Here is a 71257-nt window from a genome sequence, read left to right as displayed (position 1 = left end):
GTCCAAGCTGCAAACTCCCAAAGGGCTCAGATTTGTCATTTCACAAATGTGAGACCTTTGGGGAATATTACATTGTTACAGCTTTCTAGCTCTTCTCTGATGCTTGGTTCTGCATCTAATTCTATGCAAATAAGGACAATAAAGTTTTGCTGATGCTGCATAAGTCTTCCTGTGAAATAAGGACCTGAACAAAACAAGCAGGTTACTTCAGGGCAATCCCACCTGGACTGACACAACACTCGTTGAAGACAGGAAAAAAATTACATGAAACTGTCTGAAACTGTAATGTCATTTTCACTCAGATCCTGTTTTCAGCAAGAATTAGTCATAGCGCTGCTCTTTATTCTGCAGAGCCAAAACAGCAGCAGCCGTGCCACCTTCTACCTTTTAGTAACCAGATCACTGGGGACATATTTCTAACACAGCAATCAAAAGTGATCTATTCAGTATACTTTTCCAGGCTGGACCTTTGCAACACACAAAATCAATTCAGAAACCGCACTGATACACAGTGCTGGTGTTTGCCTTCTAAGGAGGCAGCACATTAAAGTTGTGAAACCTAACCACTTATTTTGGTCCTTTTAGAGCCCATTATCTCAGTCTGTTTTTTCCCATACCTCACCACATTAGCAGCATTTGAGGAGATGGTCCAGAAGACAAAATTATTTGAACTCATGAGACACGGAGCAAGTTCTTCTCCTTGAAAGCTTCAAGACAATTGTGTTCTCTTCCATCACAGCTCAAATCTCACTATATTAATAAAAAATGCTTTTTCAGGCCCACCTTTCTTGTAGGAGTTTGAAATAACGATGTCATAAACCACTCTAAATGTACTTTAATCAGAAGCTAATGAACAGCATGAAATAATAGCTTAAAATGAATATGCCTTCTTTCCTCCTTCAAGAAAATGCCTTAGAAATGCATTTCATAATAAAATATAAAAAGGGCTGAGAACTGCAAAAATGAAATGCTGCGTTTATCCCTTTTTTTTTTTTTTTCTTTTATCCTTTTTCTTTTCTTTTAAACCTCCCTGCTATTACAAATGGTTCTTGGAGTAAAATCATTGCATAGGTAGCTGTAGGTCTCTATTACTATAAAAATGCAGGAGTGGGATGCTGGGTTCAAATCCTTTCTAATATTGGCTCAGAATATCCCAGGGCAGTCCCCGTACTGTTCATTGCCCCTGTGTCAGACAACATGTCTCTTGCTGGGAGGCTGAGAAACTCAGAGCATCAGTCTGTAAGGTACACCAAGACTCCTAGATAAAAGTTGTCAGGAAAAAAAATTTACGAACTATTATTTGCATTGGAGGGAATACAAATAGAACTAAGAGACAGCAAGTAAAAGCTGGCTTTCCTAGAGTTAAATACTGATTTTTACTTGCATCTACGTGTGAGCTGTAGCTAGCCTATGTTATCCCTAAATCAGGCAGCAGAGTTAACTTCACTCATCATGCTTGCTGAGGTACGGGGAACCAGAGGTCATTGCTCTCACGCCAGAGATTTCTAACAGTAACACCACTCTGGTAAGATTTCCATTCTTCAAAATACATTTTTTTAAAAGAGCAAATTAATTCTGAAGCTGCACCCAGCAAACCTAAGGAAGCCAAGCACTGTCTGTGTTGAAACTATTGCCTGTTGCTGCTCCAGAAGGGAAGGGAGGGAGCTGCTGTGTGGGAGGAAAGAGCATGGGAAAAATATCCGCTGGATGAAGATCTGGAGCTTCCTATTCCCTCTTTAGAGCAGGCTGCAGCCTCCACCCCTCCAAACGCAGACAGGAATTCTGAGGAGTTCCTTACATCTTTCCCAAACAGGAAAGTGCTTTGAAGATTCTGATGCTCACCCAGTGTTAAACCACTGCACTTTTTTATGGCACTTCAACAGCTGCCAGGACACCAGAGCTGAATTTCAAAAGTCAACCTACTTCTCAGCTTCTTCTTCCTTTCCAGTTGCCAATAGAAATCCCTGTCTCATCCCCCATGTCTGTCTCAGCTATGGGCTGAATCTTCTAATTCACAGAGGCAACAGGGTGCGTGAGACATTAGCTTTTAAACAAGAGCCTTTTAAGAAGGCTGTTTGCAGAACTTTCCTGTGGGAACTGGTCCACTTTCAGTATGACCTCTCATAACATTGCTGCTTCGGAGGTGATTCAGCAATGCCTCGTTTCAGTACAAGCTTGAGAAGAAACAGCTTTAAGAGCTAGACAGGCTGATAGAGAGGCTCCATGTTGCAAAAGCTCACAGAGGGTCATAAAAGTGACATTATCAATTCCTCTTCAAAGGAGGAAATGTCTCAAGGGAAAAGCAGCGTCAGCATGGTTGCTCTTACCATTAACACAATACGCTGCCACATGAGCAGGTTGTAACCTACCTTGCTGCAGTTCAGTTCTGAGTGAGGGTGAAGTATGGAGTTATAGCACAAATATTAACCCACAGAGGGGTAACATAACCGCTTCCCTTTGCAAAAGCAGCCACTGCTTGGCTGCGCGACCCCAGGCACTTAGCTCTGACAAAGCTACACTGCACCCATGGGATTTAGCTTCCATTTCCCTCCAACAGAAAATCTAGCACTGCAAAGAGCTTCCTACTTCTAATTTGCTGTCGATAGGAAACAAAGACAAATTGCACAGCAGAGCAGCTGTAAGGAAATTTTGCTGCACGGACATTTGAGGCACAGCCTACCAGCCATAAGGACACACATCCGAACGCTCTTATATGTGGGGCTCAGACTCCTTCATGCCATTTACTGGCTACAAACTAAATCTCTATCATTTGCTTGACACACCACCTGCACCCCATACGTTAACACTGCTGTCAATATTTCCAATTCCCCATATAACTATTTAATAATAATTAAATAAAAACACAGACTGGTTGCAGGTTCGGTACTATTTTTAAAAGCCTCCAGAGCCAGGAAAGCACAGTTTACAAACAGTCAGATGCTTCCAAGTGGCTCTTGCGTGGTCCTAATGCCTGACACATCTTTGACACACAAATACAACCATGCCCAAACCTCAAAGTAAAATGGTCTTGCTTCAGAGGGTTTTTCTCTCCATTATCCTCTCCCTCTGGGGATGCCTTTGCAGCACAAATGATTAAGACAGCCCTGGGCCTTCCATTTACGCACAAAGTACCTGTTTCCTGCTGACAAGGAAGACCCAGGCATTGCAATGTTGTCCCAGGAGCACAGTATTCAGAAGCCTCCAAGTACTGGCTGAAATGAGGCCGTACTTAGACATCTGACAACAGTGCGGCTTAATCCAGTTGAAGCAGGCTCTGCCCCCAAACCCTTATTCCCCTCCTCATCACTCTTCCATCACAGAGACCACAAAAGTGTTTATTTACTGCTCAGTGAACCAGGTCAGGGAAACGATCTGGCTGAAAAATAGTTTAGCCAAAAATAAAATTATTTTTCCAGCTGAAATCTGGCTGCACAGCCAGCAATGCCAACACAAAAGAAGGGACAATACACAGACATAAATGAGCAGCAAAGGATGGGAAAGACTGAAAAAGCTAGCACAGAAGTAACACACATCAAATTGCAGCCTCCTTATAGCCCAGTTAGTTTGCCCTTAAGTCCTAAATCCACCTGATAATTAGAATAGAGCTAGGATCCTTTTAACTTTTGTTGTTGTTCTTGAGAAAAAGATGCAGACTTTGCACAGAAAGCATCCAGAACAGAGATTTGGAACAGGGCTGTGCACTAGAGGAAACAGCAAGACAATATACAATCAAAATTTAGGAGTAGAAAAACTGGTTAAAATCTGTGCTATTTGGATTCTGACAACTGTAATACTGATCATTGTATCTTGGGTCTTCTGTAGTAAATTTACAAATCTCTCAGAGAGGCAAAGCACCCTCCTTCCAAAGCACAAGTTTATGCTGGATCTTGTCACACTCCATATTTCTTGTTCAGCTGGTCGCTGTGTGGAGCGTGCCAGGAGTCACGTAGCATCTACCTGGGGAGCCCCTGCATTAATCCGTCACCTTCGTGGGCTTCTGTGAGCCCATTGGTTGGTAGGAAGAAAAAGAAGGAGTCTCTCGCCCCTCCCTGCTCTGAATGAAAGACGCTTCCTCTAAATCTTGCTACAGGATTTCAGGCTCAATTCAGCTTCTTTGGGGCTTTTGTCACCAAACAAATGTGATGTCTTTGAAAGAAAGATTAACAGTTTGATGAAAGGATGCAATGGACAGCTTTGTTCTAGCCTGCTTCCCCCTAGAGCTTTCGGTCACTGTCACTTTCTTACCCACGGAGAATATCTGTCTGACTCTCAGAGGAGATTATGGCCACCCTGTAAGATTTTGCCTCTCCTGATAACAAAGCACTGGCCACTTTGAGGAGGTGATAATGATGAACAGGGGCTGGATTAGGGGCAAAGAACCTCACATCGATCTCCGAATTCTGAGAGAACACAAAGCAGTCGATGCTGGGATTCAAAACCCATCGAATGCTTAGAGGACATCCAATTCGCTCTCCTGCAGGAGGGGCAAGGCTACAAGCCCTGTCAGTCCCCCAGTTGTACTTCTTACCTCATCATCAAATTAGCAGGACTAGTTAAAAGGGCTTAGGGTGAGGAACAGATGGCATGGATTATTAACTGTTGATGTTCTCATACTAAACTAGATACTGAAATCTAGCCCGAATTACCTGAAGAGCTTACCAGTTTCTGAGAAGACTGTCACACTGAGCGTATCCACACAGCACGGTGCAGTTGTGTTGATATTCAAGCTAATTCTGAACACTAAAGATGGCTAAGCATCTTCTAATGCCTGGGATATCTTAGCTGTCTCTGCACAGCACAACCTGCACAGCACAACTGCCATACAAATATACCCATAGATGAACTGTCTCATGCTTTTCCCTCTACACACAGCCACGCACCCATTCAGCCTGCAGAATTTCAATCTATATGACATTTGCATAAGTAAAGCAAGACAACGCCCATTACTTCCTCCCTGCAAATGTTCTATGGCCAAAGGGGCAGCAAACAGCAAAGCAAAGCTATAAACAGGGCTGGCACCAATGCCAGCTGCTGCACAGGCAGGAGCTGCCACTCAGAAATAGATCACTCCTAGCAAAAGCTGACCTTGTTGTGACTTCAGTGACATACAGACTGCCCTGGGCTTTCCCCTGCAAGTGATTTTTCATCATTCCCTAGAGAAAGGGCTAGGCCAAGGCTGACCGATGTGGTGATAAAACTATAACTTCTGGTTCTAAGAGGCTTCACCCGCATTTCCCATCAGTTCATCAAGAAGTTCATCTCCTTTTCATGTCCAATGAACCAGGAGCTGAAACGGAGACAGGGTGGGCCATGATTTCTTTTACTGAGAAGGAAAAAACTTCAAATATAATCCCTGGAAAGTTGCTACGGAAGACTCTGCTTCTGTCCTCCTCCTTTCACTGCAGCAGTCAGGAGAGTGAAGGATTCCACCACAGCTCTCGGTTGATGGGCAGCCCTGCTCCAGTATAAACTCATCCAAGGTCTCTGACTAAACAAGACCCCTGAGGTGATACAGACCGAGGACCCAAAAGCAGTGAATGCACTGCTTTATTACCCATAGACACAAAGCCCAAGGAAAGCAGACTCCTTTCCAGAAATCAAAGCAGACCACAGACGGCCAGTCAAAAGCTCTAATACTAGCTGGCTCTGGAGTCCTCACGTGGCAACATAGCAGGAGAGGTTCCAGTCTGATCTTGAACTCCTGAGCTGGCAGCACCCCAGCTTGTAAGAGGACAACATCTTGTATTGCTCCCAGGCAATGCTCTTGGGTCGCTGCAGGCGTAGCCTTAACAGCCTTTAAAGGCTCCTCAGTCCAAAAACATGAAGAGTGTCTCTACTTTTGAAGGATGTAGGAGACATGCTTATGTATTTGCGTACATCCATTGCATGCCTGTAATCACTAAGGGTGCGAAGAAAGCTATTGAAAAGCCCCAGGACCATTCCAGAAATTGCCTAAGCTTGGAAGGGACAGAGTAGCTTCTCCATACCTACAGTTCAGAAGGTCAATATACCACACACAGCCTGGAAACTCAGGCCATACCTTCTCCTCAATTTGATGCTGCTCTCGGTGCTTTTCTTTCTCGTTTTGCTTTTCTATAGTCTCCTTTTCTGTGCGCAGCACTGACAACGCCTGGACCACAGTGCGCCCTGCTGGAAAGCAGCAGCTACGGCCAGCCTGGAACTATTTCTAGGGATGGATGACTTCAGTTTTAACAGAGAACTTCAGGTACCAACGCTTTAAGTAATAGCCCACTGAGCAAACTGTTTGGTTCGATTCTTACATCCGAAAGCCGACTGTTCTGATGCACGCTAATCTGTTTTACTCCTTCTGCACTACTGTGTTATGAAGTTTGTCAAAAACACTTCTATAAATGTCAGGTAACTCCATGGGATGCTGTAGCTCGGTTTCACACATTTGCCAGACCTACAGATCACCTCTCCGAACCAGGAATGAGGATAGCTGTGAGGCACACTAGGAGTTTTGTTCTATGTTTTGGCTACCTCTTTTTATCCTTGCTAATATGAAGCACTGCCCTCTCATTCATTATGGGTCTTTTAGTTTGAATTTCAGCAAGACAGCTTGAAAAGCCTTGTCCCCGTGTGGCTCTTGGCAGGCTAAGAGGTAAAGTGCTTTTGCTCTCAGTTTTCACAGAGCTGGGGAGGTGCTGCTTCTTGTTAAGCAATGAAAGGGGAGGGCTCAGGTCACATCAGTGAAATGTTAGTGGAGAAGGGAGGCTGGGTGAAAGTAGGTGGCCAGCACAGCATAGCACTGCTGGATTTTGCAAGGCCACTGGGGAGATAGCCATTTGTCTTAGAGCCCTGATAACGGGCAGGCTTGCTCTCTGCTCGCTAGCTGGGGGTTGTAAATACCTCTGCAGACACAGACTCTTCAAATGGCTGGAGACTAGGCTGATAGAGGATTAATCGCCTGGAGGGTGGGTCGAAAGGGAGTTAATTAGCTGTGTTAATGCATGGAGATAAAGCAGGTTCATGCCTCCTGGCCGCCTTACTTCCAGCACCTGGACTTTTGGGGCAACCAAGATGGAGCTACCAAAATGGGCCTTGAGAGTGGCCAAAGGAAATTATCTCCCACTTAGAAACGCAGCCTCTCTATCTTCAAGGGCCCATTAAGCACCAGCTGTTGCTAAACCGGTAAAAAGCGTGCCAATGAAGCTCAGAGAACAGGAGGTTATGAGTGTTCTAACCCAGGCTACTGTTCAGCAAGTTTGCAGAAAGGCTGGTGCCCAAAGTATTCAGCCAAGGAAACAGCCACAAATCCCATTGTCTGCAATGCTGTGTAAGGAATGCCTCAAAATCACTGCACTTTCAGGTGAACAAACGGAGCTACAGACTGAGTGGCTGTCACTTCTTCCACAGTCAAAATGGTAAAGGAGCTGAAACGATCTTCTCTCTAGGCACTTCTCTGGCTGAATCATGAAACAGCAACTAGACAAGACCCACTATGATCCACCCTGCCGCTGTATACCCGTTTAGAATGACGCTACGAAATCCCAGCATTACAGAGCCAGAGCAATCACATCTGAGAGGTCTCAGCTCCCCGGTCTACCCTACACAATGCATGGCAATAAGTCAGGAATCTCCTCAGTCCTCTTTTGAGCCCTCATGCGTCATAGTTCAGAGCGTAAAGCCAGCTGTACGGAGAGTCCTGTGCTTAGAGTCGCTGTCTCAGGAGCACATTGCCACCTTTGCGTTAATGTCACTGACAATGAAGAAGCCCAAACTAAAAATCACCCTCCATGGCTGTCATCAAGTTTACCGCCAGGCATATCAGGAAATCACCTGTTCTGTACTCCTACATTAACCTTAACTCAGTTACTCATGTCTGGGACTAGCAACTTAGATTTGCCTTTGGCTAAAACACAATTCCCAGGAAGACATCCAGAATGATGCTAAGATACCAAGAGACACAAATTCCTCCATTATCCTTGTTAGCCGGTAGTAATTTTACTGTTAAAATTTGTACCTAGTTTCTCATTTTCATTTTTCTGGCTATAATATTCAGCTGCTGATTCCTGATCCGCCTGTCTCTGCTATACTAAATAGCTCTTCAATAATCAATACCTAAACTCCATGGAGTATTTACACAGTGTGATACAGTCATTCTCATGTTCTTTCCTGCAAGATAAAGAGATTGAACTGTTTATGTCTCTCACCAGCCCTTGAATCCTTTTGTGGCTCTTTTCTGTAACTCTCCAGTTTTGCAATGTGCAGTAATCCAGTCCTGATTCCACTAACAGCATGCACAGAAAAAAAATCACCTCCCTGTTCCTATTTGCTACCCCCTTGTTTATAAATCTACAGATCAAATTAGCCTTTTAAGTTTCAGGATCAGACTGGGAGCTGATGTTCAGTGGGTTGTGCCTGGATTTCCTTTCAGAGCCACAGCTTCCAGAATACAGCTCACAGTCTGGCTTCCAGTCCCTGCTCTTAGGTCTGTGACTTTGCAAGTAGCTACATCAAAATGTACTTTCTTTAAGCAAGCCCAGTTTACCAGATCTCTGTAGCTGTCCTGCCCTTGTCATTATTTGCCTCTCCACCAATTCTTTACTCCTAGATCATTTATAAATAAGTTGAAGAATACCAGTACTGGCACTAGTCCCAGCTGAATCCCCTTCTGACCCTCTCCAGAAATACGCCCATTCAGTGATTTCTAAATCACAACTACCAATTAAGATAAGTTTAGGGGAATATTTCTGCAATGCTGGGATTTATTAAAGGTTAACATCGTAAGTATGCCACAAGTCTCCTGAGATAATGATTTCAGCAGTAACTTATCTGGCTCAGCCATTTTCATTTTTTGACACACAGTAAAGGTTGTCTAACTACCCTCCCATAGCAAACAGTCTGAAAACTGTCTGAAAGAGTATTTTATTGTCTTCATTTCATGTAAGTCCATATTCTTCCCCAAAACAAACCAGAAAAAAAAATTGAGCATTTCTGCTCTTCCACATTTCTCATCAGCCTTTTTACCTTCACCATTTAGTGACAGTTTCCAGTACCATTACTATGCTTTCTTCTCCTATCACTATAGTTGAAAAAGTCCTCCCTATAGTTGTCAGGGACTACTGCAGGTTATCCTGGCTTCCTTGTCATTTTCTACTCAATATAAATTCCAAATTATATCAATCATTAATTGTTCCCAACTTTCTGTATTTCTTTTATATTGCTTTTTAAATTCTAATTCCTACCCTTATTCCACCAGTGAACTGTGGTAGGCTTTCAGCCAGAAGCAACTCTTCATTGACTGGGAGTCATGACTTGTGAATAAAGTTTTCTTTTATAAATCCTATTTCCACTCATATCTTTTCCTATCCACATTTTTCTTTTCCTTTGCCTCCAACATACCTCCCCTCCCGCATCAGTTTTTAACTGCATCAGTTTTTTAACCTGTTGGTGTCCCTTATCTCCATATCAAAGTGATCTGAGTCAGCAATCTGTAACAAAACTCAGAGTCAATTTATTGCTTTTCTGAACTGTACTTTGAAAGCACCAAAGACCTGAATTCTGCATCCCCTGTTTTACTTCCTCCCAAGCTTTCCAGTCCATGCTAGTACCTTAGGCTTTCTCCCATTCCCTTTCATTCGTCCTTGCAGAATGTAGCATAGCCTGATCTGATACTATGGTGACAGTAAAATCATCCTTCCACCTCCATTTTCACTTTTCCCGTCATGTCAATGCTTGACAGGTGACCGTTATTTCATACCTATGCAACATTAGGTCATCAAGTGAAAATGCTGTAGGCATGCTAGGAATTTCTGCTATTTTTTTCACCATTCCATTACCTACAAGCACATGTAAAACTGCCACAACTCTAGATCCCGAGATGCTATCACCCAGGGTGCCAAACTCCATGCAACAGAAAGGACCACACTGGCAATCTGCCAGCAGCTGAAAGGCTATATCTAATTGTGCATAAAGTTGAGCAGATCGTCTGCTTAGACTAGAGCAAACAAGCTTATCTTTAAGGCAGACATATGGCCAGCAAAACCTACAGAGCCCAGCATGCAACATGATGGCCAGCTGGCCACTTGGATCAGAAAGAAGCATTACATGATCTGATACTGTGGTGACAGAAGATCAGTATCACAACCCCTCCATGTTCAAAAATCATGAGTCGGGCCACTCAAACTCATGAGTTTGGCTCAGAGAGCTGGCGACTTTAGAGGGGATAAGCCAATTGAATTTGCTTTTGAGACAGGGTTTGCATTCTCCCACTTTTCTCTACAATCATTTACAAAAATGTATTTTTAAAGTAAAATCTAAGTTACACAGTCACTTGTCTCTGGGAGCTGAGACACCAAGAAAAACCAGACAGACTCACAGTATGATTAGGGGAGGAGCAGCAACATAGTCTGAACTCTTGAAGTGCACAGATAACCCAATAGACAGACACACGGACAGAATCTGGAACCTGCAATCACCACAGATATCACTGATAAAGATGAGGGTGGCAGACAATTTTGTTACAAAACTCCAGGTTCCCCAAATCTTGCACTAAACTCTCTTTTACCGTTGTTTCCTTTATTCAATCTGGTTTAACTTCCTTTCTTCCCACCTCTCAGCTGTCATATAAAATGTTGTCTCTGCCTCCAATTTTCCATTCTGTAAGACACCTCTGCTCTCCTATTATGACACCCCATACATTTGATGACAGTTACACCCTTGACAGCCACCACAGATGTTCAGTTTCCAATTAATCAAGAAAACTATTCCAAAAGAGTTGTTACTTTTAGACAGGTTAAAATCAGCCCTTAATCTCTCAGTCCTGTTCTTTAGGTCTTTTAAGGGAGAATCCTAATGCACGCTGGGAGCATCACTCACATGTTACTCAACCCGGTCAACTTTTTGTGTATTTATTGAGGGCAGAGATGATTTTGGCTTCGGTCACAATTCTAGAGTCAATAGATTTGGGAATTCCTACTTCTGCTCTGACAATAACTGTTCAAGAGTGGATCTAGCCAAGAAAGACAAGAAAAGCTTCGCGTCAAAATGAGGGGATTTGCCAGAGCTATGAACAACATGTCAGGAAATAGAAAAAGCACTGTCTGCGCTGGGTCAGGACCAACATGAACTGGCAGAATTGAAAGAGGGTAATTCAAGACCCAGAGTTTGAGTACCTTGCAACCTGGAGTGAGGGACTTCGGCAGAGCCGTGCAGATAAAGTCAGCAGAAAGCCTCTGTCTACCTCCTGTTCTTTTTTTTCCCCCTACATTTTCACAAGCAACCAGTACTTCAGGCAACCTGAACGCTTGTTAAAGGGGGGTGGATTGATCTTTCTTTAATGTCAGAGCTCCTATCTGCATGTGATAGAGTGCAATTAGAGAGGCTACATGCCTTGCTGATCCTGTAACCAGTTCCTGTCTTACTTCCTTCGCCTGACAAGCTCATTCCATCAATCCTCAGGTTCAGTCCAAAAAGGAGCAGAACAGAGCAGCCAGAGCTGCACAGGCACCATGATGAATCTTCTTTTCTTCCATTAAGAAGCGCCCAGCTGCACTCGAGCTCAGGTAGTCTTTGAGAATTAACTTTTTTGAGGAGACAGAGATCTGCACTAACAGCAACAACCTCCCAGGAACGGGGCAAAGGTTCACACTTACTCAGACCGCAGGTTGCGACAGGAAGACAAACACAAAAGTGGCACAGCTGAGCCTCACTTTCTATCTGCCACTGTGTAAAATTTGACTACAAGTCAAATTTGATTTAAAGACTTCAATAAAACCGCCATCTTCATGTCTAACACACAGCATGACCTGCCAGTTGCCTGGTCCCTTGAACTAGATGTGAAACACTGCAGAATTGTATCTGTAATCTTTCAAAGGTGCCATTCTTCATCACAGCCTAAGGGGGCTAAAACCAGCTCTGTGATGCAAATTAGTCTCCAGGCTCTTAGCCCTTGGTGCCTGTTTTCTAGTGGAAACATAGAAAGCACCCCAGATTTATCGCCTGTTGCAGTGGCTCTATGGTTTCAGGCCTCACAAAATTAAAAAGTCTCCTTACCACAAACCCTAGGAAAAAAAGGGTGGGCAGGGAATGCAAACAGTAGCAATGCCTGAACTACCATACAAAACTGCAGCTAAAATTTTCTTAGGAGGTATCTAGGACCTAATCTCCCTTGCAATACTCCTTTTTGAGTCAAAAGGGCCAGCTCAATGGGCCAGCATACATAAAAATGTGCAGTCCCTCCAGACTACACCTTTGTAAAACGACTGCAGCAAGGACACTCCCAGTAAGTTGAACAATGGTTTACATTTTAGCACTGTTTATGCTCTGAACAGTCAGAAATGTTCAGAATTCAGGCAGGAGCTCACTAGGTTCCTTCTCGGTCAAAGGAAAGATTGGACAAGATATATATATATCTTGTCTAATCACACACACGTAAAGTCTGAAAGTCAGAGCACTGGTAATTCACTGTCCTTCCAGCCAAATCCATCAGGCACAGGTCACCTACTATCCTATCCTGCTACTCCAGGGTAGGAATAAAATAGCAAACTTAAGTTCTGACTATGACCCAAGAAGCTTTCTTTCTGTTCTTTCTAGACAGCAGGCCATGAAAACACTTGGCCCAATCCAAAAAAATGCAACAAATCAGCAAAAGGTAGTTAGAAGCAAATAAAAATCATGCCCATCTCTTTAGAGAAATAGCCTGCCAGGGGAAGAAGCTTTAAATATACTTAACAGTTGTCCAGCAGAACAATAGAGATGTGAACTGAAAATACATTCCAGTAGGCACATCTTCCTTTCTGCTTCCAGTGTAATCCCACTAGAATACAGATTATTCCACACTGCAGCATCTAACACAGTTTATCAAAGGAACATTTGAATTCAGCCTCTCAGAGATACCAGCTTAGTGTTAATGAGAGCCCATTTAGATAAAGAGCAGCAATACCGGGTGAGACAAGAGGTCTCTTCAATACTTCAAACCACATAAATTCCCTCTATCACTGGCGGAGTTATCTCTCCCCACAGGGACACCAGCTGTCACAGGCTTTACCCAAGCCAAGAGACAATACGCCACTCAGGCAGAGGGGTTATTAACTGCTGATGTGGTCAGATCTGTTGTGAGGATGTAACAGCTCTGGTACACTTACATCTACCACTGTAAGCATTTAGATTTGCTAAAGAAGGGAACTAAGTACAACAGTTAGTAAAGGATACAATTCCTTTACAGATTTGCAGGAGCTCCTCACAAGCATACCAAACTCCATAGTAACCTGCATCCTGTCACCTCAGCATTTCCCAGACTACTCAAGGCTGCCTTCCCTTTCATTGCATCTGTCGATTCTTCTACCTTTACCTTGTGGGATATCATGCTCCAGAGAGTCTAGAAAGTCAGTGGATGGGTCGAGGTCAGCCTTTTCCAGCAGGGTTTTATTCTTCAGGTTAACAGGCTCAGTGAAATGGAAATAGGAACTTAACTTTTTTGCCTCCATCAAAGAAAGACCTGCAAACAGCCATTGATGACCATTAACAGAGTGAGCTAGGCTAACGTTCGTCACACCATAGAGTATCATATCGTTTCTCTAATGCCCACAACATAGGAAAGAATCACAGTCTTTCTTCAGTGGACTCCACAGAAGACCAAAGACTTGCCGGAAATGGGTGACATCAGTCATCAATGATGTGCATTGCACGCCATGCTAACTGCAGTCCTAGATGAGCAATGGGCACTGAGTTGAGACCAACCCTCTGTGCCCATTTGGTTACATCCTATATCTAGAGAACTCGCTGCAGCTATAAGTGCTAACCGCTGACATAAACTATGCACGGCAATGGCGGGTCCCACCTTCCCGGTGGCGCCGGCGGGCGCAGGCGGCCGGTGTGCCGGGGCTGAGGGCCTGGGCGGGCCGGGAGCCGCGCGGGGCCGGTGTGCCTCAGTGCCTGGCACGAGGCGGTGGCCGTTCCCGCGCGGTGCGGGGCTGAGGGGAGCGGGGTGGCCGCGGCCCGGAGGCCGTGCACAGGCCTGGGGCACCGCGGGCTTCGGGGAATGGCGGAGAAAGCAGGGCCCTGGAGAGCCTGGGCAGGCAGGGCAGGCTGTGCCGGGCCTGTGGGGAGCCAGCCCCGGCCCTGAGGGGCAGCAGCCCGCTCGGAATGCGGTTAGGGGTGGCTGCCCTGCCTAGGTCAATGGCCTCCATTTCAAGAGGCCCAAATCCAAATGTACGTCCAAAAGCAGGAGGGCATACAATTACACCACAAAGGATACCACAAAGGGCTCCACCTTCCTCATTTGTTACATGAACGGCAGCAAAAAAAAAAAAAAAAAATTAAAAAAATCCAAACCTCTGAATCTCATTACTTGCAGTGCCTTTTTTACAGTTCTTACCTAGCTCGTGTACATCTATAATCAATTGGCTCGTTTATAAACGACAGCACTCTTTGTGCTTTCACTCTTTGTGCAAGTCACTCTTTGGGAGCTCATTTTGCTGAATCCCATACAGACAGCCATGAAACAGTTCCTGCCCTTGCAATCTGACTTAGTACAAAATGCAATAAATAATGAGATTGTGTGGCTGTTTAAACAAACAGAATTTGTTTGACATCTTCAGGAAGTTGAAGCTTTTATATGTGTGCATTATATAAATAAATGTATGTGTATGCACTTACATTTAAATCCATTGTCACATCATAAATTCTTGGGTTTCTTTTTCATATGTTTCCTGTTCATTTCTAAGGAAAACAGTGATCCTGGAACTGCTGCCTGTAACAATCGTCACCTGCTGATCTGTCACGTGAAATCTTTAAGGAGCTGTGCAGCACACAATCTGACCCATTAGTTTTATGTACGCCACACAAAAAGCGACTCAGATTCCTGAAGATTAACCACCTCTCCTAGACACGAATCAGGCAGAACATGTAGGAGTGACTGCAAACTTTCTGTCCATGCTGTCACCTACCGCTGTGCCATAGTCTGATTCTCTCTATGGGAATAGGCATTTTCAGGCTTTGTGAGCTCATTTAATCACTGATGTCTCTAGAATCACATGTTAATATGCTATGGCTCTCTGGCTAGTAAACAGAACTGCAAACCAGTCAGAGTCAACCTGAGATCTGAAGTGAATTTCTGCCACTGTCAACCACAGCTGGATTCAAACCAGATGCTAACAGCTGAGAGGCTCTTTAGCCTGTTATGGATCTTCTAAGCCACCCAGTGTCTAGTTTTTGCCAGTCCTGATTGAAGATTATCAAAAAGGAAATCTATAGCTTAAGGAAATTCTTCCTGGTTCAGTGAAGTCTGGTGGGTAACTGTACTCTGCTTTGCTTTGTCTTGACCCCAATTACTGAACACTGATAAGGATCGGGAAGTAAGTGGTTGCATTATTTAACAAATGAAAGGTCAAAAGCGCTGCTATTCACTAAGGTCAGAGGTTACCATCACTGCTATTAAACAGTTTGAAAGCAGTTTCTCCCATCCGTTGCCATCCCAGGCTGGAGCAGCACTCGGGCAGCCAGGAGGGGAGAGAGGCACCAGGCATCATTCAGCCGGCTGCTGGCTAGGCGGCTTTGCGTGGACACCTGCTTCAGGGAGGGAAGGTGCCATGCTCCAGCAATGCCCAGCAGCTCCAGTCAGAGGACTGAGCTCTCCTGCCTTTGCACAGAACGTGTGTGTACCTGTGTGCCAAACAGCTTTAGCTCCTCCCAGCTCCACTCATTTAGAGCTGGCATCATTTTGGGTGAGAAATCAAACTCAGGTTCCCTTCCGCTCATCTTGAGCAAGGTACTGAATGAAGCTCACAGAACTGTTTACAGCATCAGAGTTAAAAATCCTGAAGTACCTGTAAGTTAATGCTGAGTGCACAGTGACTCCTGTATGCTTGCACAGCTTTATAAAACATTTGAAAAAACTTTCAGTGATTTAGGAGGAAGCTAGCTCACCTTCCTTTGCATTCTGTAGTATACTGATCTCAAGAGAAAGAAAAATAGTTATTAATCCATGTCAGCATTTCTGCTGGTACAGATTAAGAAGGCTACCCTCAAAATACTCTTGCAGGACAAACTGTTTCACTGTCCTGGGCACCCATTAGACTGACACTGCTCACGAGTTATACTGGTATCCATCATCCAGGTCACTTCAGTGTGGTGGGGACAGGCTGCAGTTGGTTCTGATGCACCAAGAAATAGATTGGGGTTATTCCTCCCAGGTGTGTTGAATATAAGGTCTGGTTTTCCTTCCAGTTATCTCAAAAGTTCGGACTGTCTGGCTTCAGAAACAGTGTGGTTTTGAATCATTTTCCTGCGTGTAAGTCATTACTGTGTAAGGATAGTAAAAGATAGGAAACAAGAAAGAAAAGTACAGTTTTTCTCAATAAGAAAGGCATGATAGGTGGCTGCTTGACAGAAGGGGAGGAGGTTGTGGGTGACGAACAGTTGGACAAACTTCAAGAGCTGCAAAATGAAGCCTTGAGCTGTGCTGAGCATGAAGTAAGGAACTGCAGCCAAGTAACAGTTTAACAGGAATGGAAGGGACCAGGGGTGTCCCTACCTGGTATAATATAGACGCTTTCCTCTGGTTTGGAGATCGTACTGAATACAGCAAAACTCTGGGAATACTTTACTGCAAGCTGTCCAAAGAATGTGGGTCTTTTGGCTTGTCTGGGACCAGTGCCAGTGTCTCCATTACTGAGACCGGAGCTAGCTGTGTGCAGTCACTGGGAGACTCGGAAAGGAAGGGGTGAAGGTACAACGTGTGCTGTGGGCTGGGTTCCTCCACATCTGGAATCGAATCCCTGCAGTAGCATTCTCAGTAAGAAGGCAGCAAGAAATCAGGCTAGTAGGTCAGGATGGGAACAGCTGTGCTGAGATAAAAGAGGAATCTGTGGGATGACTGTGACAAGTCTTCCCTGGAGATTCTCTTTGGCGTAATCCGGGGCAGACATTATGTGTTATACTGCCCTACTCAGGAAGAAGGCACAAGAGCCAAAGAGCTTTGTCATTTTGTGACATGAAGTTTTCTATGTCTTTAAGGTTCATTTTGTATTTTTCATCACTCCCCTAATAGCCTCTGTCTTCCTGACTGCTCTTGGCACAGGGGACAGGCAAAGAGTTTACTGGGGTAAGAAGTACTAATGTGCTGATTATATCATCTTGCCCAGGCATCACATGAGCAGCTGTGATTCTTCCAGCTGGCAGCTGAACACACACGTCTGTCTTTGCGTTTTTCAGGTACCCAGAGGGGAGAGGTGCAGCCCTCTGACCTTGCAGCCACCATACTGCCAGTCAAACTGCCAGCAGTCTGAGTAGGAGGATGCTGTTGAGGAACCCTGGGAAAGACAAAACAGGACGGTGAGAAACTGCTACATAAGTGTAGTCCTGGCTGTGATTAGGCTTCAGGAGGATTTAATGCATTGGTATAGGTATTAGCCGCATTTCAGGCTGCCCATCATCCTAGTGTCTTGGCACTAGCAGTTAATATATACACAAATATATACTCCAATATAATAAAGGGGTTCTTAGACAGCCTAAGCAAGGACAGGCACTGCATGAAATACTGCCAAATTGTTTTAGTGATTCCCTGGAAGCAGCTTGCTGACAATGATCCCTGGTCTTTGCAAGTTCAGTTTTTATGGCTGACACTCATCTTGTCTCTACAAGCTGAAGTTGCTACGGCAAAATGGTGGAAGAGCATGTCTTATAGTGGCAGGGACCTGAACGATTTAGGTTTTTCAGAGCCATGACCAAGATTACATATGACAGAGAGGAATGAATCGGCAGCCATCAGTAAGCACAGTCTTGGTATAACAAGGTTGAGTCAACTTGTCCTTGGAAGAAAGCCCAACAAGTTTGCAGCTTGCAGATGGCTCCAGGCAGAACCTCTGTAAACCATTTAAGCACAGGGGCAACAAAGACCTGGGTGATGCGTGAGAAAAGCATGCAGCAAGCTGATGATGGGATAAGTGTTTCTGGCCTACTGCCTGAGAGCCCAGAGCAGAAGTAAGGAAGCGAATCCAGGGGAGCTCTGGGATCAGAGTAATCAACAAGGCAGATCTCATTAATTAAAGATGACGTTTTCAGAAAACATGCTCCTTCTAGTTAGCTTTGCTTTTATCTAGGCAGAGGTTATTCCCGTTGGAGATATCTGCATCCCTCCCTTTGCCAGATAGTCAGAGACCACTGGCCTTTTTTCATGTCACTTTCTATAGCAATTGCCATTTCCAACACCTTTTTTTTTTTTCCTCCTCAGGAAAATAGTTCCCAGTCTGAAATTTCTGCTCAGTCTCAGGCACCTGCTTAGAACTATTAATCTTTAAAAATGTGCAGGAGCCAGACACCAGCTGAGGTGGGGTGGGTGGCTTCAGATGTCTGTCTGCACCCTCCAAGCATCAAACACGCAGAGACCTCTGCTGTGTTTGCATCCCTGTCTCTGAGGCACTGACTTTTGTCAGCGGAGCTCAGGCATCTCCTCAGCAAGCCTTTTGCCTTTGTGTGGATTCACTCCTCCAATCTGCTGCTGAATTGCTTTGTTTGAGCAACCCAGCTGCATCATGCTGATACTTTCATGTGGTTTCTTTTCCCAGTAATGGAGTGGAACCAGGTAAATTATATCTGAAAAGGGGAGGAAAAGAGGGCTCCCTGCACAGCATCTGCTGCAGAGTCTGTCCCTCCACATGCACTGTATGGCCCTCACCCTGCCAGCCTTGGAGTTGCTTAGCGCTAATAAAGGAGGGGTTTCCTCCTTTTTACCGCAAGACTGAAAAATATGTTCTGTCTAGTTCTGGAGAAAATGTTACTCCTCTGAAATTTCCAGCCTTTCTTTGCTGCCTGTACTCAGTTCTGGGCAGAGATTGAGGACATCTGAGATGACCCAGGAGAGAGAACAGCAGAGACCTCTGCCTAAACTGTTTGAATAGCTAATACCCTTTCCAAATACTGGCACCTGGGAATCCTTTAATGACTCGGATGGTGCTTTGGGTAGACTGAATATCTCCTTTCAGAAACAAAGACTTACTATTATCATGTATTTGTCTGACTTAAATCTTACAAGCAGTTAGAAAGTAACCCTTTCTTGTATTATCTTCCTGGCCCTGTGCTAGGTATCACGAGGCCAAAGTGTCCTCTCATTTACTCTGATTTAACGACAAGTGTAAGTCTATATTAGGGCAGATACTTCAGATTTACATCAAATTTTCAAAGAGCAGAATTTGTCCCTATTCCTTTAGTAAAATCTTAAACACACACTGATCATTCAGAAGGGAATTATATGTGAAAAATTCCAAATACTAAATGGATGCGTGCCTCCAACATAGCTAATGAAAAGCTAAGTAATTATTTGTAACTGAGAGGAGAAGGGTTGTCACTGAAAGAAGTAATAGACCACCCTGTCAAATTTATTTTATCCTCTGTGTTGGGCAATTGTTTTAATCAGCTGAACCTTTATTGACAGAGCTCCGGTAGGAGAAATTTTTCTTTCTTGTCTGCTTAGAGACTCCTACTTGATCTAAAGAGAGAATGCAGTCTGTGGTTTCATGGGCATGCATGAAGACTTCTCTTAATAAGTTACGATCTTTTGACATTTATTTCCTACCTCTCTCCTTCTTGCCTTGATTTGTTTATAATTGTCTGCATCACTCCCAAAACCAGATTAACTCTATAAAATCATAATTTGTAGGCTTGAGCCACACAGCTCCTTGCAGACTCCAGCCTTTCTTGGTTTGATCTCTTTTCAAGTTTTCTGGTCTTTAAGTAAGTGAAAGTATTCAGAGCAAAAAATGCGAGCAAGTAAATGCTGCAACTTTAGAAATTTTCCTTTACATAAGCCTGGTTTACACCTGTAAACTGCAAGGGTGGAGGGTCACTCCGGGTTTGTTCAGCACCTAGGAGAATTAATCCTCCCCCCAGTCTCACTTGTGGCCTTCAGTCTGTATGAGAATACAAGTGGTGTCACACATCATAATGACTACCAGTTTGCTTTCCTGCTGTTAGATGTGCCTTTAGTTCTGCTGGCCTCTACCTCTGAATTTCCTGCAACACAGTAACCTTGAGCTTGGCCAGCAAGGGCTGGAGGTCATTGTAGGTCTGAACTAGGGAAGTTTCCTCAACAACAATAGGAGAAATCACATGCCCAAGCCCCCACCGTGAGTTTGTCAATGCAGCAGCACAGCACTGTGCCAATGGAAAATGGGGTGGGTCTCACACAGTCAGCTGTTCGGGCTTTATAGCCAGCCACAGGGCAATTTCACGCTCACAGCAACCTTTGAGGCACAGAGGCACACCGGAACTGTGAGTCGTGGGACCGTTTTCCAGCTCAGAGGCCCAGATGCGCACTGCAGTCACATCCTGGTTGCTTGACAGGATGCAGCCTGGATGTGTAATGGTCTGCCTTCTCTTCCCTGCCATGCTTCCAGCTTTCCATTCAAAAGAAAACTGGGACTGAGGGCAGGGGAGTGGGTGTTGTGGTGGACTACTGGTTTAGACAGCCATAGTGTGTCTTACGGTTCACCTCAGACTAATAACAACACATTGCAAAGCTTGGCCTGGCACAGTAGAATCGCTGTGGGATGGGCTGTTGCCAACTTCTGAGCACCTGGGACATGCAGACTTGGGCTACGGTGGTGCTTGTGAACCAAATTTCCTTTCCCAGAGAACCACCACGAGGCAACTTCAAGCACCATTTGTTTTACAGCTACTTTTACACTACCAGCAGGGATGAGTTAAGGTGTAATTATTTGGCGAGAGAGAGAGAGCTGTTTGGGCCAGTACTGACTGATCTGGATGCCTAGTTCTAGGACTTAAGTGGGTCTCTCTGTACAAAAGCCTAATCAGTTTCAAAATACGAAACGACTTAATGTTTCCTTCTCATTTGGCCATAGCTTTATTTTTGCCCCTGTTAACCCAGAATCACATCTTGGCAGCTTGAGTTCATTTATCTTTGAACTGATGGGCCACAGCTGTATGAACTTGGCTGAGGGTAGGTGAAAGCTGCAGCCTATTTCAAAACATTATCTACTTGATGTAAGCAGAAATAGGAGCTCAAGTGGGCTGTTAGATGTGTGTATTGCTGAATGGTTAGAAGAATTGTGCTGTGAAAATATCTGAAATCAGAAACAGTATCTGGGTTAAGATACAGGTTTTGTGACAGCCAGAGGCTACCAGTTGAAAGCTAGGTCTGGCAGAAGTCAGTAGCAAAGCTTTCATTGATTTTGCTGGAACAGGATTTCATCTGTGGAGTGCAAATGAGGAGCCAATGGGACGGCAGTAGCATAAATGGCAGTAAAAGAGTTGTGGTAAATTTGGGTATGATGCTGGATGTTTTGTGTGGAGAAACAAAATTATAAATCTACAATATGAACTTGATGAGAAAGTTAAAGTGGTCAAGAGGTGGCTACATGCTTTGTTGAAAAGCTGTGAGATAACATCATGGGAGTTGATGAGAGTATGACCTAGGTTCTGGCCATTGGGAGTACCTCTCTCCCACAGAGAGCTCACAGCTGCTTCACGTTACTGACTAATACGGACTCCTAAGGGGAGAGATGCCTCACAAATTACTTGTTGTGAGAGCACAACAGCATGGTTCAAACTCCCAGAGGACTTCAGGTTACAGTTCTATAACAGTGCTAAAGTCCATTGAACTGATTGCTTAAGCCAGAAGTAACCTTGGCTGATGACTAGCTCCCTTGTATGCTGTAGAAATCCTACCTTGTAAACATCCGTAGACTTCGTACCCACCAAGGCAGCCCCCCTGGTCCCTCAGTAGTAAGAACATCAAGGCACACATTCCTACCCTGTAAGAACTGGTTCGGCAGAAGTCTGCTGTGACTTGCCTAAATCTAACAACTTACAGGAGGTGCAATAACCACCTAAATGCTAAGGACATTGTTTTGGAACAGGAAAACCAGAGAACTAAAGACTTGGAACAAAAATCTGGTTTGTGCTATCCTATCTATTTTCAATGGAGATTGTCCTGAATATCCTCTTGAAGAAATCCCATCTGGAAGCTGCTGGGGAATGAAAAAGACAGCTTGTTTTTCCTTTTTTTTCTTTCAGCCTCACAACAGCTTTATTTTCCAGAAGCCCTGAAAACAGGATGTGATGAAATCAAACGAACCTCACTGACTGCTTCTCCCAGGAAAACAGCCTATGGGCAAGGACCCTACAAAGCCAGGAAGGAACTGCCAGGAAAAAACAAAACAGTCTCCTAGCAGTGACTTCCCCTCCAGCTAGGGAAGCCTCTGCCATGTCTTCCATAACAAAATAGTTTGTATCTCCCTCTTCATGTCACTGCACAGGTCAGGTACTTGAATGCATTGCCAGATACCCTTTGTATGTTGCTTTGCAACAGTGGAACCTATGAGTAGAAGATACTAGAAACCAACACGGCGCCATAAGCACTTCAGTACTGGTCTCCTTTCCCCTTCTCATCCTCAACTCAGACATACCCCGTTTGGGAGCCTGCAGAGGGTGCTGGTAAAGAACAGATAGGGCTTTATGTTGCCACAAAAGCCATGAGTTAGTGCCCTCTATTGGAAAATCACTTTTTTTTTTTTCCTAACATCTTCTCACTTTGCAGGATAGGGACCTGTCTTACGGGTTTATGTGCTCCGCCGGCTCCCAGCTGCTGTGCCATGGAGGCAGGAAAGCCTTTGAGGCACAGAGCTGCCCGCACCAACTACCCAGAAGACAGAAAGAGAAATTTGTCCTCTTTCCTGGGAACCAGTGGTTCTCAAAACAAATGAACACTTGCTTGGTTTGCTTTTGCTTAAACAGAGATCCAGGCTTGAATCAGAATTAGTCAAAGCAAAAGCTGTTTGCTCTTTGATCCTTAATCTTTAACAGGAACCTGAAAACAGTGGATGGTAGGGATAATGCTCTAGCAGAGATGGTGCATTAGTCTGCCTCCAGGGTCTGAGATAGGCTGATGTATTTGAGTGTTAACTCCTCGATCTCAGGGAAAAATATTGCTGCAGACTGTAGGAAAAGGATCTGGTTAGCCATATTTACAAATAAGCCTTCTAAGAGGAGACAATAGATTTGCCAATCTTTTTTTTTTTTTTTTTTTTAAAGGCCTGTCATCATTGGTGCAGTTCAGTCCTATAATGGGACTGTTAGAAGAATTAGGATTTTCTTTCTTAAGTAGGGGATCTGTGAAGGGAAGGAGGAGTTGCTGTCTTTTATTGCTTTCCGTTTGGAGTAGTTACTTGAGCTTGGTTTGCTTCCCAAATTTTCAGGCTCCATCACACTTAGGGCATGCCTACCACAGCATCAGTGTTTAACTGCAGCGTAGCAACTGTATTTAAACTCTTAACAAGGATGAAGTAACAGCAAGACAGACTTCAGGAAGGCCAGTCAAGTCTAGTCAGGGGCTTGAGCAAGCTTGTTAGACCACACTGCAGCTGGCATCCCAATGACTTGGAGCTCGATGAGTCTGCTGGTGTAGCATTCCCTTCTCCAATTGCATTTTAAATAAGAAACATCTTGTGGATCCTTCTGCAAAGTCCTGATGTATAACAGGGCACTCCACATGCTGGACAGGTCCAGAACTGCTCCTTTTCCAGGGCTCTCCAGTGGCCCCAGATCACCCTGAAGTTTTTGGCTCTGTGCTTTTTAAGCAAATGAAACCCAAACCCACGCAGGGAGCTCTGCACAAAAAGCTCATTTTCATGCTGGCATGTTCCAGGGCCTGGTGTGGTCCCATCACTGGCTAAAGGAGGTAGATGGAGGGACAGAAAGGGAAGAAAAGGAGAGCCTGATATGGGGAGGTTTGAATTTGAGTGCCAGGTGGGTGATTGACAGCTGGCAGAGGGAAAAGTAGGGGAAGAGATGTCTCTCAGCTATATCAGTGTCCCTCAGACCTCACCAGCAAGGGATACTGAGAGGGGAACAGAGCAGGAAAGCTGGTGCGGTAAGAGTTAGTAACTGCAAAACCTGCACAAAAACACCCACTTGGTGCCACACGGGAGAAGGATATGGCAGAAGTACGGGCTGGGCTTGGACGAGCAGACAGGAGGTGCCACCCCTGTACTGCCCTGGTTTGTCACACTTGCTTTACTGAGCACTGCTAACCTGGGCAGGCTGGCACCTCCTACCAAATGATGGGTCATGCCTCTGTCTTAGCACCATTTCCTCGCGTTGTGCTTACAGGAACACCCAGAGCCTCCCCTCCCCCTGAACACCGCGTTAAGCTTTTCCCTTCCCGAGCAAAGAACGGATACTAACCTATGCCCAAGTGCCACAGCTTTAGCTCTGCAGCTCAGCTCTGCCTTCAGCCCTGGCACAGCATGATCCTGCCGACTATGTATGTTCTCAGGTTGCTAAAGCCGCTCTTTGAAGAGGCTCAGGCAGCACCAGGGCTTGCAGTGTCACAGCTCTGCTAGCTTGCCCAGTGCATCCAGCTCACCCTGCCTTATCCCTCTCAGCCCCTTGCTGTGACTCCTTGTGCCTCCCTCCCACCTGGTCAGGCAGCTGGGGAGGGCTGCTTGCCCCGAGGAGGGACCAGGCTGGACGACTTCCATCATGGCCATCCTGTGGACCATTGGAGGTGCTCAGCTGTGTGCACGCTGCACAGTGCCCAGTTCCCAGTCCCCTTGGGTCCCTCCAGCAAAGCCCTTCCAGCCCACAGCTTGCTCCTGGTTCACCTGGACACCTCATCAGCCACTGCCATGAGGCTCTGCCAGTGCTGTGCTATGGTACACAGACCCATGCAGTGAAGAAGCCAAACCCGGACTGCAGGGCAGGCAGGACTCCTGTCTCCTCTCTAGACCTCTCTGCACACGTAGGTGGCATTTCACATCGGTACTATAAATTCAGCACTCCCTTCCACTCCGTGTTCTAAGCACCAGCTCAGCGTTTGCACAGGGCAGGATGCCTCCACTACCCTCTCCACCAGAAAAATAATTGTCCAGAATCAGAGCATATGGTGATGTGTCCCACTGGCTGCCTCCAACCACTGTCATGCCTGATCAACGGCCCCAACACCTGCCTCCTTGGAAAGGCATGAGAAGGTGAAGTATCCCTGTCCTGAAATCAGTATTGCTCTAGAGCACCCCCACAAATACGTCGCAGGCTGGCAAAGAAGAAAGATCCTTCTTGGGGCCATATGTATTTTGAAAGTTGTGGATGGGGGAGAACAGCTTGGATTTCTTGGACTTTCTTGAAGGAATGACTTCTCTTTTGTAAATCATTTCTTACTTCGTGGTATCCCTATCTTCCTGCCCACCCAACAGTGGTCTGCTTTACTCACTAGTCATCTCCTGACTGTCACGTAGACTGTGAGCTGATCTCCATGACCAAGGGTCTGTGCTCCTGGCCCGCACTGTCCTCACCCTGATCTTTCATTAGAGAGTCAGAATATGAATACCTCCAATTCACAACCCAGTATCTCACCCGTAGGAAAAATGTAAGAGGAAGAGCAGGCACATTTTCCTTGCCTCATTTCCACCAGTTACTGGTAGTTCTATCTCCCTTTATTACGCTACATAATTTCTCTTCACTCCTCAAACATTTGAAGGCCAGGATCCTGCTCCTAGTCAGTCATCCCTTAGGCAAACTAGATTTTGCTTTTGTAACGTTTTTTCTGTATAGTAGCTCCAGCCTCCTAATCATCTTTGTTGCTGTTCTTTGAGCTGTTTCCCAGTCATCACAATTTTTCTGGTAATGGGGTTACTCAAAGTGAGCGCAATATTCCAGGCACAGGAACCCTGTGTGTCCCGTTGCATCTGTGATGTTGCCCTCAGGTGGTTACTCCAGAGAGAAGATGCAGCTTTAAAGAAACCATCCAGTGTCTTCAGGACAGAGATTTGCAACCGCATGAGAGCTGTGGAATGGATAACTCTGCACTCTTTTAAGTGATGCCTTTGCGCCAGAAACCAGGATTACACTGGCTTTTTCTGGCTCTCCATCCTGAGCTCTAACTCTCCGTGTTTAAAGTGTGTTTCACCATGTGGATGCTGCTGTGCTTAAAGAGCAGCAGGAATAATCTCAGCTTCAGTGAGCCACACAAACCTGAATGGAAATCCTAAAACAAGAGGCACAAGAACTGATGGATTTTCACCATCACCAACTTTATTAATACTAATTTTATGATTACAGCTACTTGCCTTGGTGACATTTTTCAGCCATTCTTTTTATCTCAGAATTCTATGCACCATAAAATTACATTTCCTTTCTTTATTACATCAGGTGTTGTGTAACTCCCAGATTATAATCCATGTCAAGTCATGAAGGGTGTTCAGCAGGTGACAAGAGACTTTATTAAAGGTCAAATTAGATATTCATTATGTTAGTCTCTCCCCTGACTCAACTCTTCATAAAGCTAAACTGTCCTGCTCACTCATTCCCTTCTCCTGTTACAGCCTCCACTGTCCCAGTGATTATGGTGCCAGGTTTTTTCTGCCTTTTCTATTCCTCTCTGCCCTTTTGTTATGGAAGTGACCCTACTTAACACTGATTTCAAAGTGGGGATGCATAGCTGATTTATTTTGGAATTGTTACGGTGATATATACATTCCTGACCTATTTAATACACGACATCTTATTTTGGCTTTGCTTTGCTCTGCACTGAGTTTTCTCTCTCAGCACTGTGCTGTCCACAGAGGTGCCTGGAGTTTTTCCCTGAAATCAGCTCTAACTCAGAATATTTCATTTAAATATTAGGTCAGTGAAATATTTTTTCCAGCTTCCCTTAACTTCTATTGGCATACAGAGAGCTCCATCTGCAATCACTTTGTGCCACTTACCCAACTTTTGGTTCATTCCTGCTCCCACTGAAGGCAAATGCCAAAACATGAATTAGATTTCAGAGCAGCAGCCTTTACTAGGGCCTTTTGAAGTTTTTCCCAGTTGTTCTCTATCTTACATAGATTTGGCTGCCTCACTAAACACTTCATCCTCTGGATGCGGTGCAAAAGCAAGCGGTGGTCTCGTCAATGGCGCTGAAGATTTCACCATTAAAACCAAATGAGCTGGACTCGATCATTCTTGGCTACCATATGTCTCAGCACTGATCATGGGGGACGTTCCTTCTGCGAGCCTTGCAACTCCTCTCACTGCAACACTGCTAAAAAATAGGTGCTTTCTCCTATGTTTTCTTTCACAACTTCATTTTTGTTCCTTGCTTCCTGCAGAACCAGTGCTGGTGCAATCACTGGGTATGTCTATAGATGTGTCCTCTCAGTACCTTTTTGATCTGTTTGCTGATTTCACCAACTTCGGCAAGCAGACATTTCAAAATTAGTTCTGAAAGGTGTTTCTACACATTTCACGAAAAGTGATTTCTTTGGAAGTGCAGGAGTGATTTTATAAACATACCTAAAGGAAACAAAATCTTAGAACAATTCAATTGTTAGAAAGTTTTTGTGTTTGTACTTGCAAAATACAAATTCTTTGTATTTGCAAATAGTAGCTGTATTTTGCAAATACATGTAGGAAACAAGGCTTCATTAGTTACACTGCTTGCGGAACTGCTTATTAATCTTAGGCAAGGATTAATCCTGCAGCTGTTGCTGCCCAGTTTTCTTAACAGCCACTTGCAAAGGGCTTTATCCTTGTACCTTTGGGAAGGGCCAGTCAGTTACGTATCTGGGATTTTGCTTAGAGAAGTCTTTCCAAGAATGCTGAAAAGCTGGAGGAGAAAAAAAAATTACACTTACAGATTTGTTGATAGAATCTTGTTTACCATATTCAGACCAATATCTTAAAATACAATACCTAATTATTTTCCCAATTGTATTTGTGGGTCCTGATATAATGCTCAAGGTCCATAGTGCTGCTTTCTTTAGGTGAGATATCTGCAGTGCTGTTACTACATTATACTCAAATGTCCCTCGTTTTCCAGACTAGATGTTTTTAATGAAAAATGAAAATCATATCCTTATGTCAGAAGTTCAGCTGATTCAGTCTTCATTCTCTTAATGCCTCTGGACCTGATGAGTCTCCTCATATTACTGTTGTTGTTGTTGTTATACAATGTAGGCATAACAACTAATAATGGACAGTAGGAAAAACCATAGAGAAATAAATAATTTGGGAAGAAGGCCACAAATACTTCCAAACAGCTAACACAGTTCCCCAAAAGGGAGGTAATAACGCACAGGATCATTGCAGAAAACTCTCCAAAATTTCCAGTGAACTGAATACATCATGAGACCAACGTCTCAAAAACAGATCTCTTCTTGCATGTTTCTTCAGGCCTGCAAAGGGGAGCTCACACACTCCAGCAGCCCTTCAGCTGCCTGCCATACCGACTGTGGGAGCTCCGTGAGCGCCTAATGCTCAGCTGATGGCACTGCAAAACCCATGCTTAGATTTGGGCTTCGCCCTTTCCCTCCGAAGCCCTTCGTTGTAAGAGCTAGTTTCAGGAAGGTGGCTGTGCAGAGCTCCAGCAGAGCGGTGGGACAGAGACAACCCGCCCCACTCTGCAACACAGCTACCCCTCGCAGCCACTGCGCACTCATGCCCACCGAAAGCAAGAACAGGAGTTTTCCAGGGTAAGGATGGAGAAAAGCAGCTTGGGATCTGGCCTGTCGTAATAGCTGCTGTTACAGGATCCTCAGCAGCAATCATTGTTAGTGAGAAGGATGGAGATCGTTCTCTAGCATTTCTTTCTGCCTCAGCCAAATACTTGCTGTTAACTGCTTTTTTAGAGATTTTTTGTTAAACTAAATACATCATTGAGTATAGACCCTCTACACATACTAATTTATATGCAGCCCTTTGTTGAAGGTAAGGCCTTTGTTTCTGCCACCAATGCTTCTTCACTACATTAATGACAAATCACCCAGCATATTCTTTTCCATAAGACATTTATATCTATATTGTCCTACAAATCTTAAGACTAGTCCCTCTCTCAAGTACCTTTGGTCAGCTGCATCCTTTTTTTAAAAAAATGATTCTTGCTTTCTTTGCAAGATGATAATTTTACATGGCTTGGAGCAATGGTTGCAGGAGATATGCAATGCAATCCTAAGATTGTAAAACAACAAAAATGGGATAACTGAGCAGAGTTGAAAGTTCTATCTGTACTGATTGTATGCAGTTCCCTTCTGTATAAGAAATTCCTCATGTCTGCTGGGCACCTGGGTTAGCTAAGCCAAGCCTGCAAGCCTCCACCACACTCACCAAAACTCCACAGTGTGTCCAAGCCCAAAAGGGCTATCCTTCACATTACGTTCCAGGATTAACACTCCTAGCACGCAGCACAGCAGTACCCATATCCTAGAGCACAGAAAGGTCTTGTACACCCGACTTTCAGTCCATGGCCTGGCACACATGCAGGAGCTATCACATTTTGTGCATCCAGGCTCTGAGCACAAGCTTCCAGAGCCTGCTGCCTGCCTCCCATCACCAATATCCCCAAGATTATCCCTGGGGTATCAGTGACCTAAATACACTGGTTTGGATTTGAAAGTTGCTTTTGTTTTTAATGTTGCTGAGTCTCTAAAACCAGCACGCGTAACAAACTGCCTATTTCCAAGCAGCGGTTGTGTAATTTTGCTCCCCACCCCCAGAGACGTTGCCTGCCATTCATTTCATGGGCTCAGTTTCACTGGGAAGTGCCTGGAGGAACCTCTTAGCTCCCTAATTAGCAACAGAAGGGGCCAGTCCTTGCCGGAGGTAGCAGTGAAACATTTGTGAGGTCTTCCGACAATAAGGGAGACAGAGAAGGGGCCATTTCCAGCTGGGAAAACAGTAACTTCTCTTCAGCATACAGTGCAGAGCAGAGGACTAAAGAGATGTTAGGGGGAAGGTATATTCAGAAATGAGAATGGGCTTTCTGCGCAAGAAAGGAGCATTTGTGGAGGGGGAGGAAGAGGTTGGAGAGATTGTCCTGGGCTCTCCCAAGCTGTTCATTGCTCCTGCAATCCGACTTTTATGTAATATACCATGGAGCAGCACAGAGGCCTCATGGACTGGCTACCGGTGAGGGCAGGAGCAAGGTGTTGCTGCCGTCTGCTCTCAGATGTTTGAGCTGGCTCTTGTTAGTAAGATTGAGGAATTAACAGCTTGGAGGTGCTTAGGAGCTCAGTGTTTCCTCCAGGGACGGGATCACTGAGGCTGAGCACAGAGCCTGCCATTCAGTGCCAGAGTAGACTTTGGTACCAAACAAATCTCCCACCAACCAGCTGAATGTCCTGAGACCTCACTGGAAAGGTGAAAACTTTGCTTGTCCATTGCAAGTAGGGTGATGTGCTGGGGGCTTTCCCTTAACCCCAAGGACACAGCCACACGTGGTAAGAGCTCCAATTTTTCCCATCTAATCCCATCTCTGGGCATGGCTTTTTTCATACAATACCAGTTGGAAAGAGTTGCATGTGCATGGACAGTCCCAGCTTGGACCTGTTGGACCATGGGGACCATTTTCCTTCAGAAGTCATGCAGGGAAATACAGCATTCAGTGTCTTTGGCCTGTAGGAGCAAAGATCCGGCATAACACATGAAATCCTTGTTAGCCTTAGGACCTTCCTTAAAAGCAAAGGAAGAACATAACGTTCAAAGACAGAGTGATGCCATGGGGCAAGCAGGGTTTTGGGAACCTGGAAGAGCACAGGAGAGATCTGAAGCTTCCAGTTGTCCTGCCCTGCAACATCACTGGCCAGCAGCTCACTGGTAGTGGCCACCGACCAGAAAAAAAGAAGAGAGCTGGTCCCTGGTATAAGTCAGGAGACCATATTCACAAAGATCCCCTGTTAATGAGCACCATTTGCTTTCTAGTAATGCTTAAGACAGTGAACCTGATCTTGTGCATGCAAAAGGAAAATTACGCAGCAATGCCTTCATGCTGTAAGATGATGGCTTGATGATCTTAAAAGGTCTTTTCCAACCTCAACAATTCCATGAATCTATGATTCTGTGAAGGGCAGTGCATTACAGTTGGGGCCATAAATCCCAGCAAGGGCCTTGCAACGGCTCCAAAGGTCAGAATAATCATTTCCAAGTTGCCACAGCATCTCAAGCTATAAAAGAGCTGCGTTCAAAGGTTTTGTGCTCCATTCTTACCCCTGTTCAATAGCCCATTTCATAATGAGAAGTCACCAGCTTTCCTCCCTGTGTTTCAGGTTTCAGTATTAATGGCATTGATGAGGCTTGGATTGTGATTACGTGAAACTGGCAACGAGAAACACATAAAGTCCAAAATAGAAAAAAGCCCAAATACACACAAAAAAAGTGTTATTACTGGTGCTGCGAGCTCCTCTTTCCCACAAGAGGGCACCCAGTGTTTGCAGAACTACTGCTTGGCCTTTGGGTGCTTTCTCCAGCAGCAGGTCACACTGTACCAGCAGTAGCGAACGGGTCTGGGAGAGCTGGCAGGTTGTGTTGTGTTTGGCTCCTCCTGCTTGTATCCAGCTGTTAAACCAGCTGAAAAAATACATTACGGTAACATTTCCATGTCTGTATTTTCTATCATTGCTGCAGGGGTGATCCTGCAGATCAGTGACAAGAGCAAGAGAAAAGCATAGGAAACAAGCTTTCTGTTAGTATGTGATTTGTGCAATGGGAACATATGAAATCCCTTTATAAAATGATGCCTGTCGCACAGGGACTGTGGGAAGTTTAGACATTTGGAAGTTTAGACAGAGGTGCAATAGTGAGATTCAGTGTATCAAATTTTATTCTCTCTCCTTTTGGGTTGGTTTGGTTTTTTTTTTTTTCCCATGCCAGAGTAGCAGCTGAACCAGCAAAAGCACAGCACTGGGACAGAGGCAGAATTTTTTCTAATAGTGCTCCGAAGGGGGCTTTTTAAAAATGGGTTTGCTAAGACGTCTGTCATTAAGAATAAGGGATCCTGCCCCAATGCAGGGAGATGCTCTGAGACATTTTTGCAGGTCCTTTCCTGTGGGATTCCCCTTTCCATTTATGAGACATGCATCAAAATCTCGTGGGAGGCAGCCTTGCTGTCTCCAGCAAGCAGTTTCTGCCTGAATTTGTGCATTTTGGCCTCGAGAGGTTGTAAGAGAGGAGGGGAAAAACCCCTTGCTTTCCACTGCTGCTGCATCCCAGGACGGAATTTCCTCTGGGAACCCTTTGATCTCTGCTCACCAGCACTCACACAAAACTCCTGCACATCCCCTGCATTTCAGTAGATGGGATCCTGGCATCCCAGCTGTTCCAGATTTATTGGGGGTGAAGGTGGTGGTGAGGTGTTGCCTTTTAGCCCCAGGGTATTAGTGGCCTTGGTGTGTCACCTTGTATCTTAAGTAAAAGCCATTCTGACTTTCCCAAGCTTTTTATACAGAAAGCAGCAACTTCTGTCTTTTCTTTGTAGCTGTAACTAGCTCTGCTGGCTCTTCTCCCACATTCCTGGTATAGATAAATTCACTCACAGCTGTTTAAGCCAGTCCTTCCTCCACCAGCCTTTATGCTTTTTCCCAGTGCTAAGTAAGAAACAGAATTTCCTCGAGGTCTCTTTTGTCTACCGACGACATCACAGCCTGCGGTACCTCAACCTGGCTCTTTACAGGGTCCTCAGCTACCTTCCACATGGGTTGTAGTTCTTTCCCCTTGTTGCTAATAATTCCCTTGTCTGCTGACTATAGTCCCTCTGCAATCAGGGATGTCATCTTCCAAGAGGCCTCAAAAGAGCTGGTTTTGTTTGGGAAATAGAACCTTAAAGCTAAGTAATCCCAGACGGATGTAACCAGAAATAGCTGTGGTGTAGCAATAAACTGAACTTTGACCAAATGAAGGATTTACAAGCTTTTCTTCCTGATGACTCTTTTTTGATGGCACAGTGGCTGCATATGAAGTCACGGTATGAGACCTAACCATCACAGAGCTCACTGGTGATGGTACTTCGCTTAGAGCGTTGCATGGAGATAGGAATCATTTTCTCTCACAGTAAGATGTAGTTATTCCTGGACTGAAGCACAGCAAGGACACAATTTAGGAAAGAGAAGCCTTTACCTAGTAAGATTTTACTAACCATGAAGGAAATGAAGTCTAAAAATGAGCTAAAACAAAGCATTGATTTCTGTGGAAAATGAAAAGCAACTTTTCCTTTTTTGTTTGGGCTGCTGCAGATCACAGGTGCACATGGAATAGAGCCACACGATGCACAGGTCAGAAGGGGCACATGGAGGTCAGCTCATCGCCAGGTTCAGGTAGATCAGGTTGCTCAGTGCCTTGTTCCTGTCAAATTTTGATTGCCTCTAAGGATGGAGATCCCACATCCTCTCTGGGCCCCTGTCCCAGTGTCTGAATACCTCCATGGTGAACTAATTTTTCCTCACATCTAACCAGAATTTCCCTTCTTGCAATTTGCGTCCATTGCCTTTTGTTCTTGGTCCATTTTTCCTACACTCTCCACTAGGTAGATGCAGACAGCAGTAAGACCCCACCGTTTGCCTTCTCTCCTCCAGGCTGAACAAGCCCAGGTCTCTCTGTCTCTCCTGGTACACCACATGGCTCCAGCCCCCCAGCAGCCTGGTGGCCCTGACCACCGAGGGTGGGCAGCCTCACTCCAGCCCTTCCTCTGCCAGCAAGGCCAGCACTGGACATGGCACTCCAGATGTGGCCCCACAAGTGCTGAAGAGAGCGAAGGATCACCTCGCTCAGCCTGCTGGCTAACACGCTTGCTATCTAGCCCTGTACGCACCGGCCTTTGCTGCACCTTGTTGACTCAGGCTCAGCTGAGGACCTCAGGCCAGGCTCTGCAGAGCTGCTTTCTATGCATCTGGCGTCCAGCCTGTGCTGATGCACGGAGCTGTTCCCTCCCCGTGCAGGACCTGGCATTTGTCTCTTGCTGAACTTGATTTGCAAGCGCACGTTTAGGCAATAGGTGGCACTGATGGTTGATGTAGCTTGCATTGTCACCAGGAGAGTGTCGCTGCGGAAGAGAAAGCCAGCAGAGGAGACACCTGGGTTGTTTCGCTGGGAGCTGTGGCTAGGCGAGGAGGAGCGGACATGTGGCAGGAGATGCTTCCAAACGCCTGGTGAGATCTCTTTGGCACAGGGAGGAGGGACTCTAAACAGGGGTCCCCAGGGTTGGGGCAGGAGAAAGGCCCGGTGGGGTCCACCAGGCCATCGGTGGGTGGGAGCATGCAGCTGAGCTTTCCTGAGCATGGGTAGGGAGGAGGTTTTATAAGACTGAGCCTTGTTCTGTGCCACTCAGAGAGCTGTTTCTGGGACATGCTTGCTTTGTTAGCAGTGCCGAGTTTGTGCTGTTGCCGTGATAACTGGTTTCGTGCCTCTGACTCACTAAACTCCAGGATGTAAGTGCAGGGGGTTGTTATTACTTGTTGCATAAGCTACTCAGCCTCCAGGGAGGTGGAGGCTGACACTGTTTGCTCTTAGGAGCTCTTGGTCTTCTTTGTCTGGGAGTGGTTTCAGGAGATACTTCCTTAAAAATCACATAGACTGTCTCAGAGATCAATTACCCAATTGCCTTCACTACTGCTGGGGTGTCCAGTACAGGCACTGTGTTCTGCATCACAGGTAGCAGTGGGAAAGGGTACCAGGCAACAGGAAACACCCAGTGGACTTGGTTTTTCATGGAGTTTCCTGTCCTTTTTAATTTTTTTTTTGTCTCAAGGCATCGTAATTATGACACCAAACAGCTCCCTCATCTAGCTGCAGAGTAACAAGACTTTCTCTGTTGCTTCTAACTTTTTGGTAGATTTTAGATTCTGCTTTTCTTGCAAGAGAATCTACCAGGCTAAAAGAGAACCAAAGAGGATGTTTCCTTTTTCTTGCGGGCAGATGAGACCTAAAAGCTTGGTATCCAGTCAGGAGTAGTTGGAAGTAGCAAAGGTACAGCAGCTCACTGAACCTGAACAGGGAAGGGTCCCACAAGCTGCTCCTCATGCCAGCCCTGGGCAGGATGAGTACCACGTGGCTGGCAGCAGAGTAACCCTTGAGCTTGGAAGTCCCCTGCCAAGGCTGGGCACCTATCGCTACACAGCTGCCAAAATAAACTATTTACTTGGCTGAAGTAACACAGCCCTCTGTAGGATGAAACACCGCAAGGACACCTACCCAGTTGTTCAGTGCCTTTTATCTAAATTGTGCTGAAGGCGGGAATATTATGGTGACAAACTATCTAGCTAAAACACAGCCCAGAAACACTGTCTCTGTTGCCAGCCAGCTGAACAGCTTGTGATCCCATGGCTGCGCGGTAAATGGTGCTGGCAGGGGATGTTCCTTACACCATCCCCAAGGGATGGTACCATTCAGACAACACTATCAGACCAAGAATCTTTCCCACCCCACCCCCACCCCCATTTTCTAGGGAAGGCACCTTGTCCCGGATCAGGTAAGTGAAATAGCTGCTCTGTGCTGAGGAGTTCACTTTTTATTAGCACCTGGGCTGGGGCACAGCATAGTCCCTTCCATACCCTGTATGACAAAAAATCTTCATTCACAGTCTTCTTTGAGCCCCCTGCAATAGCCCCAGACAGCTCTGCTAATCCCCAAGGGAAGCTGGAGAGCTTGAGGCACAGGTCAGGGGGATGGGAAGGGACACTACATTTAGGACTGATTGCTGAAGGGTTTGAACGGTTTTAAAACATTGCTGTCTGTCTGTTAAATCCAGCTCTGGCGCCTTAGCTCCCACACCTCAAGAAAGTCTGAAACTTTGCTGTCTAGGTAAGAAAAAGAGGCACCAGACAGACAAGTTGAGACCTTTACCTATGGACAGCTATGGTGGAGGGCTAGCGTTGCCCTAAAAGATGACTGAATCTGTAGGGGAGCTATGTATGTAGCACAGTCAAGGGGCATGTCTAGCACATCCAGCTGTCTCCAGCAGCTGAAAACTCTTGTCTCTGCTCCTCAGCCCACTCTGTGCAGTTTTTATTCCTGAAGCTGTCCAGGTGCTACTATCCCATTCACTTCAGTACCTGCCTTAAAACAGATAGATCCAGATCCTACTGATCCTTGTCTCCCAGGGCACACCTGGTACATAAGGAGAGGGACAGAGAAGCCTTGTGATTAACAAGTCCTGATCAGCAAAGGCTTAAGGTCCCTAAGAAACACTGGTAGATGTAACCCTGCCACAAATCCTGCCTGCGATCTTCAAAAATAACAGAAACACCCAGCCCCTGCTGACTGCATGGGGTTTGTTACTCACGTCCAACCAATGTGACTACAAGCCTCAGCATAGTCCCTTTACCCTTGACACTTCTGTTGGGCGCAAACAATTTTATGCCTCCCCAGGTCATTTGAATGTTCTCAGAGGAATGCAGTCCTGGTCCCTGTGGCCGCTCTGGGCATTGGAGGGATGCTGGTTTACTGGCTGAGGTCTAGACACAAGATCAAGACTATTGAAATGGGCAATGGATGGTGGGGCTCAGATGAAAGACCTCTAAAAGGGAAAGAAGATGAAAGTATCTGTCCCTTCAAGACTGAAACATCTGACAAAGAAATTGAGGTGCCCGTGCCTGGGAGGTAAGGAGGGGCAGAAAGCTGCGAGGTGGAGCCAGTTCATCACCCACCTTACTGCTTTGAGGTGATGCCTTGGGGGCAATAGCCAGCGCAGGTCCGTTAGATGATGCTCTGGCTCACTGCCCTTTATGAATGGGATTTGAGCTCAGATTCACTGCAATGTCTTTACGCTTTCTGAGACCACAGACTCTCAATGCAACCTGGGGCTGCTCCTGCAGAAAGGCCATGCTTTGAGCAGCAGAATTTGACAGCAGGTCTGCAGTGGTGGAATGGGGTGGGAGGGCACCGGGATAGCAAAGGCACCAGTAGGGCAGGACTGAGGGGCTTCCGCAGAGGACAGGGTTGGAAGGGTGAAGAAGGATGGGGTCCTTCCTTCTGTCCCTACAAGCCTGTCACTAATTATCTGGCCAACTAGCAGTCGGTAGCACAGGCTGAGCTGCTTATTCTTCTCTCAGCTGGCAGTGCTGGCAAGTTCCTAGTGCCCAAAACCCTAAAGCGAGTTAGCAGTAAGGCAAGCGTAGAACCCACTACTCCTGGGTGCCCTAGGGGAACTGCTAACCTGTAGAAAAATATATTCTCCATATAAATGATTCAGGAAGTTATACAGAGTATGGCACTGCTTCAGGAGGGCTTGTGGTGTCCCAGAGAGAGACACAGAAGCCGGTGGAGCCAGGAGAGCCTGTTCATGCCTGCCTTAGCATAGGGCACATGCAGGCATCTGGCCAGCCTTGCAAGAGCTCCTGTCCGCAGGACCTGCATCGCCGCCTGGAGCAGGCCCGCTACACACCGCAGCTGGAAGGGGCTGCCTTCCGCTACGGCTTCACCTCCAGCTACCTGCAGAAGGTGGTGGCCTACTGGAGGAACCCGTTTGACCGACGCAAGCAAGTGGAAATCCTGAACAAATATCCCCATTTCCGAACCACCATTGAAGGTGAGGGGGTCTCTGTGGCTTGAGCAGGTCTCACTCTGAAATGCACAGAGAGAATGGGGGGCTTTAAGAGGTTACTCTATTAAGACAACAGTGTGCATAACAGCTTAATGAAGGATCAGTAGTGGAGGCTATGTTATTAGTAACCCTCTATAGATTAAGATCATTGCACAGTGGTGATAAGATTAGATCTGCTTGAAGATGGGCTTCATCTGGCTCTGAACCTGCACTAAATAACAACGAGGTTTTCTTCTGCTATTGCCTTGAAGCCACCTTTGAAAACTGTAAAATTTACCCAGGCCCTGAGGTTGGAATATCCACCACCACCACCCAGTTTAGCCAGGTGAGGTTAGCCAGACTTTAGATAAGTGATCTGCAGGTTAAACTTATATCCTGCGCTTACTTTTTCCATGTTTCTCTTTTTATCACCCACACATTTTGTAATTTAGTCATGTTTTTGCACGTGTCTTAGCTGCATTATGCTATGCATTGAAGTGCAGCTGTACTTATATACTGTAAGACCAATTTCTCAGGAGGTGGATGCTCAGTCTCCTGTGACCCCAGTAACTGGGACTGGGATCAATACCTCTGTCTGTAAGTAAAAGATGAGACACAGGTAAAATACCAGGCATGTCCTTTCAGCTAGGCATCTTCTTGCCATGGGTTGATTGTGTACCTTCTGCTGTGAATGCTAATCACAGTTTTGCCACCCTCCTTCTTCAGAGTTTGGAACAGAAACTGTGATGGAACTAAGGCTTTAATTTATCTGTCTGGATGTGTGGCAGGGATTGATATCCATTTTATCCACGTGAAGCCCTCCTATGTCCCTCACAGTTGAGCTGCTCAACCTCTGCTGATGGTCCACGGCTGGCCTGGCTCCTTCTACGAGTTCTACAAGACCATCGCTCTACTCACAGAGCCAGCTGAGCATGGCCTGAATGAGGGTGACATGGTGTTTGAGGTCATCTGCCCATCCATCCCAGGATATGGCTTCTCTGAGGCACCACACCAGAAAGGTGAGCGATGAAAAGGCGCTGTTGGAATTGCCAGGTTCTTGGAGCCTCAGTCATCCCTGGCCCTCACCAGGGAATGCAGTTTGTGAATGCAGATGCTTGGCTCTGCACTAACACCCATGTGGCTGAGGCTCTGGGGCTGGCTGTGGAGATCTGGAAGGTAATGGTAGCTGGAAACCAGGTCTGCTTTCCACTTTATCCACTTTCCACTGAATTTCCATCTTGTGTTCACTGTATTGCCAAGGAGCAAGGCAGAGCAGCATAGCACACTGTGCCTTTACACAGCAGCATAAACATGTGCCTCTGTCAGACCATGATCTTTGGCCAGGGGATGATACACCAAGACAAACAGGTTTCCTCTGTTTCTCTTTACCTACAGGCTTTGACAGCAAAGCAACTGCTCGGAAATTTCATAAGCTGATGAATAGATTGGGCTCCAAAGAATACTACCTACAGGGAGAAGACTGGGGATCTCTTATTACCACAAACATGGCCCAGATGCTGCCACAGTGAGTAGCAAAGGGAATCAGTGCAGAGAAGGTTTCTCCAGTTCTTACCCTACCTTCTGGCTCCACGGTCCGGGTCCTGCCTTCTGTTTGCCCTGCCTCTCATCGCCTTCTGCTTTGTTTTCTCCAGGGGTATCCCCACCCCTGTGCATTCAGTCATATTCACGTGCTTTGCATTGACAGTGGTATTTGCATTCTCACGCTTTCTAAATTTCATAGAATCATAGAAGCATTTAGGTTGGAAAAGACCTTTAAGATCATTGAGTCCAACCATAAACCTAACACTGCCAAGTCCACTGCTAAACCAGGTCCCTAAGTGCCACATCTACACACCTTTTAAATACCTCTACCACTTCCCTGGGCAGCCTGTTCCAATGCTTGGCAAACCTTTTAGTGAAGAATTTTTTCCTGATATCCCATCTGAACCTCCCCTGGCACGACTTGAGGCCATTTCCTCTCATCCTCTCACTTGTTACCTGGGAAAAAGTGACCAACACCCGCCTTGTTACAACCTCCTTTCCTGTAGTTTTAGAGAGCAAGAAGGTCTCCCCCAAGCCCCCTTTCCTCCAGACTAAACAAGCCCAGTTGCCTCAGCTGTTTCTCATAGGACTTGTTCTCTAGACCCTTCACCAGCTCCGTTGCTCTTCTTTGGACACATCTTTCTTGTAGTGAGAGGCCCAAAACCGAACACAATATTCGAGGTGCAGCCACACCAGTGCTGGGTACAGCATCACTGCCCTTGTCCTGCTGGCCACGCAATTTCTGACACAAGCCAGGATGCTGTTGGCCTCCCTTATCTAGGGAAGAGTTGTACAGAGAAAAATGGAGTGCTGTTTGGCTTCTCTTTCACTAGGCATGGAAGTAAGCTCTGCTGCATTTTGATTTGAGACCTCAAGGATCATCATTCTAAATCAGGAAGGAGATAAATTTAAAATTGGCAGGGAGAAAAGGAAGGAGCTCAGCCTTTCAGCAGCTGATCAGTACCACGAAGTATAGGACTTTCCTGGATGGAGATGGCACCAGCTGTACCATTTTTAACTCTCCCAAATTTTTTTGGAAATCACGATAAATGTGAAGGGCTTATGTATTTGGCTTAGTGAAATGCTTCTATTACAGCTCCCGTCAGACTTATTTTCTAGAAAATTTGGAAACAGAAAATGGCTTGATTTAACCTTCTATTCATTAACTTGATTTCAGATCTGTGAATCTTATCTTCGCTGGCAGAGAAGGTTTGAGAAGGATGATTTCCGTGATGCTTGGGGCTTATATACCATGGCTCATAGGCTTTACTAGGGAAGATGTTCGACGTATGTATCCTTTCATCCAGAAGAATATACATGAACTATTGCGAGAGTCTGGATACTTACACATCCAAGCCACCAAACCAGACACTGCAGGTAATGAACCTTCTCTATATCACTATGAACTTTGTATACTGACTGCTTAAGGCGTATAAACACATAGTTGAACAAAAGCCAACCATGTCTGAGAAGCAGTGAATTCTGGTGACTGAATGCAAGACATGGGGACAAGAGCTGTGTAAAAGGAAGTGAAAAGGAACCGCTTAAAGAAAGACGGAGACTACAAATATCACTTTTCAAGGTCTGTTAAATGGCATACCACTTCTCTATGGCAAAGAAACCCTTTGCAAAATGCCTCTTAAAGTAAAGCACAGGACCCTGAAATTGAAGCTTCTAGAAATAAATGTGGGTGAAAACAAGAAAAATAAGCAAGTGCAATGTGAATCTTGCAGAAAGGTAGACACAGCCATAATACCTGAAGCCAGAAGCATGATGTAGTGGGACCAGTAGATAAGGAGTCTGAAGAAAGGTATGGCCATCTCAGAAAAGTTACATGATTTATTTGTATAATATTATCAAAGATTATGGGGTATTCCTTTATTGAAATAAACCCTCATCAGGAAAGACAGCAGAGCTGTCTCAGACTGGCATCAGGTACGGAGACCATAGAAGGAATAGCACCCCATCCTGGCATTTAACTGGAAAAGAGGAAACTCAAAGTGAAACGTCAGCTAATGCCTAGTCTGTTGCTTGAACTGATTGCAATATCAGAGAAATAAAAGGAGACAAACCAGATACCAGGTTGGGTTTTTTTGGGTTTTCTTTTCAAAAGCCAAACAATGAAGACAGCCCCCAGAAAAACAAAGACCAGTATGTCTAGTGTCTGATCAGAAAACTAGCAGAAATGTTTTTAAAAGGAGAATTCATTTACAGGTGATAATATCACAGGGAAATCGTGCTTCAAATATCAGAGCTCTGGCAGGATCAAGAAGCTGTGGACCTAGTAATGGAACATATTTAATTTCCAAAAAAAGTTTTGTTGAGGTTCCTTCCCCCAGTGTTCTTAAAGACATTAAACTGCCTTAAGAAAAAGATTAAGTTCATGGGTTAATAACTAGTTAACATGAGAATTCATGAATATAAATAAGTAAGCAAGTTCCAGGGGAGAGAGAGTATCACAAAAATCTGTGCTGGCACCCGTACCTTTCAATATGATCTTAATTTCTCTACAGATAAAAGTGAATGGTTAAGTGAAAATCTGACACCTATCCAGGGTTTGGTTTAATCTAAAGATAAATGGTTTTGTAACTCTCTGCAGTTAAGTGACTGGTTGATTAAACTGGCCAATAAAAACTGATGTCAACAAAGTCCAAAGCAATTTAAGCAGAGGAAGAAAATCACGATGGGCTCTAGTTTGGTTGCTGCTATGTGAGAGAATCCAAGAGTCAAGGACAGTGCTTTGAAACGTCAGCCAGCTCAGACTTTAAGAGAATCTTACAAACTCTTAAAGAAAGCAAAAAGAGAGTAAGACAAAACACTAAATCCATGATATTTAGAATCTGTTCCACCCCTGTTTCATTAATATATTTTATAATCAAAAGAATACAAGAAGGGGAGAAAAAGAACCCTAAAGTGACCAAGCAGCTTCCCTACAAGCACTGTACATAGTCTAGGACTCTTTAACCTGGAAAAAAAGAAGAGCAGGGATTTTGTAGCACACTAAAATTGTGAAAGGTAGAAAATAAATAGGGGGAAAAAATACATATTCCCTGCTTAGTCTCAAAAAATATCTATATTATCAGTTTAGTTCTCATTAGGCAGGTTTAAAGCAAAGCTACAGTATTTTCACTCACCAGAAGCTGTGGTACCTAAGATGTGTACAGGTTGAATCATTAGTAAGCTGCAAACAAGACTGGTATTTCTGAGCATCCAGTCCATGAAAGTTGAATACAGTGATTCGGAGACAGCTTTCAGCTCAGAAAATGCTCACCTCCAGACGGGTCATATGTTAGCTGGCACATTTTAGCCTGCCCTACCTTTGCTGGTCAAAGCATTTACATGACTTTGATGTGTAGCAAATCACTTTAGGCCTGACAGCACAGGGAAACTGTTGTGCCAATGCACAAACTTACTTTGCATTAAATATGTCCACTATTAAATTGAAATCACATTGTGCATCATCTTCTACGCAGTCATTCAGTGCTAAAGTCACACTAAAATACACTTGAGAGTAGGCAATTCTAAGGATACTGTAAAACTACAGCCTGGAGTGTGGTACAGGAATTTTCCCAAGGCAAGCTCTACCACTGCTGAAGTAATCCCCACCCGTTTTACAGGTTAAAACACAGATATAATATGCTGTGTTTATAATGTTTGTTAGCATTCCCCAAAGGCAGGAGCAGATAGCAGATACACAACACTCCACTGTTGTTTAAATTACATAGAAAGTGAACAGCACTCAGGGTCCCAGTTAGCCATCCTAAGCAGGACAGCGCTCCCAAACAGTTTATCTGAAATTTCTTTTCAGAGTGTAATCCCTTTACATCTGAATTTGCTCTTTCTGCCACACATTACCAAGAAGCCCAGAGGATTTTCTTAACTCCTATTTTCTTTTGTATAGGAATTGCTCAACTTTATAGTGCTGTCAGTTATAGCCAAAATTCCATTGGGGTGAACTTTTCAAGAATAAAGTACTACCAGGGCTAGTAAAACGCACTCTTTACTGAATTCTCATAGAAAACTCTGAAGAATTGATGTAAGTCCAGTTTAACTCCCACTGAAGTATTTGCAATGCCAGGCAACTGCAATGGTTCTCTTCTTCTCTTGAATTAGGTTGTGGACTGAATGACTCCCCTGGGGGGCTTGCTGCATATATATTGGAAAAATTCTCTACCTGGAGAGATAAATCATTTCTGCATAAAGATGATGGAGGCTTGGAAAGGTAAGAAAACAGGTGCTCTTCCATGAGAGGACTCATTAAAAGAATGAGCAATGGTAACTAATGAGGAGATAGGTAAAAGACTGGCCAAAGCTGAATTTTGAGCATGAAAGGTTACACATGACAAGTAGTAGTGTAAACTCACAGCAGACTGCCTGCAAACTACTGCTTCAGCACCGGGCAGTTTTGCTCTGGGCACATGGGTGCCAATTAATTTGCTGCTTGAAAACAAGTGGAGAACAAGAACAACTGTTCTTCAGGGCATGAGCCCAATATAGCGTATTGAGAAACAGCTTCCAATGAAACGTCTTCATCTTTTTCTATCAATAGCAAATACACTCTTGATGAGCTTTTGGCCAATGTGATGATTTATTGGGTGACATCCTCCATTGTGTCCTCAATGCGATTCTACAAGGAGAACATCTCCAAGGACCCTGGTCTAACAGGTGATGCCAGGTAATGAAGTGGTAGGTGTAAGAAAGATTTGCAAATGAGATTGAACCACGTTTGCCTGTATAAACATTTAGATTACTTTAAAACAGCAAACTTAAGTTGTTAAAAAAAATAATCTAAGTTCTTATTTTCTTTTGATAAAAATAGTTGAGTCATTTTTCTTTTGAACCTGTAATTCACACAAAGTAGCTTGTAGCCAAGACAATGCAGCGGACATATCAAACTATATTCAGTCTTGTGTTCAAACTACAGGTCTATATACTTAGTCACCAAACAAATGTGATCTCTGGCTCAGTTCAGTTAAAACAAAACAGAAAATCAGGAGCATTTCCAAGAGAGACGTTTAAACTGAATTAGGAAGCATACGGCTTAGTGGTGGATAAAACTAACGACTACAAGTGTTAAGCACAAACTTGGGGAAGCAATCTGGAGAGCAGTACCTTCTAACAAACCAAGCACCTTCTAACAGCCACTGACTTTAAGATGACTATAAGAGAGGCTGACCAGAAAATGCTGCAGAACGGAATTCCATGTGATTGATCACACAAACAAATAGAAGAGTCTTTTCCTTTGTAGACCGAGCCAGCTTACCTTTCCTCAACTCATTCGTTACGCTGGTACTATAAATTCTAAAGTAAACTTGAGCAGGCTCATTTCTGACTGTCACAAAGAGGTGATGCGTCTTGCCATTTATCGCAAAACTGTAAAACAAGGTAAGTTTAAAAATAGGAAACGTTTCAAGATTGAACCGTGTGCGAAGTTGGCTCTACTTTACGTTTTTGGGTATAATATTCTCATACTCAAGGAGACTCAAATACAAGCAAAGCTTTTCAGCAGAGTACAAACCACAAAATGTGTCGCTGCGGTGAAGCTCTGCCAGCTGACTGTGGCAATTACTAGAGTCAGGAGGTTTTTATAGAATTTCCCCAGGACTTTTTTCAAAAAGGCACTTAGTTAATGTCCTCTAGGTTTGCAGTGTATGTTCCCACAGGGACTGCAGCTTTTTCCTCAGGAGCTAGTACATACACCACGGGTCTGGGCAAAGGAGGTCTTCAAGAACATCATCACTTACTCTTACATGCCACGTGGAGGGCATTTTGCTGCCTTTGAGGGACCAAAGCTTCTGGCACAAGACATCATGCACTTTGTCAGAAAGGTGGAACAGCTGTGAACATGCACTTTAGATACATATACAGAACAGAAGCAAGTTGTTCTGCCACCAGCAGAACCTTTACTTTGAGGGATCAAATAAATCCAATGTAATCACATAGAGAAAACAACATTTCATTTTGATAATCATTACAGTACTAAAATTGTTAATGAAGCTCTAAAGCTTTTCTAAAGAATAAAAGAAAAAACCCCAAAGTAAGCAACTTGTCTTCTTTCACTCCTGGCACCGTATCATTGCTGCACTCATAGTTCAAGTGTAACAGAATACATGAACGGTTTACTGCAGTAACACTGCACTCATCTGGGGAAGAGAGTAGAAAGAAACCAGCCCCTTGATCCTTAGAACGAAGGCTTCTGTTTAAAAGCTTCTTTAAACACTTGAGTGCTAGCGTCTGAAATATGCATTACAAGCAGCTTTGGTGGAAGTGTAAAGGGTTTTGATCTCCTGAGCACAAACACTCCTACGTTCAAGTTATATTTCATTCAAGAGACCAGGAATTACATATTCAAGTGGGCAGCTGCACACAAGGCAGCTTTCTTCATTCTAACAGGTTTTCCCCCTACGGCTAGCTTTAGCAGCTACTACACTATGTAAACAGATGTTTAATGGATAACAAGGCAGAGACAGCGTTCCTAGTGTGCTCCAAGCTCAAAAATACCAACTTAATTTCCTCTTCGTTCTTTATCATTCCATTCCAAATGGTAAAGTTAAAATATGCACCAAGCGTAGCAGGTTACTTCAACCTTTACCCTCATTTCAAACGATTCTTATCACACCATCGTGCAATTTTTGCTAGCAAGAAGCTGCAAGCAACCTTGCTACCAGTAGGCTCGAGTTTCTCTTCAAATGGGATAGGGCTGTTTGGAGCTGTTAAGCTCACTACATTACAGACACTTCTAAGTAGCTGACTGAAGGTTAAGTCCAGCAGACACCTAGTTTTGACACACTGTTCAAAGCTCTCAAGTGTTTCTCACCCTCCCTCCTTCTCCCATTCTGCACTAGACACCAGGCCAGAAGAAAGGGCTCAAGTTCTGCTCCCAAGTAATACCTTCTGACTTTGAACAGGAGTTTGACAAGTAAAGATAGTGCTGAACTTGATCACACTCGCCTCACCGCCTCTTCACATTTCATAAACATTGAAGAGTCTAAGACTTAGAAGTAAAAGCAAGCAAGAAACTAACTTTTATTGTTGTTGTCTTAAGTGAGAACAAGCTAGCATATTGGGACAGGAGTCCTATGCAGGAGCGGGCTGGAAACTAATGGGAGAAACAGCTAGGTATTGTGAAGGAGAATAGGAAAGATAAACATGGTTATCTAGTGTTTAATAGGTGTCTGCACGCTTGTAGAGATATATAGCTGTGTAACGGCATGAATGATTCCTGCCCTGAGCCTGGTGGCGCATACAGCTGCGGTTTGTGTCCGGGCTCAGAGATGTAAATAGGGGCTTCTCTGTTTTGGTGGAAGTGTTTCTCTTTGCATAAAAAAAGAGGGAATGAAGGGAATGACCCCAGAGGTATGTTCAGAGAAGGCATGCTATGTTTCGAACTTTTTGACTGAACCAGTTCTTGTTTGGTGTGCCCTTCCACCTATGTATAATGTTAATCCAAAAGAAGATGATACTGTTTACACTTTGAATGTCGATCATTGTCTTTCTGTAGATGCTAATGTAGTAGGAGGCTGTGATGGGAACGTGTCGCAGCAGTTCTTCTCTTATCCGGAATAACAGCAGGGAAAGCATTAAAGAGTTAAATCACCTTGTTTGGTAGGCAGTTAAGCATGTGAGTCAAAATTGCCACTGCTTTTTGTTGTTGGTTCAAGGACATGGCTGTGAGGATTTTGATGGTATGTGCTGCGTGGATTTTAGGCGCCCCATTGCAGCAACATGTTACCAAAATCTGAGAAGATGTCAGCCTTTTGGGGCATCCATTCACTCAATTGGCAGTATTGTTTGTTTGCTGTTACCTTGGTTGCTGTCATGTTTGCAAGGGCCCTGCAGAACATGGCAAACCTGGTACTAGCTGTTCAAAAACAAAAAGGGGAAATTGTAAAATTGTACGGAACAGAGACAGTGGGTTATTCTGACGTTGATAATATGTCTTAGTTGCTTTTTTATTTGTTCTATTACTTATACCTTGTTTTTACTCGTTCGGTTTCAAAGGTTCTTTTTGTGCAACAGGAAGGGGGAGATGCAGGAGCGGGCTGGAAACTAGGACCATGCGTGGCAATCCGTTTGCTGAGGGGAATGTGCTCGAGCTTGTCTGGACAACAATTAACATGATGAGATGTTTACAGAGCACAGGGGAGTGGGGGACGGATGGCGCCAAGGAAAAGTAACAGCTTGCTGTTAATTGATGGCAGCTAACCACCAATCGGGGATTGCCTAGTATGCAAGGCTTAGCTTCAAGAACCAATCTGTTTCAAACGCGCAGCTTCTGAAAGTGTATAGAAACTCGTGCTTCTGTACAATAAGTTGACATTTGCTTGCATCAAGCTGCGTCCCGTCTCTTCATTCGCCGCAGTCCTAACTTCCTCTGAAGAGGGTTAGAGCAGAAACCACTTGATTTTAGTTCTAACTGTATATCTAACTGACCGTCAAGGCTGTTGGGCTAAAGGTTAGTAAAAAAATAGGAAGACGTGCTTCCCCACTTCCACAGGGCCAATCAATCTCTTTTTGTCACCAGTACAAGACCTCCCAATTACTCAGAAGTCCCACTCTTTGTTTGGATTATTAAGTAACTGAAATTGAGTTATAGAGAAGTCTAATTTTATCAAATAGATAGGCAAACACTCGAGTACTCACTCAAGCCTGATCAGACTACAAAGGTCTCCTTTTACGGGTAAGAATGGCTATAGCCTTTTTAGTAAAGGCCAAGTGTATTAATAGTCATGTACATTACCCAGAGAGAGTCCCAAGCAATCAGCTAATTTAGTAATGGCCACATTAAAACTCGGGAGGGAAAAGGTTTATCCAGTATTTGCCAGTTCAGCAAGTACACAGCAGGAAAGTTTTACTCCCAACGCGCCAATTAGTCTCCTGTACCATAACTCAGGTCCCCAAAGAATCACTGTATCTTTGTGCAGCTGTGCCTTAAAGGGTAATTGCTTTCAACAGCCATTCAGGAGATGAAAACAGATGGACACGGTTCAACTACAGGAAGGTAGTAGACGCCCTGAATAAAGGATCCAGACAGACAAGAATACACAGTTGTATTTGATAAAGTTATCGCTTAAAGCGGCACCAAAGGTTATTCGATATTCCATTGAAGTTCTACAGAGTGTGGGTCATTCGTGAAAGCCTTTGAGCGCCGCTGGTGCTTGAAACCAGACATAGTCCTCCCAAGTAGAGGTCACATGCTGAGGAGCCGAGGCACTTCTGTTGATGTCTCCATCGCAGGACAAGTTAACAGCTAGTTTCCTCCCTCGAGTCGGCACCTTATAGTTGAGCTTGGGCCGGAACCAATCAACACCACAATCATGGTGTCCTTGGAGCATAACAACAGTGCCCATGACAGGGAGAGCCTTCAGCTCACTGAAGACATCCGCAACAAAGAGCGAGTGAAAGAGCTTGTGAACGCAGGATGCAGTTTTCAGGCTCTCCTCAGCACCGCCCTCACAGATACCCTCCAAGCTGAGCTCATAGAGCTCCTTGGGGCTCATGACATTGCCTCCAAGTAGAATAAGAACCCGAGGAACCAGTGTCAAACTAAACATTATTTCCAAGCGCTGGAACATTTCCTCCAGTTCTGTCAGCACCTGCTGGCACTTCTTGCTTGCCAGGTCCATGGAGGGTGGCTTCTTAATCACATCTCCATCCTGGAAAACAAAGCAAAGAAAGATCACCACATTTCATTATTAGGAAACATTAGTACCAACACACCCTTCAGAAAGCATGGCCCATCCCATCCCTGAAAGTTAAGGAAGGTTCAAGGGTTTATGTGCCTTTTAAGAGATACAGGTACCCACGTACGGAATCAGGAGACCCAAGATGAACACAAATGGCTGCCCTATAGCTACTCAGTTTAAATCTGAACCCCACTACTGAGGAATGTCCACGAGAATTACAAACTCCATATTTTAAAGATCAGCTATCACTCCAAAAAACACCTACCAGCCTTTTTTCTTCAAGTTGTTTGAGTAACAAACAAAGCAGTGGCATGCTTTGAGCACAAAGTGGAACAACAAGAGATAAACAGCAACTTTTTGAGACCTTTAGCCACCTAACCTAAAGGTTTTTTTAGTTGTTTGTGGGTTGTTTTTGTTTGTTTTTTTTTTAATGAAGTTGTGGTAACACTTAAGGATACAGCTACAACTGCACTGCACTTTACAAGTGTTTGGCACATGTGAGAAACTATGGACTAGGGTATTGTTTATTAAGATTTATGTTAAGCCCAATGTAAAGGTCAGACAGCAAAAGATATGAAATCGCTTATGCAAACAGCCACCAGACACCGCTTGTGTAAGGTAGGATAACCGCAATCGCTTACACAAACTAAACCAGATACCGCTTGTGCAAGACAAGATAACCACCAGATGTCCAGGAACAGACAGAAACAGGACAAACAACCCCATATAAGGACATATGAGTGAGGGGTCAACTATGGGACGAAGGAGGAAGACTTCTTACTTTGGCCTCAACGACCACCAGGAGGCAGAAAACGACCCCCTAACAACAACCGAAGCATGCGCAGAGTACCTCCACTACTTCATGAACACGGAAGTAAAGATGTATAAAAAGGGACTGTTTGAACTGCTCAGGGCGGCAGTTGGTGGAGCGCAGACTCCCCTGCCGTCCAGCGCTGTTTTTGCTCATATTCTACTTGCTATAATTAATAAAATTTTAATTGGATTATGATCCGTTCTGGTCTCAATTTATAACAACTTTTATATTTTACATATATAAAAGAATTAGTACAAGACTACATTTCTTAGACTTAGGTGCAGCATGTAGAAAAAAGTTTCAGCTTGTGTCTTTACATACCTCTTTTGATGTTCTACTCGCTGGCTCAGTTTGAGTTCTAGAAGAAGAAAAAAAGATGATCAGAACTTAAAATAAAGCACTCGTAACCAACATAAAGCCGTGAAAACAGTTTATAAAACCTGAACACCAAAACACTGTGTTCTGATAGTCTTATGAATACGGAAATTTATTTCTATACATAAAGTGTGCTCTCCTGGTACATTCAGTGCAACTGAAATAAAACCCCAAATCCCATTCCTTCTTTGTCCCCAATTACTCTAAGATACAGAATACAGCAGTGCAAGAAGAAGTCCTCACATATTTTCTTTCTGCTCTCTAAGTCTCAAAACTGTGAAGACTGTGCTACAGTTTTCGGTTCTTAAATAGTCAGCCATCCAAATATGAAGGCACCTTCAGGCAATCTGCATAGCCCCACTATCACAAACAGGTACCAGATAGAGCACTTTGGTTTCTACACTCCCCTGACAAAACAAGAACAGTTGTCTGTAGAAAAGTGTTTCTTTGTGGAAGCCCAAGCACTGTGTTCAGGTACCTACTATCCTCTAGCCTAAAGTGACTACCAATAGCAGTAGAAACATCACCTGAAAGCAGTTCCAAGGATTTTCTGTGGTCGAGGAGGCCTGTGTTAAAAAAATAAGAAAAAAAGCCTGGATTACCAGAATTTGCTTTAGGATCATCTTGAACATGCTACAATATTTTAGGAAACACTTATGACACACAAGCCCTTGCCGAGATTCCACATACTCATTGGTCTGTACCTGCATGCTACTCATGAATCAAACATGCAACCGTCCATCAGTTAACAAACAATTCATACATCATCCAAAGCGTCCCACGAGCAGAGGCAACCCAAAGGCTGCTGTGCCGGTCCTGCACAAATAGAAAGGCTCATTCTTCCTGCCACTGCTACACCACCACCAGGCTCGCAAGTACAGCCACGTACCTCCTGAACATGAGGAAGTGCTTTAGATTACCACACCAGGGTTTCTCCATCCATTTGCCTTGAGGAAGATACTACAAGGTGACTAACGCATTCCTGAAGGCCTCTCCACCGTGACACCATGCGTTCAGCATTCCCAAACACTAACGACTCTACCAGTTGTTTCCACAAGGTTTCCAGCTGAAGGAATAGAAAGCTAACCTGCCCAATCCATTTGCAACTTTAGGAGAGCAGCGGCATTCATCCCTTACCCCCACGTGCAGGTATTTCTTGGATCTTTGATGCTAGTGGCACCTAGCCTCTCATTTTAGGGCAGCATTCCAACACCAGGAGAGGGTGCCATCCAACCAGAAATGGAGGCTATATTGACAAGACAGCACTAAGCATCCCCACCTAAATTAACCCCCCAAACCAGGCCATGTTTAGAAGCACAGTGCTGTGGCATCCAGAAAGTCTTGGTAGCGCCTGAAAGCACTGCAACACCTCCTGCAGTAATATGCCCAAAGCTTACAGGGGAGCCACATAAATTCAGGGGGTTTTGCTTGCAGATGCTTCATGGGTACTAGGATGCTGCTGTACTGTTTGTTTGAGACACGCTGTAACGCGCCAGTACACTCTATTTATTGAGAACTAACATTAGAAAGACATGGCAAAACCACAAGTCAATAATATCTACTAACGGTGGAGGAGAGGTCTGTCTTGAAGAAGCCTTGAAAACATGAGCATTCAAACCATGCTGATGCAGCTGATACAGAACTGAACTGTACGAATACATCGATGACAGCGATAATGCTGTAGTCAGGCTTACATTTGAGTATCTGCAATTGTAATCAGATTCTCTGTCCTCCATAAATCTGAGGAATACAGCAGTAATACCTGGAGCACAGAGAGCAGCTTAGGGTGAAATCAAACTTAGAAAGGTAACTACTAACATTTGGGAAAGTGCTCAACTGCTTTCTGAGCTTCAGGTTTGGAAAAGATCAACTGTTCCTTCACCGTCCTGGCACAAAAGGCAATACGCTTTAGGATGTTGTTCTTTTTCTCTTGCCCGACATAGACATTGTCTTTAGGAATCTAATAGGAAGCACTTAAGAATGAAACTTCTTGTTTGCACGGTTTGCCAGCTGGCCACTCTCAGTCTTTCCTCTGGAGACAGTATGCAGCCCACACACACACCCCGCTTTGGGGTGTAAGAATACCCTGCCCCCCTCCCCCAAACAAAGGAAGCAGGCAAACACGGAGACTCGGACTGCTGGCAGATGGGAACAAATCACCAGTTCACACTGCAATGTGTCTCTCCGTTTACTCTAAAAGCAATACAAGCAAAAGCATACAATAAGGGATCTCTCTGCATAGAGGAAACAGGATGGAGAACTTGACTCTCAGAAAAACCAAGCCCAAGAACAAACCCAATTCAAACATCTGAACAGTCACCACTGTTGGAGCTTGAATGCCACGTCCCAGCGGGCTGAAAAATCTAAGTCTGCTTTGGGACAGATACATTCAAATCTGCCCTGCCACAACAAAAGTTAACAGCAGCTTTAACAAGAAAGATACACCCTGAATGCCTCCGTAAACCAACAGCCACAAAGAAGGTGAACACACTGAAACCCCTCCCAAAGAACACAACGCGTTATGGCTACTTACCCAAGGTCTGTTTTGCCGGTAGCTTTAACTCCTCTAACAGGGACTCCCCTAACAGTTACCGATGAGTTCCCCGGAATCAGGGCATTATCATCTGTGTATTCTGGAAACAACATCAATACAGAGAAAGCATCAGTCAGTTTGTAAGAGTGATATTAACATGTCGTCACGTAGCACTTCAGGGAATCCCTTTACAGATAGAAAAGCAACATTTTACACACAGCGTCATGCTTTCATCATCTCACGGTACCTTTCCAGAAATCTTCAGGTCTGATAGTCAAACACAAGCAGCAAAATCTTTCCCATTTTTTTGGAATCGTTTCAACGCCAACAGCAAAATGGTCTCTAAAGTCACTACAGCAGTGTCTGCTAAAGCATGAGGTTCTTTCCTGATCTAACTTTCATTGCTTTTGCTCCTGTTAGCTTACAAAACCCTAGAACATGTCTCCATAATAGCGAGCACGGAAGAGGACACCCCCACCCTGCCTCCCACCTTTTCAAACACATCCCAACCATCCATTTTGCCTTCCCACCATCTTCAAAAAGAGTCCACCATCTCTTTTTTTTCCCCCCAGTGATGTTTAAAATCCTGTTTACTTTCAGCTTCTATTAGCATTGCTTCTATTACGAGATTTCTGTGATCACGCGGCCCGGAAAAATCTGAACAATTGGCCATCTTCACTCAAGGTTCACTGAAGGGTCTTTCCAAGATCATGTCACCATTTAGTCAGGACTCCTGCACCAAGTTATAAAACCCACGACCGTATCTCCACAGGGAAGATCTCCAAGAACCCCCTTTAGGCAGAACATCCTGGCCGAGTTCTTTCCTTCATCTTCTGAAGGTGACTTTAGGCACGCAGATGCTGTTCAACAAAAACGGAAATTCACGGTTATGTATAAAACCCCAAAATCTGGCAGACACGTGTATGACACTGAAATGTATTCCTTAGCTTTGCTCTGACAACCACTGGGGGATTTTTGCATTTCCACAGGGAAGACACCCTTACAGAAGTTCCAGTAAGTATCTGTGTCACAACCTGTACATCTGCCTCTACCTGCATGTCTATCTCTACCGCCGTGTGACACGCGACCCCGTAACACCCCCAAGACCCCTAACACCGTGCTGTTAAGTCTCCTCACAGATACTCTCCTGAACATACTTTACCTATCTGTAGGTAAACAGCGTGTTTAGGTCCAACCACTGGAAAGGCTGGGGCCAAAGTTACAGTTACCACAGCAGGCATGTCATCCTGTTTAAGTTTTAATACAACAAACAGGAAGAGGGAAAACACCTATGAGTACACATTGTAAAGAAAAGACTGTTGAGAGAATGTCACAGAACCACAGGAAAAAAAGAAAAAAACAAAACAAAACACCCGGTAAAATTTGAATGTTTAAGGAATGGAAATGGTTTCCAAGTCTTTTTATTTCTGTCATATCCCAAAGTCTTTAATCACATGCAAGCTTTGCCAGATGGTAGATTACCAAACTGAGACAGCACGCTAAGTAATACGAAACCATTACCGTCTCTGAGAATCAAGCACCATTTCTGAGATTCAAAAGAACTTAGGGCTTCTCGAAGAACATTTTTAGGTATATTCACCATAAGTGATCTGCCATAAAACTTCAGTATTGCCCTGACACCGTCTAACACGCAGTACCAGGAAAAAAATGCACCGTTTGAAAGAAAAGAAGAAATGATGCCCAATAGCATCTGAATGAAAATGTCTTTGGTGTAGCAAAGAAGCTGTATTGGCAAGAAATGCCAAGTATACTTTAGACAGAACGCTCGTCTACAAGATGGCTTTCCAGGGTCTGCATAGATTCTCACTCACAGATACACTCTTGATCCCAAACGTTGCTACTGAGCAGTTTCTGCAACAGCCAAGCACCACTTTTCCAATGCGGTGGAGTAAAAGTAGCTGAAGACAAATTTCAGTCACCAAACCCACTTTTTTCCCCTTCAAATTAGCCATCCACTCCTTTTCTATCACGTTCAGCCTTCTCTGCCGGCTTTCAAAGAAATCTGGCAGGTTTGTGATTACAAGGCATTGTCCCACATTTCCGTATCGTTTTACCTAGAAGGGTCCCAGAAACCAAACCTCTTCCACGCGCGGTGTCGCACACAGACCCCGTACGCTGCTGTGCCTGGCTGCGCACACAGCCCTGACGCCAGCTGCCAGCGCACAACCACGGAAGAGCAGCTCTGAGGCCCCAGCACAAGTCACCGCTGCCGGCCGCGGCCCAACCGCCTCACTGGCCACCTGCGCCACCGCCAGCCGGCCGGTCCCCGCATCCCGCGCCCGCCGCCCCCACGCACCTTCCATGGTCTGGGCGTTGGTGACCTGCAGGTCGCAGTGAGTTGCCTTCAGCCTCTCGCGGCCCATGATCTGGCGCCTGAGGTCCTGTCACCGCCAGGCTTTCAACACCTGCTCTCCCCTCCTGTACCCCCCAGGCCTGTCCCCACCTACTGTCCCCTCCTGTCACCCTCCAGGCTGCCATTGCCTGCTGTCCCCTCCTGTCACCCCCGGGCTGTCACTACCTGGTGACATAAGCTACATAAGTTAAAAAAGAAAATAAGAAAAAAAAAAAACCAAAACGAAAACCTGCTTTGGTGAACACCAAAACACCCGTGACTTTCTCAGACTCTTCACTACCCCACATGTGAGTCAAGGGACAGGGTCTCCTAAAGGCTCTTTTGCGGGCACTTCCTGAAGACACCCCCATCCCCCACCCCCCACCCCACCCTGCTTTTCTACAAGTGCACAAAGAGGTTAAGAAGAGTTTCATGTCTAAGTTAAAGGAGGCAGTTTCTGAAATTAGCTTAGGTGAAAAAAACAAGGTGGTGTATTCATGGATTTTCTCCTCTGCAAAGCCATGAAGAAAACATGAAACGCACTCCCCAAAGGCAAAGGAGCAAACTGAGGGAGAGCAGCTCATTGGCACCTTTCAGAGCTTCAACAGTCTGGAGAAATGGGGAAAAAAACCATACAAAGATAAAGAGCAGCCAAGATGCACTTTTATAAAATGCACATTGGGGCCTGTTCCAGATCTCAGAATGACTTTCAATATTGCTTTGCATGACTATTAGACCAAGGCCTAAAGTGCCGTGATAGCTTCTGCTTGCCGGGGCATGGTAAGATCACTCAAACGAGCGACAAGGTAACAAGTAAACACCAAAGGCAATAGCGGAGCTTACCGTTTCCCTCCACTGGCGACCAGCTGTGCAGTAAACCAGCTTAACCAGCCTCCCTAAGAATGGCTCTAAAGTCGCTGAAAAGGAAAAAAAAGAAGGTAAGTCCTTAGCCTGGATGTAAAGGCACCATCTTGGCTCCCAGGCAGGTGGCACTGATGGCCCAGCAGGGTCATGTCCCCACGTTCCAGGAAAGATAAAAAAAGTGCAGGACATGTTTGTGGGGTGGGTTTGATGCATCCTTTCCGTTTGCTGAAAGCCTGAGGAAGGATGTATTCCACGGTAGGACCGGTGGCACTTTAAACCTGAGGTTAAAAAAGTGCTGCACTTCAGTGACGCTCCCCAAGCTGCTTTCACCACCAAAGAGAAAAAGATTTGCTCTCTCCAGTATGGTGGGAATGATACCATAAAGTCGGTCAGGGAGAAAAACCCTCTAAGACTTGCTTGCAAGTTTCAGAAGGCCGGCATTCTTTATGGCAGTGCTGGGAGCACGGGGGAATGTTTCCTCTGAGCGTGCTCACCCAGTTCCTCGAGGGTACGCACTATGGACAGCAGAGCACTTGCACACTCATAGCGCATTACACATGCATTTTCAGTCAGGCACGGGATGGGTTACAAGTTGCTTGCTTTAATGCAAACGAGCACACACCCTCAGACAGCACTGCTGAGGTTTTTTACTAGCTCCCCGTGCTCCCCAGGCGGGGCCTTGCCCTCTCTCGGGGGGCTATCTGAGTCAGAGGTCACGATCTCCCCCCACAACAATTACCTTTGTCCGAATTCCAACCAACATTCTGCGGATCGCAGCACTCTATCGGCTTGTCTCCTCCTGCGACCACAACGTCCTCACCCAGAGGCTCTTTCTGCATCACCGAAGAGAACGCAGATCTTTCCCCCATGCATTCTTTGTTCCCCATCCTTCCCAAGGCTGACTCCCTGGATGAGAGGTCCCTTACTTCGTCACTTCTAACAGCTTTAGAGAGTCAGCTTGGCCTAACCTTTGTGCGCAGGTGTGTTTAACGTAGAGCTACACACCAAATCAGAGCGTGGCAACTGGGGAGCTCAGACATCTTGTCCCTTTGCCGAGCCAGCAGCTTCCCCTTAGCAGAATCCCTGGACATAAATGTATATACAGTGGAATCTATACAGTGGCATCAAACGTCCCGCCAGACACCACATCCGTCCCTAAAATCCTTCCCCCCAAACAACCCTGAAAGACTTCCCTTGACACCCTCCTCCACCCCAGGCTGTTCCTGAAATCATCCCCCACCTCCACCTCCCCGCCCTGGCCCTAAAACCTGTTCCCCCAGACCCTGGTGCAGCCCTCCCCCACCCTCGGTCCGTCCCTAAAATCCTTCCCCCAGATCCCCGGTCCTTCCCTAAAGGCCTTCATCAAACCTCCCGTCCGTCCCTAAAACCCTTCCCCCAGGCTCCCCACTCTGTTCTCTAAATAACACACACACCCTCCACACCCCCCCACCCACACCCCCCACACCCCCATACCCAGGTTTACCAATACACACACACCCGCCTCCTCAAACCTCCCCCACCCCCCATACACCCACTCCCACAAACACACATCCTTGCCCCACCCCCCACCCCCACACACCCCGCTCCACCCCTAAACACCTTCATCGATTCCCACCCGTCCCTCCCTAAACCCCTTCCCCCCGCCCCCTCCCCTGCCCCCGTCCCTCTGTCCCTGGCATGGCCCAACTGCCCAGCACCACCAGACCACTCTGGCCCAAACACCATAAGGCAATGGTTCCCACCTGACAATAGCAAGTCGAGGAACATTTTTTTTTTTCCTAAACAGAGAGAGTTTTACTTCGTACGCTGCCGACTACGCCGAATTATGTTTTGCTGGCTGACTGGATACACAGCAAAGCTGAACTCCACATCAAATATAATCAAATCTATCAAGTATATCAAATAATGGAATATATCAAATGCAGTTTCTTATATTGCAATAAAAGCAAATAGCATGCAATATGATAAAAGGAACCAGTAGCAGTTACTGTGAGCGATATGATAAAAGAGCAATAGGAGCGAAGCATCCATTTGTTATCCCAAAGTGTTAACGTGACTAAGGAAAGGAGACATCACCAATTCCCACCCCAACAACACCCAGGCCCACCCTTCGGCTGGGAGCCCCCTTGCAGCCAGTGCCAGGAGTCTCTCGGGAACTGGGAAATTCCCCTGGAGAAGGTACCAGGAAGGAATTCTCTCGCTGCTTCCCACCGTGCATGGTAGCCATGTGAGGCACAGCACAAGAGTTCTGCTCCCTGCTTTCTCTGGTGAGGAAATTGACACAGCACATTTACACCCATACAGAACCAAAAAACATGGCTTGGGAAAGTGCAGGGCTGCTCCCCTGGAGAGGGTTCCAGGAAGGAATTCTCTTGCTGCTTCTCACCCTGCCCTGGCAGCCGTGTCAGGCACAGCAGAAAAGTTCTGCTCCCTGCTTTCTGTGGTCAGAAAACTGACCTCTTTTCCTTGGCAATAATGCACAGCCCAAAAAACTCACCTTGGCAAAGTGCAGCAGTGCTCCCCTGGAGAAGGTTTCAGGAAGGAATTCTCTGGCTGCTTCTCACCCTGCCCTGGCAGCCATGTCAGGCACAGCACAAAAGTTCTGCTCCCTGCTTTCCGTGGTGAGCAAAATTAATCCTTCAGCGTTGCAGTCGTTAAGAGCCCAAAAAAGTCACTTTGGGAAAGTACAGCACTCCTCCCATAAAGAAGGTACCAGGAAAAAATTCTCTTGTTGTTCTCACCCTGCCCTGGAAGCCATGTGAGGAAGAGCACCAAACTTCTTCTCCCTGCTTTCTGTGCTGAGAACATTGACACAAACCTTGTGCACTCATGCAGAGCTAAAAGAAAAAGTATCTCTTAAGAAAGGGCAGCACAGCTCCCCTGGAGAAGGTTCCAGAAACGAATTCTCTTGCTGCTTCTCACCCTGCCCTGGCACCCATGTGAGGCACAGCACAAAAGTGCTGCTTCCTGCTTCCTGTGGTGAGAAAATTGACCAAAACCTTGTGCACTCATGCTGAACCAGAGCTCACTTTGTGAAAGTGCAGCACTATTCCCCTGGAGAAGGTGCCAGGCAGGAATTCTCTTGCTGTTTCTCACTCTGTCCTTGCAGCCATGTGAGGCACAGCACAAATGTTCTGCTCCCTAATAGCTGTGTTCTGAAAATTAACCCCTCACATTTGCAATCGCATAGAGCCAAAAAACCCCTCACCTTGACAAGTGCAGCACTGCTCCCCTGGAGAAGGTTCCAGGAAGAAACTCTCTTGCTGTTTCTCACCATGCCCTGGCCGCCATGTGAGGCACAGCACAAAAGTGCTGCTCCCTGCTTTCTAAAGTTGGCAAAATTGACCGTTTATAGTTCTACTCATGTAGAGACAGGACTTTCTTATTCAAAAGCAAAACCCAAAAAGCCACGTAGCCGTGGGAAACCCTTTATCCTTCCGTGTGGCTGGTGACTTCCCATGGCTCTTCCGCAAGGCAGGAGAAACAACCATGAATTTGGAAGCCCACGTAAATTCAAGTACACTTAATCCTCTGACAGTCACTGCTTATGGGCCAGCAGTCCTCTCACCCCTCCACAGATCTGCCTCTTAGTCCTCTAGCAGTCATCCTCCATGGAGGGACCACAAGTCCTCCATACCTACCTACCAACTCACCAGAAATGAGTCAGACCACGCCAGAAGTGACACTGCCTGACCTGCAGGAGATATATTAGGCCTGTAACGATGGTTTCAAGACAGAAAAAACCACCACCATCCACCAGCCCAGCAGAAAAACAACCAGAAGAAACATCATACACAAACCAAAGGCCCCCATCCAAACCCCACAAAGGCAAAATAGCTGAAAAAAGGCACTCTCCACAAAAAAAACAACCACACAGATCGCAAGACAAGATAAAAATGCCATAACCCTAGGAACACAGGGCCAACAAACACAGGTTCTGTCCATAACAGTAACACACTTTGACACTAACTCGCCTGACCTCTGGCATACCATAACCTTGTTGCCCCCAAACCACAGCACATTGTAGCCCTAAGGCAACACAAAATGGAACGCAAAGTCCCTGAAGATCTCTGCCAGGGCAAAAGCAAAGCACAGAGCCACACGGGAGGGTAGGGTTGGAAGGGACCCATGGAGGTCCTCTGGGCCAAGCCCTCTGCTCCAGCATGCTCACCTAGAGCAGGTCGCAGAGAACTGTGTGCCCTTGGCCTTTGAAGATCTCCAAGGACAGAGGCTGCACAACCTCCTTGGACAACCTTTGCCAGCGTTTGACCGCTCTGAGGGGGAAAATTTGCCATTTCTATCTCTCATTTCACTGTACCACATTCCAGAACAGCCATGACATTACAAGCTCAGGCTTGAAAGCCAGTGCTGTGGCTGGCCTGAAATTCTGTCCCCCTTTTTTTCATCCACTAGTAGCTAAAGGAGGACAAAGAAGGATTTCTTTCAAAGGAGAACTTCTCTTTTCCTCTGTCCTACTTCTCTACCAGTGATCTGGATTCTGAGTGCTGCGCCACTGTCCTAATGGCTGGGAGAGGGATACTTCTCGTAGGGCAGGGAGGAGGTGACAGTGGAGATCATCAGGCTGGGGAAGCTGAAGGAAAACGCAAGCAACTGGAGTTGCCTGGAGCAAGAGTGGCCAGCTTCAGAGCTAGGTCACCTCGTGTCCTCAGCTCCCATGCAGGAGCTGAACCACACACATGGACTGCAAAGCAGTGTGGCCCATAGAAAAAAACCTGCTTTTGGCTCGGGATCGCCCAGGGGCATTTAACTGCAATTCCACCCTTGTCAGCAGGAAGGAAACATGCCCTGCAAGCACACACTGAGGCATGACACCTTCACCGGGGCTAAAGGGTACCTCAGGAGACCTGCATGGGACCCCCCAGCACCTGGATTGCTGGCTGGAGGATGGGTCGGTCAAAGGACCCTGACGGGAGCCCTGCAGGCTCCATACATTGGACCAACGGGCACCTTCCCTTGTCACACAGAGCATCCTCTCGGATGCTCTGCACAGTTTCTGGTAGATCTCTGGAGAAGAGCTTCTCTGCAGCCCTCTCCCATGGGCTTGCTCACCCCCGGAGCCCTTCCCAAGCACAGCCCCATCAGGTGGATGCAGCCGGCGATGCAGGGAAGAACAAGCAGCAGGCACCACAGTCAGCACTGCGGGAAAGCTGGGACCCCAGACACCCACTCAGGCTCCCCAATCCCAGCCTGGCCCACAAGAGTGCCTTTATATCCCTTTCCCACAAGTGCTGAATTCCCCTTCCAGCATTAGCCACTGGACCCACGCTGCTTCTTGCTGCGGTGTACAACAGCCAACAGAGAACTTGCTACACGTCTCTGATTTCCTGCATTTTTCCTGAAAAGGGCGGGTGTGTAACTCTCTGAATGGCTTCTATTTGAAGCAAGGCATTGCTTAGGGTCAACAGTGAAATGAGACACGGGCCATCAAAAGCCGACTACGGGTCCCTTCTTTGCCATGGTCATGGCCTACCCCACAGACTCGCCCCTGGCCGTGTTGGCCACCGGCTGGGTGAAGGTCATGGCTAACAGGGCAGGGGCTCCTGGGTGGTGCTCATCCAGCCCTGATTGCCAAGGGTGAAGCCTTAACACCCAGGTGGGATAAAGCCTTCCCAAGCAAGGGTGGTGCTCCAGGGGCACCACAATTCCTGCTGAAGCTCACCACACATTTCATTTCCCTGTGGCGCCTGGCAGGACACGAGCGGCTCTTGACTGCTGCTAGTCCCCCCGTCTTTTGGTAAAAATGGAAGTTTTTCCTCCCGGTGGGCCTGCTCCAATTCCAGCGCCTTGGGGCCTGAGGCCTAGCACGGCCTGGTTGCCAGAGGCCTTCCAACCGCTAGGCCGGCCTCCACCAAGAGGAGTCTGCCTCTAGCCACAATGGCCATCTCTAGGAAAAACAGCTTCTTTTATTGAGCAGGACCCTGTCAAAAAGCCAGGTGAAAGCGTTGGCCGCAGGCGCAGGGAGGTGGTCCCTGCCCCCTGCCCTGTCCTGCTCGGGGCTCCCCCGGGCAAGGCAGGGCCGGCCATACTGGAGAGGGCCCCAGCCCCGCCCCCCCAGGCTCCGCCCACTTTCCGTTGGGCTCAGACCGTTGGTCACGGGGAGCCCACGGCCACCACAGGCAGCACGGCAGAGCTGTGCTGGCACGCAGCGGCGCTGGCAGGAGGCAGCCTCTGGCCCAGGAGCGCTGCCACAGCACCAGCACCCCGCTTCCCAGCCTCCCCGTCGCCGGCTGGGCCCCCTCCTCGGTGCACAGCCAGGGCCCTCCTCTCCCGGGCAGGATGGGCCAGGCCTGCTGCTGCTGCAGCTCCAGGTGGGCTCCCCCCGGGCTCGGGGACACACGGGCACAGCTGGGCCACGCAGCACTGACGTTGCTCATGCCCGCCACGCTCTGCTCTGCAGGGAGGCTCTCAGCGATGCCGAGCCGGCGCTGAGCGCAGACGTGCGGCTGACCCGGGGCCGCAAGAGGAGCGAGAGGCGCCTGCTCCTCCTCCACAAGGAACTGGTGGTCGCCAAGTTGCGGTAAGACCCTCAGAGCCCAGATCCTTGCCCCCAGCCCCGGCCCAGGGACACCCTGGCACCAGCCCCAGGCCCCGGCCCCTCGGTGCTGGAGGCACCAATGTCGGTCCCAAGGCCAGGTGGGGGACAGGGCTCTGCGCGTGGGGACCCAGCCCAAGGAGCCCCCCTCCAGCTCAGTGCCCGCCTCTGCTCTCTGCAGACATGGCACCAGCCTGCGCCCACAGCTCTGCCTGGCCCTGGACCAGCTGTGGGTGCTCAGCAGCGGGAAGGAGGCTGCGGGGCAGGATGGACAGGAGGAGGAGGAGCAAGGCACCGATGAGGACAGCACCTCTGTCATCCTCGCCTGGCCTACCGGCTCCTGCATCGCCACTTTTGGGTGAGTCGTGGTCGGGCAGGAGAGCTTCCCAGCCGTGCCCACGCCATCCCGTGAATACTGGCCTCTGCCTTGCGTGCAGAGCCTGGGCAGGGAGCAGGCAGCTCGGTGGCAGGGAGGGAGGGATGGGGGATGTTTCCCCATCCTGCATCCCCTGGTCACCTTTTGGTCCCCAGAAGGGAAGGGCAAATACAGCTGCTCGGGCAGGACAGAGCGACCCAGGGCTTGGACAGCGCCTCTGTCCTGCCCCACGGGGCAGGGCTGTGCAGGCACCCACCTTTGCCCAGGGCTGGGGGCAGCAGGGCCTGACGCTGTCTCCCCTCTCTTTCTGCAGCTCCCAGGCACTGAAGGAGCTGTGGGTGGCCACGCTGCTGGGGTAAGCCGGGGACGTGCTCCAGGAGAAGCTGGGCCCACGGGGGAACACAGCCCCCAGCTGGGGAAGGTGCCCCTGGGACTGCAGGCAGCTCTCGGGCACAGCTGCCTGACAAGAGACAAGAGACGGCTTGGGGCTCACCCAGCTCTCTCCCTCTCCCTTCCCGGTGCACAGGACACCAGAAAGACGCACGGGAGCCCGCGTCACCCGTCTCACATCCATCAAGCTCCTGGAGAAGGAGCTGAGTCGCCGCCACGCCGTGAGTGTCTCTCTGCTCTGGGCCCTGTCCCCAAGCACTGCTCCTGCAGCCGAGCAGCAGACCCATGGCTGCTCACCTTCTTCCCCTCCTTCTCTCCCGCCCAGTGGAGGACAGTGCGCGCCAGGAGCCTGGAGAGGCTGATGGAGGCACAGGCAGAGGTGAGAATGGCTGCCTTTCACCCATCTCTGGCTGTGCTGGGATGTGCAGCGAGTGGGGTGACCATGTGCAGGAGGGCGGGGGTTCCCACAGTACCGCTCCGCAGCAGAGGGGGTTGGGGAGACACCAGGAACGCTGGTACGTACTGGCTGGCTGGCGGAGCTGGGACGAAACCTGCCGCACGGGGCAGAGAGCCTGGGAGGGCAGAGGGTCCCAGCTCTGCCATGCTCAGGCTGCTGGCTCCGGGGGGCAGCTCGCCGCTGGCCCTTTCTGCTGCGGGGCTGCTGTCCAAGCGCAGCCTGATTCTTGGTTCTTGCAGGCTCATCCCAAGCAAGGGCCTGCGACGGCCCCATCTGCAAACGCAGGAGGACTTTGCCACGAGCCAGGTGAGTTTGGGAAAGAAAGGCAACCTCCTGCAATGGATTGAACTGTGCTCACTTGTCCCCTGAGTGTCGCCATGCAGGTTGGGCACCGCACGGGAGGACAACACCTGGACTGGCAAGGACACCAGCTGGAGAGCGGCCGCTGCATGAGCTTCTGCAGGACACAGAGCCTCTGCGGCTGCCCACAGCTTGCAGGAGGGCAGGGCAAGGGCTGGGACAGGCTGTCCTGGTGGCACACCAGCTCTCGGCAGCCTCCAAGCCACAGCTCCTGAGCCAAAGCCACGGTTCCAGCTGCTGGCTCCCTGCCTGTCCTGCCACACTACACAGCATCGTGCTGCGGGCAGGACAGAGCAGGGCAGGGCAGGCTCTGGGACCGCTGGCCTGGGGTTCTCCGTTGATGGCGTCTTACTCTGTTTTCCTTTGCAGCAGGAGGGAGCAGCAGCAGCAGCAGGAGGAGGATGGGGCTGCCCTGGCCCTTTGCTCTACGGCGCACCCCGGCCGCTGCCCAGGCACCAGGGCAGGCGGGCTCCGGCTGCAGCAAGGCGCTCTTTGGGCAGCCCCTGGCAGCCCTCTGTGGGGAGGACAACACGCTGCCCCGGCCCATCCAGGTAAGCCAGCCTGCACACGGGGTCCCCAGCCCCCCACTCAGTCCACAGGCAGCGTCCCCTGGCTCCAGGTACTGGGGAATTGGGCTCTCTGCCCGTGGCTCACGCTTCTCTGCTCCCAGCCCCTTTGCAGGGGGACAGAGCCCAGTCTGGGGAAGAGCTCTGGCCACGGCCACCGCTGCTGCAGGGCAGCTCCTCAGCCAAGCCACTGTCCTGCATCTCTTGCAGGAGCTGCTGGCTGTCCTGCACCAGGAAGGACCGACGACGGAGGGGATATTCCGCAGAGCTGCCGGCGGCACGGAACTTCGGCAGCTACGCGAGGCCCTGGACCGCGGCACGGAAGTCGATGTGGGAAGCCAGCCTGCACTGCTGCTGGCCGTCATCTTGAAGGTGAGCGCTTCTGAGCTGCAGCTGGAGGAGCTCCTGGCTGGCCTGCAGCGTTCAAAGGCTCACCTGCAGCCCTTGGCATTGCAGGAATTCCTGCGAAGCATCCCCACCAAGCTCCTCGTCATCGACCTCTACGAGGACTGGATGGCAGCCATGGAGAGGGCCAGCAAGCAGGCCAAGGTGGAGGAGCTGAAAGCGTAAGTGTGGGCAGCAGCCTGCCTGTTGAGCAGGGACCGGGAGAGTTCTGGGACCTGCCTGCAAAGCATGGGTTCCTCAGAAAGCTGTCTTTTCGGGCAGCTGCCAAGCTGTGCAACACGGCTGCTGGCTCCCACCCGCCTGGGGCCAGCTGCAGGCACGGCTTGTGGGCACCCTCTGCTTCATCAGCCTTGTCTTCCTCTTCCCTCAGGGTGGCTGACAAGTTGCCTGTGGCCAATCTCCTCCTCCTGAAGCGGCTGATGGCCCTGCTGCAGCACATCGGCAACAACGCAGCCACCAGCAGAATGAGCTGCAGCAACCTGGCCATCTGCGTCGGGCCCAACCTGCTGAGCCCACCCAACGAGGACCTGCTCCCGCTGCAGGCCATGCTGGCAGTGACCGAGAAGGTACGCCCTACCCAGCAGCCGGCTGCTGCCTTCCCGGCCCATCGGAGCTTGGCTGTTGAGAGGTCCCTGGCTGCCTCCTCCCTTGAGCCAGGGCTGGTGGGCTGGGTGCCTGGAAGAGCAACCCCCAGCCGCAGCCACCTGCGCAGACAAAGGGTCAGCAGCGGGAAAGGCTGCTTGACACGTCTGCAGGCACCTGGCTTGAGACCAAGGCTTTCATGTCTGCAGGTGAACGTGCTGGTGGAGTTCCTGATTGAAAACTGCGGGGACATCTTTGGGGGGGAGGTGGCCGGCCTCTCCCCTCCATCAGCCGAGGAGGTGCCAGCACCCATGGACAGGCGCACAGGTAGGAGGAGGGGCTGAGGCTTGTCACAGACACTGGGGCTTGGGATGCCAGAAACCTCAACGTTGAGGAGACAAGCGGTGTAGGGCTTGGCTGGGCTTTGCTTGAGATGTTCTTGACTTCCAAGAAGTCACGCTGCTGCACGTGCTTTTGCTTTCCAGAGCTGCAGCACGAAGAGCAAAGTGGCCCTGCAGGCACAGCAGACACCCAGCGTCCAGCAAAAGCCTTTCTGGATGCAGACGCCTCTCTGCTGGACATCAAAAGAGGAGCTGGGGGAGACACAGGGTCAGGGCCCAAAGCGGCAGAGGTACGGCAGCTTCACAGACACTGGGACAACATGTCTCAAGTGGGACAGTAATTTCCCAGGAGGCCAAGTAGCTGCTGGGCCTCCTCCTGGCAGCTGCTCTCTTGTGCCTTTGGGGCTCCTCCTCTCCCCCCAGAGTGGTACGTGTTAAGGAAAACTGGAAAGGCTGTTTCTGGAATGCATTTCATTAAGTATGATCTGCTTCATCAAACAAAACATACCTACAAAATACCCACAAAAGGACAGAAGGGAGTAGCTGTCACCTTGAGAGGGCTTTTGCTCAAATCCTACTCCGTCGCAGCTTCATCAAGTCTAGGCTGCATTGGCTGGACTGTGCAAAATGGGCATGATGCAAACCAGCATCTCCTCTGTAGAGCTAAGATGGCAATTTGGCAGTCAGGCCCTCACTACCCCAGGCCGTTACTTGCCACCCGTTACCTCCCAAATTTCTGGTTTAGGCACCTCCAGATTTGCCTCCAGCCACCCCCGAGGGCACGGAAGAGTCCCTGGCATGCCTGCAAAAACTGACCAGCCTGCCCCAGGAAACCAGGTAGGAAGAGCTCCCCTTGCCTGACCTGAGAGCTCACTGCAGGGGCCTGGGGCTTTCCCCATCTCATCACGCTGTGGGATGGAAAGTTTTTCAGGATCCCACCAGGAGAAGGAAAACTCGAGGAAAAGAAAGAGAAAAGAAATCTGGGCAGAGGAGAGGGACAGCACAGCAAAAATAAAACGGAGAAGAGAGGAACTCATTTTGCTGACCCAAACCTGAGAAAATGCAGGAAGGTGCAGCACGTCAGGAAGGCCAGGTGCGTACCAGGCGCTGCTGCCCATCTTTCCCGAGTCTGAACACGGCCCTAAGTCAGCCCAGCTGGCTGGCAAGGGCCGGCGAGGGCTGGTGCTGAGCAGGGTTTGGGATGAGCCCCACGGCAGCTCCCCAGGGGCTCCCCGTCGAGCCCTGCTGTGTGGCACAGGGGCACTGTCAGCATCCCTGCGCATGCACAGCTCCCTAGGGACATCACCCCTGGGGAGAAGGCCCCTAGTGGAGGCCAGCAAGAGCTCTCCCTTCTGGGTCATGAGGAATTCCTCAGAAACAGTGTCCTCCAAAGAAGGGGGAACCAAATCCTGCCTCTTCCTGCCTCTGGGGGCTTATCAGAGCTTTCTGACTCTGTCGTTGCAGGTGCTGACTGATTTTCACCGGCTGAACCGCTGTGACTCCTGGGCCCTCGCAGCTGGTGTTGACAATAAAAGAATCTTTTCCCTCTCCTGACTGTGTCTGCCATCGTGTCTTCCGGAGTGGGGAGCTCTTGTGCTGGGAAGGACCCTGGGAAGGGGAGGAGTTTGGGATCGTCCCTTGCCCCAGCACCCTTTCCAGCGGGCATCGGGGCTGAGTTGAGGGCCTTTAGGAGGAAAAGCAAAGCACAGAGCCACACGGGAGGGTGGGGTTGGAAGGGACCCATGGAGGTCCTCTGGGCCAAGCCCTCTGCTCCAGCACGCTCACCTACAGCAGGTTGCAGAGGACTGTGTGCCCTTGGCCTTTGAAGATCTGCAAGGACAGAGAGCCCACAACCTCCTTGGACAACCTTTGCCAGCATGGGACCACCCTGAGAGGGAACATTTGCCATTTCAATCTCTTCTTTCACTGTACACATTCCAGAACAGCCATGACATGACCAGCTCAGGCTTGAAACCAAGTGCTGTGGCCGGCCTTCAGGGCCAGCAGGGACTGGGGGCCAGAGGGGAAGTGTTTTAGGGACGGACCGTGGGGGCCGGAGGGAGGGTTTGAGGGACGGACGCCAAGGAAGGCCTCATCCCTGCAGAGATGGCTCAGGCCCGGGGCCTGTCTTAAGGTTCAGTCTTAGTGTTAGGTCTTAAGGTTATATCTTAGGGTTAAGTCTTAGGCTTCATTCTTAGGGTTAGGTTTTAAGGTTAAGTCTTCAGGTTAAGTCTTAAAATTTATCTTAGGGATAAGTCTTTGGGTTAAGTCTTAATATTTAAGTGTTAAGGCTAAGCCTTAGGGTTAAGTCTTTAGGTCAAGTCTTAAGGTTAAGTCTTAAAGTTAACTCTGAAGTTTAAGACTTATGGATTGAGTCTTAGGGTTTAGTATAAAGTTTAATTCTTAAGTTTAAGTCTCAGGGTTAACTCTTAGAGTTAAGTCTTGGGCATAAGTCTTGGGTTAAGTCGTAAGGTTGTGTCTTAAGGTTCAGTCTTAATGTTAAGTCTTAAGGTTAAATCTTAGGGTTCCGTCTTAGGGTTAATTTTTATGGTGAAGTCTTAAGGTAAAATATTAGGGTTAAGTCTCAGGGTTGAGTCTTAAGGTTGAGTTTTCGGGTTAAGTCTTAGGATTATTTCTTACGTTTAAGTCTTAGGGTTATGACATAGGGTTAACTCTTATGGTTATGTCAGGGTTAATTCTCAGGGTTAAGTCTTAAGGTTTAACCTTAAGTTTAAGTCATAGGCTTAAGTCTTAAGGTTAAGTCTTTAGTGTAAATGTTAAGGTTAAGTTTTAAGGTTAAGTCTTAAGGTTAAGTCTTGGGGTTAAGTCTTAATGGTACATCTTAAAGTTAATCTTACCATTAAGTCTTAGGGTTAAATCTCAGGGTTATGTCTCAAGGTTAAGTCTCAGGGTTAATTCCTAAGGTTGTGTCTTTAAGGTTCAGTCTTATGGTTAAGTCTTAAAGGTTAAGTCAATGCTTAATGTTAAGTCTTAAGGATTAGTCTTAGGGTTAAGTCTATAGTTTAATGCTTAAGTTTAAGTCTTAGGGTTAACCCTTAGAGTTAAGTCTTGGGGATAAGTCTTAGGGATAACTCTTTGGGTTAAGTCTTAAAATTTAAGTCTTAGGGTTATGACTTAGGGTTAAGTTTTAAGGTTATGTCTTAGGGTTAATTCTCAGGGTTAAGTCTTTAACTTAAGTCTTAAAGTTGAGCCTTAAGTTTAAGTCATAAGGTTAAGTCTTAGGGTGAAGTCTTAGGGTTAAATCATGAGTGTAAATCTTAAGGTTAAGTTTTAAGGTTAAATCTTAGGGTTCAGTCTTAGGGTTAAGTTTTAAGGGTAAGTCTTCAGGTTAAGTCTTAAAATTTATCTTAAGGATAATTCATTGGGTTAAGTCTTAATATTTAAGTGTTAAGGTTAACTCTTAGGGTTAAGTCTTAAGGACAAGTCTTAAGCTTAAATCTTAGGGTTAAGTCTTAATGTTAAGTCTTAACGTTAACTCTTAAGTTTAAGTCTTATGGATTGAGTCTTAGGGTTAAGTATAAAGCTTAATTCCTGAGTATAAGTCTTAGGGTTAATGCTTAGAGTTAAGTCTTGGGCATAAGTCTTAGGGTTAAGTCTTAAGGTTAAGTCTTAGGTTTAAGTCTCAGTGTTAAGACTAAGGGTTACATCTTTGGGTTAAGCCTTAAAATTTAACTCTTACGGTTAATTCTAAGGTTAAGCCTTAAAGTTAAGTCTTAAGGTTGAGCCTTAAGTATAAGTCATAGGGTTAAGTCTTAGGGTTAAGTCTTACAGGTTAAGTCTTAGGGTTAAGTTTTTAGTGTAAATCTTAAGTATACGTTTTAAGGTTAAGTCTTAAGGTTAAGTCTTGAGGTTAAGTCTTAATGGTACATTTTAAAGTTAAGTCTGAGCATTAAGACTTAGGGTTAAATCCCAGGGTTAAATCTCACGGTAAAGTCTCAAGGTTAAGTCTCAGGGTTAAGTCGTCTGGTTGTGTCTTAGGGTTCGGTCTTAGGGTTAAGTGTTAAAGTTAAACTTTAGGTTAAGTCTTAGGATTAAGTCTCAGGGTCAAGTCTCAGGATTATGTCTTAGGGTAAAGTCTAGAGTTAAGTCTTAATGTTAAGTCTTAAATTTAAGTCTTCAGGTTAAGTCTTAAGTTTACATCTTATAGACTGAGTCTTAGGGTTAAATCTTAACTTTAAGTCTTAGAGTTAAGTCTGAAGTGTTAAGTCTTGCGGATAAGTCTTAGGGTTAAGTCTCAGGGTTAAGTCTCAAGGTTAAGTCTCAAGGATAAGTCTCAGGGTTATGTCTTAGGTTTAAATCTTAAGGTTTTGTTTTAAAGTTGAGTCTTATGGTTAAATCTCAGGGTTAAGTCTTAATGTTAACTCTTAAGGTTAAGTCTTAGGGTTAAGCCTTAGAAGTATGTATTTAGGTTTAAGCCTTAGAAGTATGTCTTGGGAATAAGTCATATGGCTAAGTCTCAGGATTAAGTCTCAAGGTTAAGTCTCAAGGATAAGTCTCAGGGTTATGTCTTAAGTTTAAATCTTAAGGTTTTGTTTTAAAGTTGAGTCTTATGGTTAAATCTCAGGGTTAAGTCTTCATGTTAACTCTTAAGGTTGAGCCTTAAGGTTAAGTCTTAGGGTTAAGCCTCAGAAGTATGTCTTGGGGATAAGTCATAGGGCTAAGTCTCAGGATTAAGTCTCAAGGTTAAGTCTCAAGGATAAGTCTCAGGGCTACGTTTTAGGGTTACGTCTTAAGGTTAAATCTTAGGTTTAAGTCTCCGTTTTAAGTTTTAGGGATAAGTCTTATGGATAAGTCTCACGGTTAAGTCTAAGGGTTGAGACTTAAGGTTAAAACTTAACCTTAAGTCTAATGGTTCAATCTTAATGTTAAATCTGAAGTTTAAGTCTTATGGTGAAGTATTAAGGTTAAGTCTGAGATTTAAGTCTCAGGGTTCAGTCTCAGGGTTAATCTTAGGATTTAAGTCTTAAGTTTAAGTCTTAAGTTTAAGTCTTAGGGTGTAAGTCTTAATATTAACTTTTAAATGTAAGTCTTAAGGTTAAGGCCCAACATTAAATCTTAAGCTTAAGTCTTAGGGTTAACTCTCAGGGTTAAATCTTAAGGTTGAGTCATAAGTCTTAGAGATAGGTCTTAGGCTTAAGGCATAGGCATACGTCATAGGGTGAAGTCTTAAGGTTATCTCTTAAAATTCAGACTTAGGGTTAGGTCATACCTACCATAGGGTTAGGTAATGACTAGTAATTCAAAAACAGCCATGCAATTGTCCATGTTCCAGAAACACGTCTGTTCTGGCTGTTGCAAAGGCCCCAGCAATGTCCATAACTTACAGCCAATTAAATTCTTCTGTAAAATTTGTGTTAGTTTCCAATGAAGAATTAACGGGACGTATGAAAAATGGTAAACAGCTTCTGAAGTGCTGCTTCTTTGTGTCTCGCAGATGAGTAATACTGCAGCATTACACTGAGGCCAATAAGGTGCTCCCCTTCCATCTTCCCAAGCTGGGAACTATTCTCTACAGGATAGTATCAAAGTATACGCACATTTTAAAGTTAGGAGAAACACTCTGAGTTATTAACAACTAATGTTTTTTCTCATATTACAGCAGTTATCCAGCTAGAGAGCACAGTGTAAGGTTTAAAACAACTATTTCACAAGAAAGTACATCTAAACATACCTTAATAAGCTGTGCCAGAGAAAGAGGTGCGGAAGAGTCGCCAATCTATTCAGAAAAATTAAACACATATTTAAGTTCTACATACACCCCTACTGCTGTATGAAAGCCCGCACTATATCCTC

The 71257-nt window shown here is 46.5% G+C and overlaps 2 protein-coding genes and 1 long non-coding RNA gene across 3 annotated transcripts; 2 read left to right on the top strand and 1 right to left on the bottom strand.

Annotated features, from left to right (window-relative positions):
• Positions 1-33042: 33042 nt before the first annotated feature.
• LOC308057917 (epoxide hydrolase 1-like) lies at positions 33043-37734 on the top strand. Its single transcript, XM_080411930.1, has 2 exons — positions 33043-36307; positions 37072-37734. Exons 1-2 carry the CDS (start codon positions 36158-36160, stop codon positions 37273-37275), a joined length of 354 nt encoding a protein of 117 aa, XP_080268056.1. The 5' UTR covers positions 33043-36157; the 3' UTR covers positions 37276-37734.
• A 5185-nt stretch (positions 37735-42919) lies between these two features.
• Positions 42920-46338, top strand: LOC308057918. The gene is made up of 3 exons (XR_013925517.1): positions 42920-43010; positions 43338-43463; positions 44429-46338. It is a non-coding gene; the product is annotated as an uncharacterized lncRNA (long non-coding RNA).
• A 1575-nt stretch (positions 46339-47913) lies between these two features.
• On the bottom strand, positions 47914-48662 carry LOC308057911 (MAD2L1-binding protein-like; the record flags this gene model as incomplete). The annotated part of the gene is made up of 1 exon (XM_080411926.1): positions 47914-48662. Exon 1 carries the CDS (start codon positions 48412-48414, stop codon positions 47914-47916), a length of 501 nt encoding a protein of 166 aa, XP_080268052.1. The 5' UTR covers positions 48415-48662.
• Positions 48663-71257: the final 22595 nt, after the last annotated feature.

The sequence above is a fragment of the Falco punctatus genome (genome assembly GCF_963210335.1).
Source record: "Falco punctatus genome assembly, contig: scaffold_67, whole genome shotgun sequence".
NCBI classification, from domain to species: Eukaryota; Metazoa; Chordata; class Aves; order Falconiformes; family Falconidae; genus Falco; species Falco punctatus.
This window is presented reverse-complemented; position numbering and strand designations above follow the sequence as displayed.

What these genes read in the sequence shown, in the direction of transcription:
- LOC308057917 (XM_080411930.1), top strand. Translation starts at nt 36,158, where the DNA reads ATGCTGGTTTACTGGCTGAGGTCTAGACACAAGATCAAGACTATTGAA. An exon ending in CATCTGACAAAGAAATTGAG is followed by an intron (nt 36,308 to 37,071) that starts GTGCCCGTGCCT and finishes TCCTGTCCGCAG; the next exon opens with GACCTGCATCGCCGCCTGGA.